The sequence below is a fragment of the Anarrhichthys ocellatus genome, unplaced genomic scaffold, assembly GCF_004355925.1.
Source record: "Anarrhichthys ocellatus isolate YVR2014 unplaced genomic scaffold, GSC_Weel_1.0 scaffold67, whole genome shotgun sequence".
NCBI lineage: Eukaryota > Metazoa > Chordata > Actinopteri > Perciformes > Anarhichadidae > Anarrhichthys > Anarrhichthys ocellatus.
Genome location: NW_022280097.1, coordinates 1,908,065 through 1,977,204, shown reverse-complemented (window position 1 = coordinate 1,977,204; position 69,140 = coordinate 1,908,065). Strand labels below are relative to the sequence as shown.

Below are 69,140 nucleotides of genomic sequence, written 5' to 3'. Positions count from 1 at the left end.
ATCCTGCCGTTTAGCAGGTACAACGCCTTCCATGTTCACCATCTTAGTTCAATGCGTTAGCATGCTAACATTTGCTAATTTACAATTAAAATAAAGTAAAGCTGGCTGATGTGAATGTCATTAGTTTTGTAGATATTCAGCCATATACCGCCCAGACGATGTCGTTGCATGAAAAGTCAAAGTTGTGTTGTTGTGTTTATGGCAATCCATCTTCCCTCGATTTCAACATCATGTTGGCACCAAAGGAAACATTTAGAGAAACTAAAAATTCGAACTCCTCAAATTCTATTTGACTTTAATTTTTTTAGAATCCGACTAACTGAATTTGAGCAACTTCAATATAGTTTTTTTTCTAAATGTGGACACTTGAGCTTCATATTTGAATTTGTGAATCCTGAAGTAAACATTTTAACTTAATTTACTTACTTGAAATTTCTAAAACATTTTAAAAGTAAACTACTTAAATAGTACAAACTCAGGGGTATTACAATTTCATCATTAGCTATTCGGCATTGTTTAAATTTAACAATTAGGTATTATTCAGTTGCTTCTAACATTCAAATGATTGTGGCTATTATATTCCTCCACCCATATCCATCAGTAACAACAGTACATCAAACGTAAGGCGGCACCTTTAGGAATAGCTTTGTCTTGCCAGTCTTCCAGTCGCCCTCTCCAGCAAGCACAGACTCACAAATGCTTTCACAGCATTTCTCTTTCCTTTCCTGTCGTAGCAAAAAATAAGCATCACACAAACACATAATGAGAAGATGAGAATAGGTGTGAAGAGATCATGACAAAAATGATCACGTTAAAACCTTCAACTTACTGTTTTGGGATCACAGAGGGAAGTTTTCAGCAGGACGCGGTATCGGTTTAGAAACTCGTCGAATGTGTAGCGGACAGGATATCCAGCTTTCCGTATCCTGATGGTCTCCATCATACCAGAGTAACGGAGCTGGCGCATGCACAGCTCTCTGTCGAACAGCTGAGACACAGAAGGGGTGTGCAGTGATTTACTCGCACCAAAATGTTTCATTAAATTTTGGCACAGATTTAAGATTGAAGTATTATTTTGGTTGGAGTGAATGCAGCTTTTTTTTCCCTCACCATGGGCTTTTTGAAGTCATTGGGTTTAACACAGCGTATGAAATAGGGCTGGCACACAGTCAGTGTTTTCATCAGGGAATCCAGAGACTGACGGAACTGGCCAGTCAGAGTTGGCACTCGCTTCTTGCCATCAGTCGCTTGCTGTCGGACACGACAAAATGTCACATAGTGTAAGTATTTTTTTATTTTCCAACTGATTATATCTGCGTCTAATGCTGAAGCAAAAGGCTGCACTGACCCGGAGGCTGTTGTTGGCCGTGGTGATGATCATCCTGGGGTTGACGCTGCTCTTGAGCTTACTGGAGGACAGCACATTTTGAAACGCCTGCTTGAGGAGTTTATTGGTGGAGGTCTCCACCAGATGAATCAGATCTGAGCTGAGGGCGTCACGGTTTTTCTCAAGGAAACCTCAAAACAAGACGGACACAATAAGACCATCACACAGGACTTGGGCAAGAATGATTTGTTGCTTTTTAAAAGCTTTAAAAGTACCATTTGAATCGTAGTAGACCTCTCCAGCGAAATGGTGGACTCCAAACTGTGTCTCATAGTTGTTCTTGGGGGGAATATAGATGCCCCCTTTCTCATGGACCTTGTTCAGTTTGTGGAGCAGGGTGGTATCTGTGCCCTGAAAATTAACAAAAAACGGAGTTAAAACCTGCTTTTCTTTGTGACATTAGACTTTATGAGGTACAAGGAGGACGTAGACCTTGGGGAAGTTGCTCTCCTCATCAATAAGCGCCAGCATGTTCAAAGGTTTGTTGGCCAATACGTCCAGGGTGCGCTGGTTGTCTTTGTAGTCAATGTGCTTCCAGACAATGTTCTCACGGGCATACTCATCCTGCTCCAGCTTGAAAACGTGCTTGACGAAGAACTGCTGCAATTGCTCATTGGCAAAGTTGATGCACAGCTGCTCGAAGCTGCAACAGTTCGACAAATGCAACAGCACATGAGGAAAGAAAGATGGGTGGACTTAAGTCAACATGTAAACTAACAATGTGTCCAGCAGAAGTAAATGCTGCTCTAATGCCATGAGAGTTGGCATGAATGCCAACCTGTTGTTGTTGAAGTTCTCAAAGCCAAAGATGTCGAGCAAGCCTATCGACTGTCGGACCTCTTTGGAATCCTCAGGTGGCTTGTAAACGGCAGCGTTGATTTTGTCCACGACCCAAATGAAAAGTCTTCCATAAATAGCCTGGACAAATAATACAGAGAATAGCTGACCAATTATACACAGCACCACACCCTGCACTAACAAACCAAAACATACGATCCAGAGATTCCAACATGGACACTCTGCTCTTAGACTATTTTTAGCTTTACTTTAGGTTTAATATGCGTTTTTTGTAATGATTTATTGGTTTTAAGCTGGTGTCTTGGCCCAGTCGCCTTGCAAAAGAGGTTGCCAACCTTGGGGTAAATAATATAAAAAAACGGTGTTCAGAAGATAAATTCTAAAGACTTTTTATCTGGTGCTAACTGCAGGTCAAAATGTACGCTTGTCCAACACTTTTACTCAGTTCATTTTAATATGTCAGAAACAGATATAACAACATACAAACATTAGCATTGACCTTAACATGTTAACATAATAAAATGCTAAACGTTAATACAATGCTAATGTTAACATATTATATATTAGCTAGTAGCATACCAACATTAACACTAGCATGTATCCTTGCCTGCTAAAAGTTTGCATGTTTGTTAACATGATGAAATGCTAAACATGATTATGCTGCTAAAGTTAAGATATTATTGGTATCATAAGCATGTATCCTTGTATTATAAAAGTTAGCAGGTTAATTAATAAAATACTAAACGTGACTATGCTGCAAACATATTAGTATCTTAGTATAATACCAGCATATTAACATTAGTATGTAACACAATAAAATGAACGTTATTGCACAGCTAACATTGTATATTAGCTAGTATCACACCAACATTATAACATTAGCATGTATCTTTGCCTGGTAAAAATGTAGAACGTTGAAATGATTCAATATTAAATGTTACTGTTGCTAAAGTTAACTAATTAGTAAAACTGAGAAAATGATGTTGAGCTAACTGTTTAGCCTGAAGAAAGAACAGCTACACTAGTGGTTCCCAACCTTTTTAACGAATGAGCCCATAAATCAAACCAGTGTTTCTTCAACCCCTCATTGCAAGTTCCTTATTGTGTACAGGAGCTGTGAACATATATTTCCTTTCTTTCTCAGACTGTTGTACATGAAAGAATTTCAGAGGCCTGAAGAGGTTACATTAATATTTTATGTAGAGTCTGAGCAGTCTGAAAACAGCCACAGTACATCAGTATTCATTTTTTTTGCCTCATTGGTGGTAAGAAATTAAAAGGTTTCTCCATTTATCATCCATCAATTTTGTGAGTGTTACATCCTCGCAGAACTAGTTTAGTATATGTTAACATGAGCTGCATTAACTTCTGAATTACATTTTTTACTTTTGAAAACAGAAATCAAGACTAATGTTACCTTGACAAAGGCATCCCTGCCGTCCACAGCCTGGGCAGAGGTCAGATGTTTGGTCACACTCTCTCTGGCTGTCATGAAGGAGCGCTGAGTCAGACTCGTCTCCAGTGCTTTGGGTTCCACCTGAGGTAATACAAACACAATCAGACAAGATCATATCAGCTACTTTTATTTTAATTTGTAAAAAAAATAAAAATAAATACACATACCTCCAAAAGTTGGCTGGCCATGTTGAAATGGGATGATGTGAGGATGTCACAGCCTTCTAGGTTATTTACTATAGTACCTGAAATGATGCAATAAAATGTGTTTAATGTCTCAAAAGATCTACAGTACATGAATCCCATGGTATGGTGCTGTCCTTACCCTTAAAGTCCACATTGCCCAGGTGAAGTATTGCAGCGAGCAGTTTGGAGATTTCCCAGGAGTCATTCTCGGTGAACATGAGGATCTTCAGAGCTGAACGGAAGTGGGCGTATTCCTTCACATCATCACGACCTTCGCAGCTGGTGCACTTACCCTGGTGATTCGATCAAATGGTTTAAAGCTATACGTGAACGCTTGTCTCATCTAGTTATTTGTGATTCACAGTCGCATGTAAATTTATCTTCAAAAATCCATCAATAAAGATAATGTTTTATTCTTATTTCACAGTTTGCAGAACTATTTCAGTACCATGGTCAGATAGTTGTACTCAGCAGCATTCCCAAGGGAAAGAATCTTTTTCTGCTCAGCTGGCATGCCCATCAGCATGCAGTAAAAGATGTGGTAGTTTCTTTCCTCAGGCGCCTGCACATGAAAGCACATGAGCTTTACCACAAGAAAATTTGACTTGTACCATGTTACGGCTCTTGCAAATATATAGCTAACCAATCTTCCCACCTGACGACAAACGCGGGACTTCTCCAGCAGGTACTGCTCAATGCGGGCCCCTTCAATGGCCCCACCCTTAGTGAAGTTGATGTCAATGTACTTCCCAAAACGACTAGAGTTATCATTGCGAATGGTCTTGGCATTACCAAAGGCTGAGAAGGAAAAACAAAACAAAGCATTAAGCAGATTAAGTGAAAAGGGGGGATTGAGATGATTATGAAGACTATAAGGCACTATAACTTTGTGATGGTGTTTTGATCATACCCTCCAAGATGGGGTTTGCTTCAAGAATCTGCTGCTCGATCCAGGAGTGCTGGCCGCTCACCGCAGCCAGGAACTGCAGAATGAGCTTGGTGCTCTCAGTTTTCCCTGCTCCTGACTCTCCACTTGTGGGGCAAACCAAAAAGTAAGCATGTGTGGAGACTTTTTCCCACTTAAACCTGTTTCAAAGCCCTGGTAATGTGGTTTAAAGATTCTCAACATTAACAATGGGGTTCCACAAGGATCAATGTTAGGCTCTGTTCTTTTAACAATCTGTAGTAATTACCTAGTACCCCGTACTCTAATCATTGTTGTTTCATTTGTATGCAGATGACACTATCTTACACGTGGACACATGTGAGCATGCAATACCGTGTAGCACAGTTAGTCTTGATTCTTTACGAAGAACCCCACCAACTTAATATTGGTTTTAAATTAAGTTTTCAAATCTCGCAGTACTGATGAAGAATGCCCAAATAAAATATGAAAAGGAAAAAAGCACATTGACATTTGGTTAAGTTTAATATGTAAAAATTATCAAGAAGCTTATATTCTTTCTATTATAGGAATAGGAAGTGCATCTCTAAAAACGGTAGAAAACATTGGGTCGATTGGTTTCTTCTAATTGGGGGTGCATGGTGATATGCATTATAAATATACACATCAGCTTACAGCTTCTTTGCAGTTTATAGATGGAATAACCTTCAGAAAACTCTTGGACACCAATAAGTTTCTCACAGTTTGTCTCATTGAAACACGAATTTAACGTGAATTTTTTCAGTGATCTATTTGTCTTTGTTTTCATTCATTTATCTTCTATTTATCTTATGTAGCTTTTTTAGAGCCACCTGTGGTAATGTTGTAGGGCTGTAAATGAAATTATCAAATTTTTTTATCAATCATTTCTCTAATATAACATTACTTTACAGTCATTTAGCAGACGCTTTTATCCAAAGCGACTTACAATTCAGATTCTATCACATACACCGTAGGCACAGCTACGGGAGCAATTTTGGGGTTAAGTGTCTTGCTCAAGGACACATCGACATGCGACTATCGGAGCCGGAGCCGGGGATCGAACCTCTGATTGAAGGACGGCCCCGCTCTCCACTTAGCCACAGTCGCCCCGGCGAGTTGTTTGATCCATACTATATCAACAAATGCCTAAGTTGACATATTCAAAGACATTCAGTTCACTTTCATGAAATACTTCAGAAACTAGGATATATATCCATTTGAGAAACTGTAACCAGTCATTTTTACCTAAAGGATTCAATTAATTAATCAATCTTTCCACACTGTCTCCATAATGATCTGGGATCAGCCTCAGACAAAAGCACACCTGATAACGCAGCACTGGTTCCTTTGGTTGCGGCGCATGTTGAAAAAGCAGCTGTCTGCGATGGCGAAGACGTGCGGCGGCAGTTCACCCAGCCGTCGATCTGTGTACATGTGCACCTGCTCTGTGGTGTAGATGGGCAGCAGCTGGTAAGGGTTGACTGCCACCAGAATGGAGCCTGTGTATGTCTTAAAAACAGAAGGGGACGTTAACTACCACAGAGGGGCACAGTTGAGGAGTGTGTGTGTGTGTGTGTGTGTATGAGTGAGTGAGTAAGTTATTGTGTTAGAAGCACATCATACAATGCACGAAATGCTTGTAATGACTTATTAGATGTAAAGATTTCACGGATGGATTTGAATCATGAAAAGCTGTGGTTCATGATATATAAAGCACTCAAAAGCAACTCAAAAGCAATATCAGCCTAATTTTGCCCCCCAGCATTTAGCAGTGGTATTTTTCATACAATTAAATGATTCATAATTGAACACACACTGCTGAGCTTTGATGACAGAGAAACACTGGGGCGGTCTCCCTCAGCAGAGACTCATTCGTCTCTATGGAGACAAACAGCACTGTGATAAACCACGGGGCAAAGTCTCGAACAGAAAGCCAATTCACAGCTATGGAGGACACAGACGACTAAGCATTTCCACAGTAGGTTATGGACATCGTAAAAGTAGGTGGTTCAGAGTTAATCCAGGTGAATAGAAACCTACGTAGATGATGCCTTCTTTGTGTCGCACCAGGAGGTTCCTGAGCAGCCCGGCCTCATTGAGATCACCAAGCCGTATCATGTCGTCTACACCCTTCACAGAGGTGGGGTGCATGGGCCGGATGGCGCCCTCCGTCTTCTTGTTGATCTTGTGCTCCTGTGTGTATGTAATAAAAGAGTTGATCGACAGATAGAGAGGTCCTTTTTTCTGTACCTGAAAAAAAAAAGGCAATGTCTTGTAGGGTTTTGTACCTTTCCTTCATCATCGATCAGCTGAAGCTGTCCGGTGTCGGTCACCTCGACCTCCGCCCCGATCGGCACCCCGACACCAGAGTCCACCCATACAAAGTCCCCCTAGTTGGGGGAAAGCATTGTAATACAAAATGCCATACCCAAAGAACTATTCTCAAAATGACTAAGTGGGCATCATGGATTTTTAGAACTATGTGTGTATATTACTGAGATACTCATTCTTACCTTACTCAAATGCAGCATAGCAGAAACCTGGATTAAGTCTGTAAATAGAATATTATCTTAATTCAGATTTAGCCCAGTTACAGTAATTACAATTAACTGAACCTGCTACCAAACCAATATTAGTTAGGTCTACTCGGTAGGCTTTAACAGTGTGGACCACGCCTCAACCTATTTATAGCAACATACTGTAAATGTTATTTAATATAAAATAAAAAATATTTTAAATTACAAGACAGTTTTGGGATCCTTCAATATTACTTATTTCTAATTTCTATACACAATTCTATAAAGTCTCATTTTAGCATGATAACACAATAACTTTCACTTTCAAGACACTTCTATTAATGATTCTATATAGAATTATGAGGTCACAATGGAAGTCATAATAAAAAAACAAACACAGTGAAGTTACCTCTTTGGAAACAAGAGACACTGGGAGACATGTGATTCTTCGGCCCTTACCTGAGAATAGTTGGGTCTTTGGTGGAAGCCCCCGCTGCTGCCGCTCAGGGAGCTTTTTTCTTTGAATGACTTATGAACCAGGAAGAAGGGAGTTTTCCCAGCAAACACCTCTTTATGGCCCTTTGACTTTGCTCCTGCAAAAGGTAGAGCCACCCAGTGTCACTGAGCATCCACTTCAAGGGTTATCACTGCAATTAACAGTCAAATATTTGATGGTAATGTAAAGATGATAAACGTTCTTTCCCTTTAAGTTAACAGCCGTGCGGCTACTTAAAAACCATGCTAGTGGAGAGAGAGAGAGTAGTACAGCTTTCTACCTCAAACAATATAAAAACACGTGTCTAATAAATATAAGGGATATGACACAGAATGTTAAAAATAAAGATTCTTCTTAGAAATATTGAATGATGATCAACAGACAAGCCAGTAGTCAGTCAGCTGGTCTCAGTAATAACGCTAAAAGGAGAATAGCAAGTCACTTTTTCCTGATCCAGTCACAAGTCAAGTGCTGCCAACGCGTTGCGCTGTAATTCACGGCAATTAAGTTGTAAACAGCAGATAGTAAAGAGGAGTGACTGAGGAGAGATGTACCAATGTGATGTTGCTGGATTAAATGGCTCATACCATCCATACCAGCTGTGTGGCCGGGGACAATATTAACAGAACAGACTGAGCCATTAAGATACACAGATTTGCAGATGTACGACATTGGCACGGCTTAAATCCTACAATCTGTTGGGTTACAATGTAGGTTCTTCATATTTAATAACAATGAGATGTAATCACATGCGAGGATCAGTGTCTGAGCGTGCTCCTTATGGGGATCCATGATAATACTGTAAAGCAATAATCTTGCAATTTGACCATCTGTCCTCAGGCGTGGTCAGTTTATCCCGTTTGGTAACCGACTGCGGTTACGTTTTTTTTTTAAAGCACAATGAACTGGAAAGATTTCCACCAGGGGCGTCTGCAGCGACCACTGCTGTATTGTGCGATTGAATGAATGCAACCCACAACTGGTTAACTGGAATTAAAGTGAAAAAGGCAAAAACAATACATTTTCAATTTTAAGTGGTAAAATGAAAACACTCAAATAAAAAAACACAGAAATATGCAGACTTAACAGTGTATCTGGTATGGTTTAAGTATCTTTACTATAATTACACAGACAAAAACAATGTACAACAGCTGGATGTTTCGGGCTCGCTTCATCTCGTAACGTTATTACCGTTACACTCTGCAAAATGAGGCGACACACCACACCACACGGCACGAAATGTTTCATTGAGTACAAAACTGGAAAAGAACCAGGTCAATGGAAAAACCAAAAAGCACATTTACAGTGATTTACATGAATTCAATCCCCCAGTGTGACAGCGCGAGGATACTCGGCTCTCTTTCTTTCAAGCTCTCATTTTCTGAAAGCGAATGAAAGTATCGCTTTTACCACCATGACATCCATTTACTTTGGATTCATGGCAGTGTAAATGTAAAGTTCACTTTGCATTATGCAGTGTCCTTTCTTTTGCGTCGACTCAACCAATGTAAGTATTTCAATATCTTTTAGGTTGCAGCTAAACTTGTGGCTGGTAATCGGGTCATTTTGTACCCATACTAGATGAACAAATACTGAAATAGAAAACAGCAGGTGCAGGATGTTGGGAGGAAAAAGGGGAAGCAGTGAAGTTGACCCGACGCTCTGAATGATTTTTTCAGAATATATTTTGACAGCACGTGGAAGAGCTTTCACGTGTCCCCGTCCATTTCACGTACACCCACAAAACGAAGGCACAGATTAACGAAAAGAGCACGACTGAGCTCAGTCTGCATACACACAGCCTACTAAAGGGACTCCTTTTAGATGATTTGGATTGGACCCAGCCGTCAATAACTCTGAACTGAAATACTTCCATCAGTATCTACTGCAACTGCGCTTAGTGCCAAATATTATCAGATAACATAATGTGCCAGTTCACACACGTCCTTAACAGAAGAGGCAGAACTTAAGTTAGTAAGAAACGGTCTCTGGGGTCTTTAAAAATTGACAAAAAAAAAAAAAAAAAGGGGGGGGGGACAGTGACAGGGCCGTCCAGTTGGCCACTATAATGCAACCTACAATGCTCCACGCTCAATATGTGCGATGGGTCTTGAATGAGAACCCATTCCTGATGGGCTGGTCTGCTTGTTGAAGTCCTCCCGTCACTTCTCTCAGTCTGCTCTCGGGCAGATAGAGGGTGTGTGTGTGTGTGTGTGTGTGTGTGAGATTGTATGCAGCAACTCATAGCACCAGATTCTGAGCAGCTTCTTCACTCTGGGGGGGGGGGGCCCTAGCTTATGCCCGCTCTTTGCGCTTCAGTTTGGAGGACTTCTTGACGGCGCCGTTCTTGTTGAGCAGCTTCAGCACTTTCTCCTTGTGGTCGAGCACCTTCATCATGGTGTCTCTGGCCTCAGTGACCTGGTCCATCACCAGCTTGCAGCGCTGCATGTTACCCTGTGGATCAAACGCAAAGTCACCGTCAGCTGTTGAAATTTGTGGGTGAAGACAAAGAGAGAGCAGCTTTCGTAATGTTTTACCAAGGCTTCTAAACCTTATCAAACATAACCGGGACAGAATAAAGTACAGAAAAACTTTTAACAAAACTGGGCTGAACTGAATATTCTGAAGCTTCATTCGTAACGTCGACATTCAAATTGTAAATCAACATTTCATTCGATTCGTAGCACTTCAACACGATCAACCACAGTTGCAGATAAAGATCAGGCGATACTGATATCTTTAGTATTATACTATCTGTAGATTCCAGGGGCGACTGCGTAGGATTGTTTGTTTTCGGAATGCTTCCAACTCATGTGATCCAAACAACTCCGGAACATTCAAAAATCCATGTTATTTACATCAAAAGGATTATTTTGATAGACTTATTAAACTTTATTTGTTGCTATTTTCACTGTGGTCAAAAAGACACAGTTTGCACTGGGTCGCACCCGTCTTAATGGGGCAGTCCAGCAGCAATTTACACACACACATATATATACATATACATACACACATATACACATATATACACACACACACATACACACACACATACATACATATATATATAAAGAATGTCATATTTTATAGAAATAGTAATAGAAAGAAAGAAATAGAAATTCCTATTTAAAAAGGCGTCAGTCAGTCTGCAGTAAACAGCCGTACCTGTATGAGCTCGTTGATTCGGTGAAGGTCGTCATCGGAGCCGGCTCTCTTCTTAGGGATCAGGCCCTCTTGAAGGGTGGAGAGGCGGCTGTACACATCGTGCTCCAAACTCGACTACAGATCAAGTAACAAGCATGTTAACTACGAACCAATAGGAAAAGCCACCAACCAAACGTAACCTTCATGGACATCACTCAGAATTTCCATGAAGATAAACAATACTACAGAGTTATACAGCAGCACTCACCAGCTGTCTGAGCTGTGCAGCGCACAGGTGGATTTTCCAGCCTTGTGCTCTGCATGCCACTCCTCTCTGGTTGGCCATGTCCTGTAAGCTGCCCTTCTTCTCCTCTGAGAAACAAGCAAACGGTTGTTGTTAGAAAGAAAAACGCCTCCAGCACTCGTTCCCGCTCGCTGTATCAAATATAGGCAAGAAAGCCACTGACCTTTGACCCGGATGTCGCTGTACCTCTGGAAGTGGTGGTAGGCAGCTTTCCAGGGGTTCCTGTAGTGCCGCAGGAGCGTAACAGGCGGTCGGGGCTTGACTGGTACATAACGCACTCCCTCCTCATCTGGAAGACAAAAATGTAAAAAGTGCTGATTACACATAATCATCACGATCACTGCGACATTGGTTGGCATCACATTACGCACCAACGTATTCCCTCGGTGGAGACTCCCGCCTCTCCGCCCTGCCGGTGATGGGCCTGCCTGGGGCCTTCTCCTCATCCGTGCTGTTGGTCTCCACCATCTCGCTCTCCTCGGTGGAAATGACGTGCTGCTGCTTGCGGGGCTTCTTCCTCGGGGAGGCCCCGGGTATCAGATCTCCCGTAGCAGAAGAGTTCAGGGTGGAGGCCTGGGTGGTGAGAGCTGGGGCTGACGACAAGTTTGCATTGGGATCTGAGGGGAAGAGAAAAACATGTTTACTTATGCGTTTGTTTTCGGTTTCCTTGCGTTCATTCGTTTCCTATTTAATTCAACATTAATCGATTTCACTTTTAATGACCGATGTGCTGCTACCTGGCTGTGAGGTGTCCATGGTCTCCATTTCCTGCTTTATTGTCAAATCGGGGCAGGCGGAGCTGCCAGAACAAGCAGCGGTGCTACTGGCCGCGGGCTGAGTGGGGGAGGCCACTGTGTTGGCCATCGAAGCGGGAGCCGGGGGAGTTACAGCAATGGCTGCGGGCAGGGCTGAGACGACAGTGGAGGCCTGGGAGGGAGGCGCAGGCCCCGGCGTGGCGAGCATGGCGGGGATAGCTTGGGCGAGGTGCTGGGCGTTTGAGGACACGGCCTGCTGCTCTCCTCCCTGTGAAGGCAGGGCCTCTACTGCAGCCATGACAGGAGGGGCCACGGCCATGTGGACCTCAGCTTTGGGTTTCACGCTGGAGGGAAGGATCGGAAACGTCGGGTTACAGACTCATAACTTATAACGACGCGGATAGAACTGATGTGATCCGTGTAACGAAGGCTCACCCTGCGGGTCGGGGAGATCCGGCTCCCCTCACGCCACTCTCCATTCTGCCGCTACTGGGTTCACTCGGCTGGGCGGGGATCAGGTTCTTGCGAACACATCTGGTTTGGTGAAAAGTGAAATATTTAGCGACCCTGTTTGGACCGTCACACGTTTCTGTCAAACTGTATTTGGAGAATCTAATGCTGACAATCAACCTGCTATCATGTGACAGTGAAAAGCCTCGTCTAACAAGTCCTACAATAAATGGGAGGAGGGGGACGTAAACCCAGTTTTCCTGTTTAGGTCTGAAAGCAGGTCAGGGTTAAGGTAACCACAGTCCGTAATGACTCAGACGACAGGCAAGAGATACTCTCGAGAAATGTGACATGTCGCTGCTTTAGACTGACATTTTGTTGTCTAACGTTTCCTTCTTTATTTCGGCAATTATCAAATCTAACAAACGCACAACTGCTCGTAGGCAGGAGGTTAAAACAAGCAATTCAAAGTTCTGAAACTTTGCTGAATCTGACAGCTGGTGTTCTACTCACCCTTCATTAGCGGGCTTCTTGCGGAGGATGCTGGGTCTAGGGGAGGAGACCAGGGTGGGGGCTCCTCCTACCCCTCCCTGGGCGTGCGCCTGTACCATGGTGGCCACTGGCTGGGTGGTGCTGAACGTGCTGCTGATGGGGCTCGCCACAAAGCCATCGGCCAAAACAACCCCTGAGAAAGAAATAGAAAACAACTCACAGCAACTCAGCAAAGCTCAGTCAACACCAGTGAAGCAGTACAGGTTCAGTAATTACCAGGTTTGGCTTCAGACTGCGCTTGTTGCTGCTGAGTGAGTAACGGCGCCTGCTGTAGTCCCTGCGTGCCGATCGGCGCAGACGTGTGCAGGCCCTGCACTCCTATGGGTGCGGGCTGGATGCCCTGTGCGGCGATGGCCGCCGGCTGGATCCCCTGGGTGCCGATCTGCGCAGATGGGAGACCGATCCGATCCACCGCCATCAGCTGCATGTGGTTTAGATGGACAGTGGTTGCCACGCCGACTCCGCCTTGGGTGGGCAGCGCTGAACTTGGAGCTTGAGGAGTAACTTATGACGCGGGACAATAGGAGTTACAGGTGTAACCCTCCGGTTTCACATTTCATAGGTACGATTTTTATAGCTTTTATAAGTCAAATAACAAAAGGTCACCACAGTGGTCAGCTGTGACAGAGCTTACCAGGATACTGGCGGATGGTGGATACAGAGCTGCTGATGGGGGTGTATGTGTGTGTCAGAGGGTACGAGGAGGAGTACGCCGGCAGGAAATACTGGAACTGCACAGGCACCGAGGGCCTTCAAAATAAAACATACAAGTTTACTCCGACACTCATCGTCATCTGAACAAAGTCTTTGTACTTCTGAGGTTAATACATGTTGATCACATTTCATTTCTTCTTTTTACAAACTGAGTGATGGATGTAAATACAAGATCATTCCTAATAACAACAACAACAACAACAACAACAACAGGATATGGATCTCATATTCATTCAATAACTACTGGATGGATTGGCATGACATTTTTATGGAGACATTCACGTATGAATGATAAGAATTTTGGTGATCCCTGACTTTTCAACTAGTCTCAACATCTTACTTTGTGAATTCAAGCTAATACGCTGAACTAAGATGGTGAACATTATCAACACAAACCCCAGCACATCGGACACAGTGATGCTTTGGGCTTAGTGCCAAGTACAGCCTTGTTACTTAGTATATGAATATATACTTGTTGATTACTGCTCACTACTTAGTCAATACTTCCAGCTCAATGTGCCGATCCCTTTTAGATTACACCTATGTACAACTCGTCCGTTTCTGTTTTGACCACAGTGGCCAAATTTGTGGGCAATAGCGAATATAAATAGAGGACAAGAAGGCAGCACAACTGAGCTCTTTGCAGAAATATACGTCTATAGTGTTTCTGTTTAGTAAAAGAAATACTAACACGCTGAGAATGCAGATTCCATTCCATTGTGTTACACATTTTCAAACAAATATTGGATATCAGATGTCAGACTGTCTCTTTTTTCACCTGCGATAACCGCGTCAGTTGGTCAACATTGTGCGCTCACCTGTTGTCACTTCTTGCTTCCATGGTGACGGGGTTAGGAGACGACCGATGGCCCGAGATGGGGATGAGGTTGGTTCTCTCTCCGGGGTAGTCAGGCTGCACACGGGTCGAGGCGTGGGCGATGGGCTGAGGGACGACTTTAGCTGTACACAACACAGAGGAACAGTTAAGAGAGAAAGATGTAATACAATGCACTATGAGCTGATTCAGATTGAGAGAACGCCTCCTGCTTATGAAGCACGCAACAATGTTCCAACCGTGGAGACCAAGCGGCCAGCTTACCAACGGGGATGGCAGAGGTGGTCACCGCTGCAGCATGAGAGGAGTGCGAGGCCATTGTCATGGTGACAATAGAGTTACTGGACATTTGGCTGTGTGGCACAGACCCTAAACATGGAGAAGGAAGGTGTATAATAAATAAATAACTGCACTATTTATTTCATTTCATTTCATGTTTCTTTAGTCAAAGTTTTGGGTCGAGCTTGTCGGCATAAATATACAAAAAGGTCAAACCTATTGTGGTGGTTGATGGCACAGTGTTGGAGGCAACGATTGGCGCCACAGTTGCCGCAGCTACTGGTGTTACAGGACTGAAGATGGGCTTCTGTGGGGAGATAAACATTTTTTTTTTTTTTTTTTTTTTTTAAAAAAAAGCTGTTATGTCAGTCACTGTATAAAAAAGGAGTAGTTATTTTGCAGGAAGTCATAAAGAGGCAGTAACCTGTGTCATGGTGTGCGGAGGCTGAGGCTTTTGGGCCCCGATCGCTGGGTGGGACGGCAGCGTGATCCGCGTGGCGGTGTCACGGGATGTCTGAGACCTCTGAATACTGACGGTGGCCGAAGGGGGGTGAATGGTCAGCCCTGGACGCCTGGGGGATGGGGGGGGTGGGGCAGAGAGACTGTCCCTTTAGTGCACTAAATCGCACAGGCATGGCTTGATAAAAGCCCAGAGGGAACTGCCAGTGCAAGAACTCATATTCATGTTACACAAAAGTTTACTTGTTTTAGTGACTTTTCTCTTTTAGCTGTTTCAATTACTCTGATGCACACACAGACCCATTGTGCTAATTTTATACTGTTTCACTAACTGCTTTAAAGCTGCACTGGATAACTTCATCCACATAACACTACATTGAAGAACACAAATGACTTTTAAGGAATTAAAAAGGAGAATAGAAACATATACTTTACCATGCAGTCACAACAGGGGCAGGTCCACCGATCACCACAAACTGTTTGGTTCTACTTTGCTGTTAAACTCCTAGTCATGTTGTCAACACATTCTCGGGACTGCTACTTACCCATGTGTCACCTCTGCAGAGTGTGTGACTGTTGGGTTGATGACTGGGGACTGAGTTCTGGAAATGGGCGCCACCACAGTCGGAAGCACGGCTGTGGACGTTGTCACGGCAGGGCGGGACTGTGGACGGTGGGAGGATGACACGGTTACACACAAACTTTCTAAATGTCCAACAAGATAAGAGTGCTGCAGGAATGAGTCCTCAAAACCGGAAATGAGTCCACATTTCTTGCACCTCCGGTTCCCTCGTCTCAAAGTCAATGAGGTCCTGAACAGATGTGCAAGTAACATAAACTAGTGTTTGTCACAGAGTTTATTTTCTGCAATAATCCAAATGGAAATATCCCATCGGCTTTTCTTCGAGGGAACCAGGTCGATGCTAACTTCCGGGGGTTGGCCCTCAAAAATATATCATCCCTGCACCACTCTATACCAGCACATCTTCGGATGACAGTGCATCCCGGTACCTGAATTGTCTGGTGGATGATGTGCTGCACTGTGGGCTGGCCGGAGCCCGCACTTGCTCCGGTGGCTGGTCGCAGGACCGTTTTGGAGCTGGACATAACAGCTGCTGCAGCAGCCCCTACAGGGAAAGCAATAGACTGATGTAGAGAAACGCACCGCCACAGACGAGTGGGAAATGGTCTACCGTGTCAAGGACAGGCAAACATGGAGCCTGGCACGCTGTTCTTAGTACATCATGCATACCTCGGGGTAAGTGGGAGGTGAAGGTCTGGGGTGGCACCGGAGGGGTCCCGATCTGCAGTGCAGGGGCATTGCCCCGGATGATCTGAATGTTTGCTGGCATCAAGTGGTGTAAGTTGCTCGAGTGACCCTGAAACACAATAAAAAGGAGCCCACAACTTCAGTCATTAGCAAGAAAGAGACAATAACGTGCACCAACAGCCAACTGACAGAGCACTCACCTGCTGACCACTGATAGTTGCCACAGGAATAGAGGGGGTTGGAGCAATACTGCTCTCTATGGTGACAGTCATGTGACCGGGCACCTTGGGGGGTATGGGGATATGACCCTGGTTGGAAGCTGGTGCTGGGGCAATAAGACGACTTGGCATAGGTGACTTCAGGACAGCCTAAACAAAAATAAATACATTTAGGTTTTTTTTAGCTCACAATGGTGCTAAGAACAGTGCTACAAAAAAAGCAATGTTAAGTTAACACAAATGCAACATGTTGCAGTAAAACACAGTAATTGTAAGGTTGTGTATTGTATTGTATTGTAGGTTGTGCACATGGCCAGTTTCCAGTAAATGTTATTGGTAAGCTAGTTATCGAGCACAATAATTAGCTTTCCAAGTCCTTCAAGTTTAAGGACACCAGGAACAATTTATTATCGAAGTTTAAAAAACATCAACTAGATCTTTAAAATGTTTTCACTGCCTGCATGATTAAAAAAGAAGCTGCTTTTGAAGATATTTAAATATAATATCTTTCAGTCACAGGGTTCAATAATGACTAAAAACATGAACTATTTAGACAGCTATTAACAGAAGTAGAATAAATCAGTCAGCATCAGCTTATTGTTTTCTCACTACAGAAAGAAAATTCACATCTCTGCCAACTTATGTATGATTTGACTGTGTTCATCTCACACTGAAGACAGTAAAGACACTACATACTTTACTATTAACATGTAGACAAATCCTCTATACATGAACAGTTGTGGTCATAACCATCACCTTCATCTGGCCCTCAGTGAGGACAGCAGGCTGGCCCTGTGGGAGGTGGACAGAGGGGGCAGCTACAGTCACAGGTGTGCCGGGCTGAATAGGCACGGTCTGGGGGGTAGCTTGTGGCTGGCCGTGCGTCTGTACTTGTGGGTAAGGTCGAACCACCATCGTCTCCTGCTTCTCATCTCTGAAGGACAAGGTTCCCCCGCCCGCCGCGGGTGGATGGTCCTGCTGCCTGTGGTCAGCATCCCGACCGCTGTCAGCATCTCCACCGCCTAGGGTGGAAAAAATAGTCGGATTGAACATTTACTTACAGGTTTCTTCATCGTCATGTATGAAATACCCTGCGAGTACATTTCAGTGACAATAGGTTACCTTGAGGATGTGACGGCTGATTGACGGACACCAGGTTTCCAGCTGCAGGGATCTGAGTAGCTCCCCCGCTGGAGGCTGGTAGCCCGTGTCGGGGGAATTGCTGGGAGCTCATTTTAACTAATTATGACCTAAAATAGGATCAAGATTGTACATTAATTCCAGTAGCGGACATACTGGAGGTATCATTAAGATTTGAACTCCGTTAATAATCGCACTCCTAACAGTAAACATGTACGGCGGCTACAACAATAAAAGCCGAGCTGTTAACCCTTTATAGGCGGCGCGGGGAGATAAACAGGCTACTGTCACAAAATGCAAAATAAAACGGAGGCAAGTCGACAACATTAACGTTAACCAAATGGTGCAGATAAAAAGGGGTACTGTTATAAAGACATTTGTACCATGAAAGACAAGACAATACCATTTTTGTGAACCTTTGTTTACCGTTATGTGGCCAAAAACATAATGACTCAACTGTATCGTTGCTAATCAAATATCAAGTTTGAGCAAAGAAGCGAGTTGTCGACTGCCTGCGTCGATGTGACCAAACTATGTGTGCTCAGCAATGCTCACCGTTAACCGGTAACCTCCGGTAACCTTACAACTAAAAAGCTACCTTGTTAGCCAGCTATCTTAGCTAGCAGCAGGCTAACGTTGAAATCGCTAACCCTGCTGCCGCCTGCTTTTCGAGCTAAACCCTGAACTTTCTAAATAGTACAACGGTGTAAACTTCAGAGGGCTAAACAAACAAACAAGTATCTACATGTGTGCAGATGTTACCGTATTACAGAGGAACTAGGCAATGGTCGTTTTGTGGATTACTATTTTTTCCATTCGTCTTTTCTTTTTTCCAACGTATAAGCCGGAAGAACGCTCAAGAGGAACCGGACCTCCCTGTTTTATTCAACCAATCAGAGAAGACAACATCAAATCACTGACCAATCAGAGCTCGGAACATGTTTTGACCAACCTAAAGCTGCACCAGAGAAGATACTCGCGGGGAACAGCTCCGACCTGCAACACCAGAGTCACATGGTCGACGGAGGCAGCCGAGTTAGCACTGGAGCTAATCTGCTAGCACTGCCATCCAGCTCAAATTATACATCAATGACTTGCTCCACTGTTTGTGAAGATTATTAATACAATGTTGAACAATATCATTCAGTGTGGTGGAAGAAGTTTTCTGGTCCTTTGTCAAAGTAATCAAATGAGTAAACGTCAATTACAAGTCAAAACCCTGCATTCATATTATACAATAAATACTTCAGAAAACTCTTAATGATAAGCAAAATGTAGGCTACCAAGTATCAAAAATAAAATGCATAAACATGTTTACAATATTTTGTGTTTGGTTATTATTGATGCACAACATGTACGGCGGATTATAATGTAGCTGGTTGTAGTATTTGTAGCTAAAACTATTTAAAAATTGTAATAATACTTTAATAATGCATAACATGTATCATGTATGTAACATTTTAACAATAGCTGGCATATGAATGTAGTGGAGTACAAAGTACAATCTTTTATTTTGAAAAGTAGTGAAGTGGATGTATAAAGTGAACTTAAAGTAAAGTTCCTCAGAGTTTATGCGCTACATGTAGTACATTAAACACACGTATAAGTTATTTCTACCACTGGCATTAGCTACGTATTTGACAGTGTTTCAATATTAAGTGTACCCCGGTGAAATACTACTGGAAAGTAACCTGCTGATGCCTTCGGCCAGAGACAGTTCGGATATCTCCGTCTGTCACGTGACCATCACCTTGCCGGTGGCGGCGGGGCCTCCGGAGCAGAGTCTCCCGCTTTAAAATATGATTGCTGCAGGCTCCTCGGCTCCCTGCTAGTGGACTAAAGTGGAGCCCTCCCAGTGCACGAGTGCTAGTGCCGCAATACCTTCAGTGAAACACCAGAGAGCAGCAACGAACTACAGAAACGTCTCGGGGCGGTAACGTCTACTGTGACACTTGAGTGACAGAAGGAAAACACAGATGTAAACAATCAAATTAATGATGGCTGGATTCCATTTAGTTGCCTCGGTTTCAGATTTTGGCTCACTGTCACGCTGTCTTGGCTTATTGGAAATAATGTTAATATCACAATAGTCATATTATATTAATTTTGTGTTCTCTATATTATTGTGACATTTTAATGTTAAATAGGTGGAGGCTTCAAATAAGCCCAGTGGGTTGTCTGCCTCCAGAGATGGGCAGTATTTCTATTACTTGTATTTCAAATACTTTTGAGTATTTTGTAATTTGTATTTGATAGGGCCGATAAAAATCGAACGTAATTTGTAACAAAATACTTTAGAGTGGAGTAATTCTGTATTTAAAATACTCAAAATACTTTCTCCACGAATCAAAAAACAGTTCAAGAGTTCAGTCTGCAGATCTTCAAGTTCAGTGGATTATCTGTCAAGGTAAATATTTTATCTGTGTGACAGATTCAACTAGCTTGATGTATAATTTATGTCTGGGTCTGGCTACATAGCCTATTGTATATACATGGTGACAGTTATAATATCAAGCTCGATGCTAACATGCTAATGACGCTAGCATGCTGTCTAGGCTAGTGCATAGCCAGTGTTTAGCAAGTTCACTTATCAGTCGAGTAGCTAGCTATATAGGAAGAGGGAGATTGGGAGCTTGTATGTTCATGATAACCTTAAGAGACGTCTGACCAGCTAATCTTGCACTATATTACAAATTATGCTGTATCTTCTCAATGCAGTTGCGGGCCGTCAGGGCCTGCAAGGCCTTCTCTGCTGGCCTAAACAGAATCACAAAGCTATATCTATTTTATAATTTAATATTTTTTCTTAAATACACTACATGTATTATAATTATAATATCATAATATTCTAATATAAAAATATTTTCCCATTATCTTATTTTCTCATTGCACAGCTCCTGTCTTCCTCAGTTGCTCTGCTTCCAGTGCAGCTTGTTTTAAGTAGAGCTTTTATCCAATCAGATTTCACCTCTGTGTCTCTAGGTAAGAAGAGAGGCCCGAGGCCTGCAGACTCACAAGTGCATCCATGTGCAGTTTAAGTGAATGGGGACGATATTGTTGATTGTCATAGTTTTCAACCAATCAGATCTTTAGTTTGACATGTTGGGCGTATTCTTTGACGTGTCAGAGCCTGCTAGCTGGCCTACAACTACGTCAGCATTAACATACAGCTCAGTGTCCATGTGCAGCTCTGCAGTGAGGTGCATAGTGTGCTGTGATTGGTCAGTGGGCGAGCATGTGACTATCGTGAAACGAAACTTAACAGCAGAGGCTTAGTCGGCGTAGTGACTCGCATCACGTGATGCAGCTCAACCAATCAAATATGGGCATTCTGACAAGTTTCCTGACTGACTGAGATTTACCACACACCGTGACACGGGGCTGAGCCGGGGAAAGACATTGCAGAGCAATACGTTCAATGTTCAAATTGTGAAAATAAAATCCTAAAATGATCTCTGCATTTTCCAGATGCTCTAATATTATTCAAACGTATTGTAAGACTCGTACTGAACAGTTTAATACGAAGACGTACATAGTTACAGCCTTAAAAACGAATAATTGCTGTGGCGCCGTCATGTGGTTATAAGGTGGTATTTCAGCTGCAGGACAGCAGTGAAGGCCCAGGTATAAAATGCACACTGTCTCAATGTGAATGTCATAATGCCATATCAATTACTGGCAGATAATATAGTTCACAGTTAGCCAGGCTATGACAGTAGATGTCCATTTGTTAAAAAAAACTAAAAACATCAAATATCCAATATATTTTATTTAAAAAGGCATATTATGAAAGTATTCTTAGTTTTATTATTTCATACATTTTACAGTTGGCCAGGTGGACAACATGTCTCAGTAAGATGATGTTCAAGAAGGACCATCAACAAGCACAGATGTGCTTAGTTACACTGACATGTCTGTGACTGTTCTTCCTTTGTGTGGGCTTCACCAGAGCTTTGTGTACATTATATAGCCCAAACCTGAATGCTCTGCTATACCAAATTGTGAGAAATCGGAAAATCCAGAAAAAAGTATTTCCTATATTTTAAATACAAAATACATGTATTGTATTTTGTTACATTTTCTGGCACCAGTATTTTGTATTTTATTTTGATACATTTCTTTGAGGGGTATTTTGTATTTTGTATCAAAATACATTTTGATGTATTTTCGCCCATCTCTGTCTGCCTCTTCCTGCACTGTGCTATTATTTATGTTTGTGTATTTTTAGAATTGTGCAGAATAAACTAAACTAAAGCTAAACTAAGCTAAACTAAACTAAATGTTAACAGCAACATCTGTGCTTTGACTGAGTAGCCGTCATTGCTTTTCATAAAGTCCATTTCCACTTTATGAATATTTTGGACATGTTTTCTGGGGGCAGTTTGTTCAGAGTTCACTTTCCAAAACTGCACAAACTACCGTCATTATCGGTAACAGTGGGTTTTCATTAGGCCACTTGTGTAAATCTAAATAAATTACACGTCTGGATGTCGAGGTTTGTGTGTGGTCATACAGCGGATGAGCGTGTGCTTTATTAGATTCCCTTTCTGGGGATTCCCTGTTTTCCTGGATTATTCAAAGATATTAAGAAGATGTGTGGCTTTCAGTTCCACCATTTGTCTAGTCATTCAAATGGCTGTATCTGTGACTATCTTCACATCTACAGCTAGCCACAGCTATTTCCCTATGTAGCATATAACATCTATGTCACTTGCAGAAGGACATCTGACTCTGAGTGGTTCATGAACAGTCCCTGCGGCTATTCAGCTCTTGAGTTGTTAACTGTTGGCATTTTGTTATGACATCTAATAAATACTTAACTGCTTTTTCTTCTGGACGAAAAAAAAGACATGTCTTGACCATCAACTTAAAATCGTCTTTGGCTTTAAAAAAGTTTCACACATACAGTTTTGAAAAAAAAACACCTGAATTTCAACTTTACTAAGAAGGATTTCTCGTTGCCTCCAAGATGTTGCCATGGAAAATTACAAAGCTTGTTAAAATAAAACTTATTTTTGAAAAATAAGTTATTAGGTCTATTTATTTTGGTTTATCTCCACCGGTTTCTGTTTTGTCATATATTTAGGAGTCTTTCAACATGTAAATACTGGGAAAAGAAAAGAGGTCTAGTCAAGTACATCAGCATCTATACGTACACCTGGACCGGACAGGGTTGTATAAAGCATTCCTGCGTGTTGAGGCACGACCACTAAGTTTCCTCAGCTGTGCTCACACACCCACTCAAATACACCTGTTTCAACTGAGAACTTGTGAGACACTCATGACAAGCATTCTTTGGATATTACTGCTGACTACTTAAGAAAATTATGTGAGTTCAGTGGAATTCATTTTCACAAAGAAATAAGTAGATACAAAATTCTGCAGGAATGAGACTTAAAACCAGGAAATGAATCAGCATTTTGTGCTCTTCTGGTTCCCTCGTCTCTAAGTCAATGGCTTTTTGAATGGGTTTTTGGTTAATAAATAAAATATGAATAAAACATGTCAGTAAATACCCCTCTCGTGAGTTTTAAAGCTTTTAGGTGTCTTAAAAAAGGCGGTTGCTAACAAGTGACTGACACCGATTAGTCCGCATTTACAGCCTCGTTGTGTATACTCATGTGACCGTGGTGTCGTTGGTTTATAGCCTAAACGTTAGCTTTTTACTTCAACAATTGCATTCCAGAATCATAAAAGTGGTGGTCATTTGCGAAGACTATCTTGCTGAACAAAACGTGTGCTAACCACAGATCGTATTTTCTGAAGTAATCCAAAATCCAATGGAAAAAATCCTATTGGCTTTTTGTCGATGAAACCAGTGTTTTCCGGGTTGGCCTACACAAATGTCATCCCTGCAGCACTCTATAGGGAAATGTCAATAAGGAAGCTAACAAAGTTGTTGTGAATTGAGCGTAGTAAGGCAGGCTGAGACTAAACTGGTGTGACATTCAAGTATTAACATGTGTCGGCTCATGTGGGATTTTCCCAGTTATTCTGATTAATCCATCCTAGAACTCATCATCTTAGTTTGAATTCTCTTTTATAATCTCTTCCATTTCACACCCAGATGTTCCAGTTACTCATTCGTCTACACTGTTAATTACTCACTGGCATTGTAGACCTAGAGAAGCAGACTTTTCACACGTAACCAGCTTGCACCGTTACACAGCGTCTGATCTTTACCGCTGACTCACGTGCCATTGTCTTCATTTAGCCTGGAGATCATCCTCCACAGCGCGTCTCTTTCCGTACAGCTTCAGGCATACAACATTTTGACTCATGCACCCATTCCTGTACCTGTGGTGAATCAGTCTTTCTGGGTTGTGCAGCTCAGACTGTTAACAGCCACACGGTCGTGGCGAACCTGGTGCTTCATGCATGTTTGTGGAAATGGTAAAGTCCTATTAAAAAGTCCAAGTCAAGTTTTAAGTCTTTAAGGGCGAGTCCAAGTCTTCATCAACAAATTGCAAGTAAATCATATTGATAATCAAAATGACGTTGCTTTTGATTATATTTTCCTTACAAAGACAATATAATTGTTTAACTTTTACATACTGATAGCAGGTAATTTCAATCCATCCATCCATCCATAGTAAAATATTTAGGGTTGAGCCATGTGAAACCTGTCCAGAAGTCTTAAAAAAACTTCAGACTTCATTGTTATAGTAGTTAAGTCTACAACCCTCCCTGATGGTTAATTCGTATTTAAATTAGACCCAACTTTAAAGCAGAGTACATTTTTTTTGGTTTGGCCAATTCGGGTTAGCAGAGCAACCTGTAAACACAACATTGACATACCATAACCCTTTAAAGTCATCATGGCAAACATGTTAGCAAACAATTGCCTCTACACATCCAGCAGAAACAGAGCAACTTTAGCGTTTTTATATGAAGTTGTGTTTCAGGCCACCTGATTTATGTCAAACAATCACTGTCACATAGGCTCTGTGCTTGAAGACTCCTGAGGGGAAATATCTGGCTCTTTAGCTGCTAAATGCTCCACTATGATCACTACCGAGCTGCAAACTTTGAGTGTCTGGGCCCATGGGTTTCTGAAGAGGCATTGTGAAGCAGAGCAGACAGCTAGAGACAACGCCCATCTGTCACTGAAAGTGGCCACACCCTCAATTATGCCCAACTTTAAACCTCCATATAATTTAAACATGTGAGTTGTATAAAAATCCCCCCCCCCCAATACACTTGTCATGAACGGGGAAATTAGCTGAGACCAAAACCATTTTTTCTACCGGGCTGTAAACATGTTTATTTCTGCTGAAAATCCTTTAACATGGAGGTCTAAGGGCCTCAAGTGGCCATTTGAAGAACTGCCGTTTTTGGCACTTTTGACATTAATTTCTCAGCAGCGGAGGTTTCCACTTGGTCTCGGCAGGTAGCATACAGCGAGTTTGTGGAACTTTTATTTTTTTTAGACAGCTGTCTGCTTCTAAAAACTGAACCAAAACAGTGAAGGCCGCAAAACCAAAAACAATGAGCCGAAAGACGTTAAAACACTGGTTTATCTCTAAGAGGGAGGTGGATGGAGGGGGTTGCAGAAAAGCAGAACAGGTGTGGTTCTCTTGCTGCTGCTCGGCCACAGTCAACACCCAAAGCAAAACAACTTCATTCCTTTGGCTCACCAGCCACACAATGTCGCATTTAACATGGCCCTAAACATTTTGCTGCAAGTGGCCTGCTATCTGAGAGGGTTCGCTTCATCTCAGTAACAGCCCTAAAATTAGAGGACGGTGCCCTGATTTATGTGGAAAAGTTAAGGGGGCGGGTACACATTCCATGACTGCTGCAAGCAGGAAGTTTTGGAATCTCCATGGAAATTAAGACAAAACACAGAGCTCCACAGTTATTTCTTTTCCAAGTATTTCGCACAGGCTTTTAGTGCAAAATGTTCTCCAAAGGCTCCCGAAAGGAGACAGATGATTTGTTGCCAATCGTCCCCTCTATTGCTGCCAGACACAAGGGTTTACTCACATTTCGATACAAGTGGCCCATGACTTGAAAAGTACAATAAATGTGGAGGCAAGACAAACATAAACAGGGCACGTACGTAAGGAGAGCATGTTAAGAATGCACATTATTTTCACATGACTCTACAGTTTACCGAGCACAAACAACTTTATCTCCTTTATCTCAGAACAACCTCATTGACATTCTTCTCTTGATCCGCCATGACCGATGCTGTGGTCCAAGTGAGAAACATTCACAGTTGCTGGGAGTCAAAGTGGTGAAATTTAGGTGATAAATAAATGCAACAGTCATTACAACATTCATAGTCATTCCTGCAGGACTCCTAGATGTGTGTGTGTGGAATGAATTGCATTTTTCTTTCTTTTAGGACACCTGAGCGTCCCCAGGAATGATTCTCCCTCCATGGCGCTATTCAAACTCTGCACTACACCGGAGTCACGTCATCATAACCTTTCACCTACAGAACCCACTTACTTCTCCCACAGTTTGGCGGGGGCTCTCGACTTACATGTACCGACATCAGTGGCAGGAGGAAACGTCTGAAATGTGATCTGTCTGAGCACGAACGGGGGACCAAAATAATGGCACATTACAGACGCCAAGGTGCCACATGTGTCCCAGCTGAAAAAAAAAGAAGAAAAAAAAAAGGCATTCGGCAGATGGAGATTTATTATTGCGGCCTTTCCCAGCTGAGAAAAGTGGCACTCCGCTACAACAAGTAAAAGCAGCAGGAGGAAAATGTGTGGCATCTGTGGAATGCCATCCCAAGCTTACCAGGTGGGAAGAAGGAAGGCAAACGTATCTACATTAAAAGTCATTTACAGGGGAATCTTTGCATTTAAAGAGCGCATCAACTTCTTGGAAGTCTACTACACACAAAAACATAAAGTTGGGCAGGTTTGAAAGACTACATCATGTGAAACAAGATCTTCTCTTTATGAGACCAGCTGAAATTCAGCATTTCTTCATTTGCTCAGCACTGTGGGTAAGTGGATTGCAGGGCCGTCTTTCAATCTGAGGGTAGGCGGTTCAATCCCCGGCTCTGCTAGTCGCAAGTCAATGTGCCCTTGAGCAAGACACTTAACCCCAAAATTGCTCCCGTAGTTGTGTCTACGGTATAGAAATGTGATAGACTCTGAATTGTAAGTCGCTTTGGATAAGTGTCTGCTAAATGACTGTAATGTAATGATTTGATGTACAGATCCCAGCACAACGCCACTGTTGTATGTGTGAAAACAGATCAGGAGTGGTACGTCGTGTCAGTAGTGGCGAGGATGAATGTCATAAAGATATTGTATTTGCGGTAAAAACCACGAGGGGCTGTGATGGAATTTACGATGTTTTACTCAAACGTGATAGTGTTGTCACAAAAATGGTGCTCAAAGGTTACGACAAACAATGTAAATTAGTCACATTTCAAGCTAATGCTCTTCCTCAGCCTTACTTTGTCTGGTATGACCAGTATCTCATAGTGGCTACTGTTAGCCAACTTCAGAAAGCAGTGTAGCTTACAAACATTACATTAAACATTACTGAGTAAGCTCACTCATTTTCTGACTCTTACACTGTGTTTTAGCTCCGGCTTCCCCATGCGTTATCCCAAAGTTACATAGGCTTGCCTAACATCTAAAGTGCATTACATACATTTACAATTAGTACATTTTATTTGGGTTTTCAGGAGTCAGCCGACAGATTTGTTTTGGATTAACTGAACTCATCTGTTGGATCTTGCTGTCAGGCCAATATATTCTCAAAAGAACAGTGTGTTGTAATTACCCTCTGCTTTGGCTCCTCTGAGGTGGCCTTCAGATAACGTAAAAACGCAAATGGCTCTCTCTAGCGGCAGTGTTATGTTTGTCCGTTCTGGGCAGCCGTAGAAATACGGCGGTGTGACATGGCGGACTCCGTGAAGAGGCCCACTCCCTATCAAGATAGGAAGGGCTATTTCTAACTAATAGTGGTATTGAATAATCAAACAGTGATGGTCTTGAAATAAAAGTCCATCTGATACCTCTGTCGTTCAGTAGGGTTTTTGTAATCAATCCAATGCATACTGTATTGAAACCAGTGCAACAAATCATAACAGAAAACCTTTTCAGACATATATTAAGAATTTTAATCTATTACAGTGAAATGTTAAGGTATACATACAAATGTTTCCTTTAAAAAAAGTTCACAGCAACATCAAAATGGGTCAACCAGCTGAAGCAAGGCACCCAACAGGACCTTCTGGATTTGTCATCAGTTATAACTTAAAAGTAGAGTACATCTTTGGCACCAGAAAACAAAACAAAAATAAAAGTAATAAAAACAAAACTACAAAATATATTAACTTCTCTCACTTCAAATAGCCATTCATGTAAACACATTCCAAAAAAAAAAAAAAAAGTGAAGGGGCATTAACTTAAACTGTCACAGTACATTGACCAGCAAACGCATTGCGACGGGAAATGTGGTGAAAAAGCTTGAAGGGGAATACCAGTCAAATGTCAGATTTCATGTGCTGTTTGTGGGACTTCAAACAATACTCTCCCATTGATAATTTGTCAAGATGGAACCTGACAACTCTAGCATAACATATTAGCTTAGCGGTATTCCCCCTCCAAGGATGACTTGTGGCACATTCCAGTTAAATACAAAAGGGGAAACAGTCCGGGAAACAGGAGTCTACATTCAGCAGTGTTCAGTGATCCGACACTATGCAGGGAGAAATAAATAGAATATTCCATGGTAAGGACACAGTCCACACAGAAATGTGAGATACTTGAGCAGGAATGGGGACAACAAATAGAGGAGCAAATGCAGGCCAATTATAGTTGACCGTTTCGCGGTAGAACCAGCTACCACCGACTCAGACCAAATAAACAGCCCCAGAAAGAGAATCATGTGGAGAATGCGTGCCATTTTAACAAGGGCGAGGGGTCAGACTTTAGATAGCCTTTTTCTTTAAAGGGAGCATTCCCTCAGCGAGGGAATGTGAGAAGATTAGCTCCGGCGTGTCAGCGGAGGGGAGCTCAAATGCTGGGCAGTCGCCATGCGGGGCCCCGAACATTAACCCGGGATGTGGAAAATTAGACACCCGTGCGACGCCCGTCAATCCTCGCAGGTTTTTTTTAAGAGAGTTTCAAAGTTTCTAAATCTTCCTCTGAGGCGTGAGCAGGGGCCTCGAATGTATTTTAAAGAGAAGAACAACTGTTAATTTAGGTTGGAGTCGTTCTGTTGCACAGCATAATCCCCAAACATGGTATGGATACACAGAGGATGCTTATATTAGAAATATTCCCACTACTTTCAGAGGGCACGGTAACAGGCTCGCTACTGGAACTTCAAAATAAACCCAACCAAACATAGAAGGGTTGCACGCTTAATCGAGATAGGAGAACATAAAAATCACATTATTTAAGTGGAGCGGAGCGAAGCAAGTGATCCTGGTTCTTCTCACCTCTCAAACATAAAAAGTAACATCACAATATGAGCAGCATTTACAAATATAAATACATCACAAAAAAAAAACAAGTAACATGCAGAAAAAAAGAAGTTCCTATCACAGTGCACAATACTGTCCAGGTACCTTGGAGGATTCAGACTCTTGAGGCAAATGTCAGAGTTTGTGAATTGTGGAAAGCTCAGCTCTCCTCACCAAAAACTGCACCACATCCTGGTCTCTGCATGTTTGAGTCTGCTTGCAAACTGCTCTGCTCACATAGGACGACTGGCCCTTCTTTACTCAGACGTGGAGGAAAGCCTTCGACACCTCGGCCAAAAGTCTATGTTGCCGTTGAAGTCATATTAAATGAGGATTTCAACCACCTCTGCCTCGGCGCTGCTGATGCTCTTGAATGTCTTGAGCGGCTCCTCCGAGGTGTCTGCAGGGAAGATAAAATTAGCAGATTACAAAAACAACCTTGGTATGCTAACCCAAATACAACTGCAATGCCAGCTATTTGCAAAGCTGCACACGGCCTTGTTTCATTTAAAGTCATTAGCGACAACAGTGCAGCCTCAGTGTGTCCTGATCCTGGGTCTGGTTACACTTTAAATAGTGGTCAAATGGGACACGGATCAAAGGGCTGCCTGTTAGAATGAACAGTTGTTTGTGTGGTGGTGATTGGGTGTTGAATACCAATAAACCCACCAGTTGTAGCTGCTGAGATCACCTCAGACGTCTTTAGCTTCTCAGGCTCTACTGTGATCTCAGGCTCCAACAGGGCCTCATCACTTTGGGTGCTGGAGTCTCGGCTCGGGGCCCTGGGCCCTGCTCGGGGCCGGGGTTGCAGCGCAGCGGCGCCTGTCTGGTCATCCGAGAGGCTCTTTCCTACGAATGCGGACAAAGAGAGGAGGCTGCTTAATTACCCGCTGCTTAACATCAGCCCCGTGGGTTCTCCCATGACTATTCTGGATCAGGCTATTCTGGAGTGAGAGACGATATGCATTCCAATTTAAAAACACGTTGTCCATTCGAGGGACAGGAAAAGGTCGTGTCTGATACCTTTTTTTTTTTTAGAAAGTGCACATTCTGTCTGGCGACACTGACCAGTGTGCCAGTTGTCCCTTGATAGCATGTGTCATTACGGATTCAAAATTCCTCGGATGTTGCATGAAGGGGGGCAGACATCTCGCTCTCACCTTTACTCTCCATGCTGCTGGTCACGGTGTTGATGGAGGGGACGGACCTGGCGGGACGGAGCCCCTGTTTCTCCAGCTTGCCCTGCTCCCATCTGGAGCGCTGCTGGATGACTTTGATCACAGCATCCTTCTCCAGGAGCTGAGCGTGAAGTGCGCGGATCCTAAACACATGGAAGACCCCATTAGATCAGAAACCCAAATAAAAAGAAGCAGGCAGTATCTAACAAGGACGCGGACAGATGTGTGTACCTGTTCTCCATCTCCTGATGCCTATGACTTGCCAAAGGCAGGTCATCATTGAAACTGCTGTTTGGTGAATGTCGAGGTGAGTGATTGATGATGGTTGTATCTCTGCAAAGAAAATAAAGGAATGTTAAAAAATATATATATATTTAAACTTCAATGACATTGTAACAGTCAAGATGTTCCATGTTTTGTCGTACCTCTGTGCTGCAGCAGTGGCAGCTGCGTCCATTGCAAACTGCCTCATGGTGCTCTCCTCCAGGTACTTTTGCTCCCACTTGGTGATGTCTGCCTCCAGGGCCAGAACGCGCTCCTCTTTCTCCCTCAGCTGCTGCTGCAACGTGGAGGGGCTCGGTTCTGAAGCCGTGGGGTCAGCTGCCTGTCTCTGAGACTAAGATAATAGACAGCTGTTGTCAACATTAGGAAACAAACACCTTTAATTTGAATTAATAGTTTGATATTTTGCAAAATACTCTTAGTCGCTTTCTTGGCAAGAGTCAGATGAGACAATTGATACAACTCTCATGTCTGTACTCTAAATATGAGGCTACATAGCAGCAGTCGTTAGCTTAGCTAAGCATAAAGACTGAAAGGGGAAACTGCTAGCATGGCTCTGTCCACAGACAAATAAACCGCCTACAAGCATTTTTGTGTGGATTAAATCAACAAGATATGAAATGTAAATTAGTGGCCTTCAGCCATGCTATATGTTGTTGTTTTTTTGACAAAACCAGGCTAGCTGTTTCCCCTTCTTATGCTAAGCTAGACTAATCAACACCCAGCTGTATATTGAGCGCACAGACCTGCAAGTGGCATCAATCCTCTCACCTAACGCTTGACAAGAAAGCAAGTTAGCATATCTTCCAAAGCGTTGAGCTATTCCTTTAAGTTACAGACAAAAGAAACATGTGATGACTTCCTCCCCTCACCTGCTGTGCCCTAAGGCTTTTCAGTTCCTGCTCCAGTCGCGTGCGCAGTCGCAGCTCCAGCTCCTCCCTCTTCTCGCACGCCGCCTGCAGCTGAGCCAGCGCGCTCTGCAGCCGCTCCACCTTGGCTACGTAGGCCCTCTTCCTCTGCAGCTCCTCCTCCAGCTGCCGGTTGCGGGCCTGCGTCGAGGCCAGCGTCTGCTCGAGCAGCTCCCGTCGCCGCTGGCCCTCCTCGCCGGAGACGCGCAGCTGTTGTATCTGCCTCTCCAGCTGTTCGCGCTCCCGCTGCTGCTCTTCATCTAAGACACAGAGAGGGGGGAAGAAGAGGTGAATGGTGGTAAAAGTAACAGTGACATGATCCTGGAATATATGAGGTGGGGGGCAGCTTCGTAGAGGAGGTGAGATGAATGCTAAAGAAAGGTATACTGTATGTCAACAAAGTGGCTCAGTGAGTTACATGTGAATGGAATCTGGCCCAAAAAGAGACATTCACACACCGCCTTCAAGGCACGCGGTTCAACAACAGACCACAATGAAAATGAATCACAACCACTTAGCTGTACTGTAAACTCGCAATTATCATTCAATTAATCTCATTTACAAATTAAAAGCCAGTCCATGTTGAAATGAGGAAAAAGCCAGTTTATCTGTTGTGCCACTTTAAAGAGGGGGTTGATTACACAACACCAGTGCATGCCTGTGGAGGGAATGCAGACTTCCTCTTATCCACTTATGCACACAGGCATAGCTTTGTACTGGGAAAAGCTCTGGAATGCTTCTAGGGACGTGAAGTAAACAAGCAGCTCAAAATATAATTCGAGGGGTCCTTGCAACAAAAAAAAATATATACACAGGACACATCCCACTATTGTAATTTAATCGAGGCTTTGCCCCTGTTGTTCCTAGATAACCGTTTCCAGGAAAAACAGACGGACAATTGATCTTGATCTTCAGGCCCAAAACAATCGCACGGCTGTTTAAAATACCCGGAAAAGTGCAACTGTTATCCCAGCAGCAAGGTAATCTAACCCTTACTGGGAGATATGTCGAATGAGGCAAAAACACAAAAAACATTTGTCAGAAAATCATTCACAAATGCATCCATATGAAAATGGTATTTGGGAAATAAAAACAAAGATGAGTAAAAATATGATCATTGGGTTTACTTGACAGCACATCCCTGCACAGAACAGGGAAGGAGTAAAGAAATATTCTTGGAGATCATGGAGGTAAAGAAATGCCCAAACAAGGAGAGCGAGCTGGCCAGGGGTCATCTTGAGTTGGGCCGGGACGCCCCGGAGCCCCAGACTCATTAGTTCCCGTTGAGGAGGAAAGTCAGCAGTGATGGTGTGTGTGCCTAAAATACCTAAAAAATAAATTCCTGGAATCCAGACCACATTTGCTAAAGCTATGTAAAATAGCTGGTGTCTAAGTGCCAAGAATCTTAACATTGGAGATAGAGCCATTTGAGTCCCGACATGCGGGGCCCACAGCCACCTCACCCTGAGGGAACCACTGGGAAATGACGCTCCTGCACAGGGCCGCAGTGCGATTTGTCAAATCAGATTGGGGGAAAAACAAAACATAGATCCTTAACTCTTTTTTGTCATGAGCCACGCTGTGAGAAGAATTTAAAAGAGTGACGCAGACATGAACTCACTCTGCTCTAGCAGCTTAACAAAGACATGCTGTCTCTGGTCCGAACACTCGGCCTCCCTGGCCGACCGCTGTTTGGTGGCTGAGTCGAGCTGATCTGCGCGGAGGGAAACAAATAAACGGTCACACACACTGGGTTACATTTGAAGGCTGACTGCGAGTTACTGACACACAAACGGGTCCGTACCCCTCAGATCTCTGTTGAAGTCGTGCATCCTCTTAATCTCGGCCTCTAGTTTATTCCTCATTGTTTTCTCCAGAGTCTCCCGCTTGGCAGAGCCTTTCATCAGAGTCTCATACGCCTCAGATATCCTTTGGATTTCCAGCTCCAACTGGGAAGAAAACGCGAGGAAGATGATTAGTCTGTGGGAGAGGCATCCCCATTAGTTGTCTGGAATGTTGTTATTGTTTCAGTTGTTAATATCAATGAGGCCAATTACTCATCTGCACAAATGACACCCTTTCTCTCTCCCTTTACTGCTTACAGGCAAATGGCAACTGAAAAGCGGGAATCAACATTCCTGAGCGAACACTTGTGAGTCCCCAAGTGTCGAAGGCATTTATCTCCTTTCATGGCAATATGCCAGCATGTTTGAAAGACAAAAGGAGGTGAGAAAACCCCCAACACCTAACCGGTAGAGCACATTTCTAAAGTCGCAATCCATTACTATAAATATGATTTAAAAAAAAAAAAAACTCTTCTCCACATAGTGAACCACCCATGCATGTTCCCGACCTGCCAGACAGCTCATCACCCCGACATGTACTGGCAAGGAAAGTATTGTTTTTTTTACGATTTCCACACCCTCTGGGAGCCAACAGCTGCGTTTCATCGCAACCGCCTTGTTCTCTCACCTTCTGCAGCCTGACGGCCTTCTCAGTGTGGGCCTCCAGCTCCTTCCTGAGCCACTCATTCTCCCGCACCAACACCTCGGTCTGAGCCGAGCCATTGCCAGGGGCTGCGTTGATGCTGTTGGGAGCCACCTGGGACTGAGCCGATGTGTACCTGCTGAGGAAAGACACGAGTAACTTGTTACAACGCTGCTGAAAACCTGCGAGGCCTTTGGAATGCTTGAATGATGCCGTTTTGCTTGGCCTCGTTTTATCTGACATCCAAAACCAAATGGTCCTACTCCTACTTTATCTGCTGTGATTACCTGTGATGCTGTGAGTAGAAGGGGGGAGGAGGGTCTCTGTAGTACTGCCCATGCTCCTGTGAGTGGCTGAGCATGTATCCAGGAAGTCTGGCGAACAGAGGGTAGTCCGGGGGCGGCCCACGCTGGTCCACGCACTGTTGTTGGGCTGCCTGCCTGTCGGCTGCCAAGGCTTTTGTAATATTATCATGCAGCTGTGGATAGCTGTGTGAGGTGCTCATGGCCAGACTGTCTCTAAGACCATTCCTCTCCAAAGAGAGCTGCATGAGCCTCTCGCTGAGGGAGCGAGCATGCTCCCTTTTCAAATCCCACTGCCCCTCGCCGTGGCTCCCCAGAATATCCACGCCGGGTCCCTCCTGCTCTGCCTGCCCCTTCTGGGAGATCAGGTACTGGGAGTGGGCCTTCGCCTCCTCGTACGTGGGCAGCTCCTCTCCATGGAGCTGGTACAGGCGGCACACCTTGCTCTCGGAGTGCACACAGTCCCCCTGGTGCTCCTGGCCCTGGGGGTCCTGTCGCGTGGACATCTGCATGTACTGGGGCTCCTCCTGAGTCAGGCTCTCCAGAGAGGAGCGAGGACTGCCGCCGCCTCCGCTGCTGCTGCTGCTGACTCCACGCAGGGCCTGCTGCTGGATAGCCAGAAGCGTGCGAGTGTCCGTCAGATTGCCGTAGCGGAGCTGCTCTTGGATGAGACGGTGCAGGACCGTTCCAGATGAGCCTTCAGCGGTTCTCATGTCAGTCAGTGGGAAATAGGCAAAAAAAACAGCCTTGAGGTGGCAGTTTGAGGGTACGTCACAAACCTGAAGGAAAAACATTAATATACATGTTATCAGCTCAGTATTTGTTTCAGGCTTCCTTAACCCCATTGTTCTCATCAAAACTACTACTAATAATACATATTTCAGTTATGAGCCACAGACAGCAGCCAACATTACACACTGACTTTAGCTGGAAGTGCATGAGCTGCTGCTGGAAATACCCCTGACAGTGATGTCAGTGCAGATCCAGTTTTATTGCCCACACACTTTAAGGCATAGCTCTCTCCAGCCAGACACAAGTGTAATTAATACTAATACGATCACTATGAACAACACAGACTTCCCACAGACAAACAGACTGATTGACCCAAATTTGACAGAAACTAAAAAAAAAGATGTATAAACCAAGACTGTCGTCCTACAGGAAACATGCTGGAATATGTGAAATATGAAAAAGTATATATGATAACAATCTATACTGAGAGGCTTTAAATCGATCAGAAACTCAAACTTTGAGATTAATTTTATTTAAAAATGTTGACTATATGTGAAAATTAGGATGCAGTTCAGTAAAGGCGGCGCTCTTCACTAGATCAAATAAATAAATTTGAGTTTCCCATCGGGATTTAAACATAACTTCGCAAAAACCCTCGCATCATTAATCCGCCAGGCAATACTGCGCCTCGCACAATGGCGCACGACTTCTAGTTCTCCGACATCCAAAGACAAAAGATGAACTCAGGAGAGCAAAACGTACACACTTACCAAATGATCGTCTCATCACACGGGAAACGGTAAACGGTGGCGTGATCTCCAAAGTAGTCCGTGCTCAGTTCAACAATGTCCACAAGTTCCTTCCTCCGTTTTCCTCCATGTAACGTAACGTGTGTGTGTGTGTGTTTGAGCGCACCGACAGCCAACAGCAGACTGAGTGGACCGAAGCTGCGCGCTGCACGAATAAATAACTGAGGGCCGATTGTTCGCTGCGGCTGGAATGACTGGAATGTAAAGGCTCCAAGTCCCTGTGGGATCAAAAGCGGAGCACAGGGGAGGAGGAGAGGAGAGGGGGAGGAGATGAGAGGAGAGGGGGAGGGACGAAGCGAAAAAATTGGATTCAGAGCAGCAGCGTATACTGTCTCAGCTGGCTGCTTGTATCATGTAAAAGAGCTCGTTGTTGTCGTTTTGTAAGAATTTGAAGTCCCTGCTGCTCCAACGTTTAAAGTCACAGCTCGAGGAGCAACATGTTACGGTGAGACTGCAGGAGATAGAAAAAAAATATTTAAAAGATTTAAATCATAAAGTGTGCGTTGAAATACGCTGGGATATAGCAAGGATGGTGGTTTATAAGGATGTCTGTGTTCCAACACTATACGTCTGATACATGTGATTTCAAAAAGAACACTCTGACAAAACCCATACAAAGTCTCAATCTCCCATTACAATTATTTTTATTGTCGATTAATATATATATATATATATATATTATATATTATATATATGTTAATATATCTTTTAGTCTAAGGAATTTTAGAAAATTGTGAAAAAAATACCTAATCTCAACTTCCCAGAAGCCCCAGCGGATGTATGCAAACTCTTCTGTTTTCAGTTCGTAAACCCAGAAAGTCATTTTCGTTTTAACTGAAAAAACAGCAAATTCTCCCATTTGACGAGCTGAAAACAGGGAATGTTTAACATCTTTCGATAAATGTCCTAAATGATCACTCGGTTTTCAAAATTGTTGGCGATTAATATTCTGTGGATCGACTGGGATGGCATGGGACATGGGATAATTGACTGATAAGCGCCACTAAAAATGATAAATGTGATATTGAACTGAGACCTCATTATAATGTGTGTTAATTAAAGTTGAACTGTGTTTCATTGTGGATTTTACCTGCTGAACATCACAGAAACTAGACTTGGTATAAGAGGTCTCATGAGGCAGTAATTTAAAAAAGAACAGTGCTGTCGCATAATCGAGACGTGGATTAATCATTATTTCTTTGAGCAGCCTTTTGTTTGCATGTGCCTGGTAAATATTTAAGCCGTGGCCCGTGGCAGTTCATTGCAGAGTGTGTGTCTGTGTGTGGACATGGAGGGAGAGGGGTGGGTGCGAGGCACGCTGCCTGCCAGCTGTCCGTGGACCGAAATCCCCTTCCCCTCCTTTAATAAGAGCTCTCAGAGATGCATTGTTCTCCCCCAAAAAGCAGACATGACGGGGGCAGCCCCTGCCATCTGCCGTTCCACCCCTCCACCACTAGCACCAGCTATACGCCTCATTCACGCTCACACACACACACACGTATGTGGATGGAGAGACCCTGGGATCAGCTGGCCGTTGGGGGGTTGGGTGCGAGCATTGGATAGTCGTGTCATTGATTGCAGCCGTGAAAAGGATCATCCTAATGGTGGTGCAGGCTGTTGGGTGTAAACAAGTCTCCTCTTGTCTGTCAGCATGAAAAACCTGCAGGTTGCTTTATCTTAAACGCTCACAGGCAGATGTCCACCTGCAGATTTGCATGGCAGTTGAAGCCCAACAGTTGCTAAAGAATGCGGATTGCCTCAACAACTGATAAGAATCTACAGGTTTTGCCATTTCACAACTCATCAGGGCTGATAAGATAAGCGAGAAAGCCTCACATTGTGCTGTTGCACTATGTACCATTTCACGAGGACTTTATAACGTTGCCTACGGCGCTGCAGCTTGTTGAAGGATTAGTTTGATATTTTTGGAAAATAAGCTCCGCTTTTCTTGCCGAAAGTTCAATGAGGATGCCTTTTTGTATCTGTATGTCAAATATGCCAACAGACAGTTAGCTTAGCACAAAGACTGGAAAGTGCTCCGCCCAAAGATGAAATGAGTCCCTGTACCGGCCGCTCTAAAGCTCACCAATTACACGCTGTATCTTATTTATTCATCCGTGCAAAACACGACAAGTTGTGTTTTTACAGTGGTTTTATGTTATACCTTGGCCGGGAAAACAGTTCAATGTCCATTCTTCCGTCCTACTCTATTCCTGTGGATTAGCGTTAGCATCAGAACTTTAGCATGTTCTCCTGAGAGGGAAAAGAAAATGTTACGAATATATTATGCTGTGTTTCCCATCTTGTGCTTATCTCTCTGCTGAGAGCTGTTTGACACAGGTGAAAGATTCTCAGGGGACGCACCATGGGAAGAAAGTCAAAGATCTAACTGAAGACTCAAACAGCACATTTTACACCATATTTGTCTCCATATTCGGCACATTTCAGCTTTATCAAAAAGACATCCTGTAAGACTTTTCTCCTCAGAGTTTTGAAAACCCATTTGCCAACAGGGGTGACATTTAAGATCAGCCATTGGGACCTGTTAATGGCGTGGCCTAGGCTGACTGGCTTAACACAATGCAGACTGTGATCTGGGAGCGGCAGCCTTGTTATGTGAGGTGGGACAAGCTAGGCGCTCCAGCAGCTCCTTTTGTTTTCCTGCAAAGGAGGAAATGGGCGCATTCCTCACATTACCATGTCCATGGGGTCTGACCGAGCCTCCAGTCTGCTGTTTTACTGGGGACGACAGGAGGGCAACCAGCAGCCACTCACGGTTTCTTTTTAATGGGGAGGGGGGGGGTTCTCTAATGAATAACACTGCTGTCCTAAATCATAAGCACAACTTTTCTTCGTGGACAATAGCTGCGAATAACTTATGGAAATAAAGCAATTTAAATATACAGAGGCAGACCTACTTCATTATGATGTATGTTGATTTATGATCTTCTTTTGCCAAAGTTTTAAAAACAGTCAGCAGAGAACATTTCTATAGGTCATAAAATTTAAAATCTGAACAAGAAACGGTCCCTCTCGCCTTGTGACACACGAGATAGTAAAGAATTCCCAGTGAACCAGCAAGGAACTATAAACCGGACTACGCCTGCGGGCGATGCTGTTTTGCAGATAAGACAAGGACAGCATATATTTTCATGATTGTCCCGTGGGCTCATCACTTCATGGTCCTATACTCTGTTCCACTTCAGCTCAATTCAGCTGCATTTAACATGGATGTGATTCCCTGAACTCTGTGGAGTTTGATTCCGGTCCATACATTATTGTCTTACACTGTAAAGTTGTGACAGTTTGGGATTCAAACCTACATATTAATTAAAAATTAGGATTTGTATAAGATAGAGCCATGTTATTTGGCTATGACTACATCCACTTATTTGTATATTTAGTTTAACGTCCTATTTGTGGCTATAAGGACTTTTGAAGTGTGTATTATGTATGTACGAACAACTATAACCTCTCTTATGAATTGGTATCCATAACTGGTGTAAAATAGTTAATAAATAAAAAAACATGAAAGCACTTTAAAATAAAGTGCACTGATCTATCTAATGAGTCCAGTGCTGACATGTACAGAGTTGCCCACAGGCTGCTGGCCATTTGCTTTAACCAGGGGTCAGAGAGCAACTGCCGCGGTGATAGTTATCTCTACAGCTACACCAACATCCTGCCGTCTCATTTCCCTAAACAAATCTGTCGAAGATGCTCTGCTAACAGCCACCCTGACACGCATGTAACCACATGTCACATCTCCACATTACCTTTCTGTTGAAAAGACACTGAAACAAGCCAATTTAGAAACAAATTCAATCCGTGATTTTGATTTGATGACTTTATCTCATGCTGAGTCACCTCAAAGAAAGGCAAATATGTAGAAGATCGACAAAAGGGGGTCTAATGTAATCTCGAGAATGAACAATTCCCAGGTGTTGAAAACGTTAAGGCTGCCTATTAAATGGCTCCTTGTATTGTCAGCTCTTGAATGATGAATGAATTGAAGTGTCTTGTTGGTCACCTTCAAAGGCAGCAGGTAAGGATTGTCATTGTGCTGCATCAAAAACAATGATGGCTTTCAAGCCTATAGCACCACCTCAACTTGCTCAGTTGAGGTGGTGCTAATATAATTCACATTAACTATTATGGGCTTTTGTTGTGACGTTTTGGAGAGAGTTTAGGAGATAAACAGCTGCATGTGTTATACTGATACAACTGGATTGAGAATTTCCCTTTAAGGGCAAAATGGCGAATTCTGTTTTAATAATAAATGACCTAAAACCTACAAGCCAAAGTAAGATTCACAAGCTTTCTAAACTCCAAAAAACAATCACGTGATAAGACTTATCACTGCTGTAATGAAACCAAAGACACCAATATGAAATAAGAGCAGCGTAAACACTCAGAGCAGCTGATGGCCAAACATTCCTTAGTGTCACTGTTGCAGAAACCTTTGCAAGGTGTTAAGCTCAATTTAGCCGTTTCAGGGAAACAAGCAACTTGTGTTTGGCTCACAACACAGACCGTGTGTCCACAAATAACAAAGGCATTCTTCTGAATGCTTGAGTTGTGTTTGAATGCTGCCTAATGTTTATTGAAAAATAGCTGATCTTAATGAACGTTTAGGTCACAAGAAGTGGCATAAACAGAGTTCAAATCAAGGAAGGCCGGGAAACCTTTTTTTGTTGGATTTATCCGTATAGATGTCACTGCCAATGAAGAATAACCTTCAAAATAAAAGAGGTTATTCTTTTACAGCAAAGGCTGGTATTTAGTTAACTATCTCGGGACTTCAGCCTGAGGTGCAGATGCTTTGTGGGAACAAAGCACAGTGCAGACTATCTCCTGCCCTCTAGCTCAGAGGCAGATGCACCTGTCAGCCCCCCACCACATGGACATCTGCCACAAGAATGCAGTGTATACAAAAACATTATGCAGACCAAGCATACAGTCAACCGTTCAAAAATACAAAGATGGAGACTTCAGATACGTAGTTACATTCTGTAAAAACTACATCTGCCACCTGTTTTCCTCACTGAGTGGACCTATTCAAGTAATCTTCCCATTTGGTTGACATTCTTAAAGCCATTATGTTCGGAGCAGGTGGAAGAACCATTTAACGTCACATCAGCTGCAGCTCACTTGCAGCTGTGAACGAGTGTGCGGACTGTTTAACGGGCCAGCCGCCGTTGCTCGTGCCAAAAAAAGAAACTTGCCATTTTAATCCACAGACATACACATATCATTTGTGGATCCAAAATGACAGCGACAACAAGTCTGAACAATGAATCTCAGGTTACACCCATGCTCGCCTGCCCCCTCCCCATCAAATGCAGGCCTGGTGCAGTCCCAGTGGAAGCAGATGGCCAGGGCAAAGCCATTGCTTCCAGGCCAGATAAAGAAGTCTCCTAGGACCACGCTGAGTGGAGAGTCCCCAATCTGCTCATCAGCCACTCAGCTGAGATGGATGCCTCTGTAAAACGGCCCTGTGTCAGACAGCGAGCAGGTGGTGGACCTGCAGGCAAGGGTTACACACTGGGATGTCCATTATAAAGGGGAGAGAGTGAAGGGGAGGGTATTGACAATTACGAAAAGGACGACCAAAGATAAGAAAATAATGTAAGATGTATGTATCATCTTTCGGCGCAGGCTGAAAACTCACCTCTTCAAAAAGGCCTACCCTGAGCCTTCCACTTAGCATTTACTTAGCATCTATTGTATTCATACTAGCTTATTGCACTTATTGTTTTCTTATTAGTTTAAACTTATTGCATTCGTTTGTTTCTGCACTGTACGTTGGCTCTGGTTTATACTCTTAGATGCTTGTTTGAAGAGAGGACATGCACTTATGACTTCTGGTGACTAGTAGTTCTCTTGAAAACCGATGTTAAATACATTTATTGTAAGTCACTTTGGATAAAAGCGTCTGCTAAATGACTGTAATGTAATGTAATGTATCAGTTTACAGAGCAGTTGATAAGCATGAAGAATTATGTTCAAACAGGTGGGACATATTTAAAAACAATTTGAGGATAAAATGAGTTGATGTTGCAATTTACCCGGCTAAGCCCCGCCACTGCTCCGTCAAGCTGTCAGTTACCATGGAGCCCACACTGTCACTAACTGCTCTCCCAGAATTAATGTTTTCTAATTTTTGTAAAAAACAAAAAAGAGATTTCAGAGAGAAGTAGACAAAAGGGTCTACAATAAGTATTTGAAGGATATATCCAGTACATCAAACTGATTTAGCAGTGAAAACAGGTTAAAACGATAAGGATTTTTGCTGAAGCCTACAAATCACAGTATAAAAGTGAACCACCACATCACCTGGAGATAGAAGACAATGAAGTTAAGGAACAACACTGTTCCTATAAAGCCATTAGGTCTTTATACACTGTTATAATCATTAAAAAGCAAAGCAGCATGCTAGCATAGAAGTGCTGACGCAGGTTAATAATGTGCTAACATACTCTGCTAATGTTAGCTCCAGGTTTTCACATAAAAACGTAACGTCTTAGAAAGGTATTTCTCCTTCCAACCTCTCCAGGTAACACGTTTAACGATGACTACCTCCAAATCCACAAAACCAGCCTGAAAATGAAGAAAATCTGAAACGATTGTATGAGAGACTGTGGAGCAGAGCCTTTCGTTGTCGGACCCTGGAGCTATGATGGGCCAGTCTGAGTTCAAGGTTGGGGACTAAGCGGAGGGTCACTTGGATTATTCTTAAATCTTAATGCGAAATGCAAATATTAACATTTAATGGTCCAACCAGTATTGTTTGGCCAAATAAATTATGTGTATCATCAAATATATGAGTGGGGATTGAAAAGTTTGCATTCTGTAAATTGTTTTCACTAGAGAACTACTTAACTCAAAAATATGACACAACAAAGTTATAAAGATTACTGAAATATGAAAACATTAATAACTTATAATTTAGTTGTGTGTATGGAATGATATTAGCAGCAATTGGCAATTTTGAACAATTGAATTAAATTTGAGCAAAATCTATTCTGGGCTCAATAAATGTATTTGCATGCTGTCTACTATGTATTTAAGCACACAAAAATAACTCAGTCTTACTCAATTATTCAGTCCAGAATAGACTTTTGTTTTCTCAAATTGCATTATAATAAATTCTCCAATCATTATGCTTTATCTGTCCTTAAAATATTCCATCACCACTTGAATTGTGACACAAGTATAATTCCATACATAGTGTTAATCCATGTATTAATAGACCTATTAACCAATATTTGTGCAGATACCTGTTTGTTTTCATTTGGATAACGCATGGTCTTCAACACAAGAGGAGTAATGCAACACTTGAAGTGAACATCTGTTTGGATCTATACACATCTGATTATGTAGTTTGACCGTGGCTATATTTATTGTTGAATCTCAGTGTTGTAGCAGAGGTTATTGTCTGAAAGCAGCGCCTGACACAGTTTCCTCTGTCTGCCCCCACCTCTGTCCCAAATGTCTGACTTTGTGTTTCTGGCAATTTGCTCCCATTGTGCAGCACTTCCTGATAGGAGGCACTCTGGAAGACTGGGCTCACTCAGCTGCAAAGGAATGTGACATTCCTTTCTAAAATTACGGATGTTTCTTTGGATTTCTGGGGCCGATTTCTGCCATTTTCACTGCGGTGTTTGGAGAAAATGTTTCCGGACAGACGTGCAAGTGAACACAGAGCATATATTCCAAACTTGATTCACGATCGACTGCAACACACTGTTGGATGCCAACAGAGTGTTTATTTTTACTTAACACACCAGTGCGTACAGTTATTGTTCTTTTGTCCACATTTAACAACATTAAATATGTTATAAATATATGAATCCAAAACTTTATATATCAAGTTTACAATATGTTGCATTGCATATTACTGACATATTAAATGCAATGTTAAAGCTACTGAACCTGGAACAGTTGCAATGATTATTCCTACACCAGCGTGACTAAAAACAGTGGTTCTGAACCTTTTTGGCTTGTGACTCCTCTGAATTAAGCAATATCTTTCTATTTTTTGAAGCCTGCAATCATAGATTTGTTTGGCCGGTTGGTGGCCACAGAAACAAGGTGTGAAAACAACATTCCTTTATCATCACCTTTTAAGTTGATATGGCAAATCTATATTTACATCCAGCACATACAGGAAGAAACATTAGCACTTGTTTGTGTCCACCTGAGGAAAGTAAATACAATACTCCCCTTTGAACTCTGTTTTGGTCTCCACCAACTACAGAGAGAAATAACTTTCTCTGCTCAATTCTCCAATATGTCAACCAGTTAGACACAAACTTTGTCTGTCTGACATCTGGTGCTGGGCAGGAAGTGCAGGGCCATTTTGCTTTACCTTCTTTGATGAAAAACAGCTGCCTGCTATGGCTGAAAACAACGCTATGAGAGCACTGACAGTGAACCAAAACCATAAAGTTGCAGGCTGCAAACCAAAACAATAAAGCTCTGTATAGCTGAAGTGGATAATTGACCCTCGATCGTAGACTGGCCAATCATAGCTGTTAGTCTGACAACTAACCGCATCTCCGATCCACAGACTCTCATGCAATCTTTCAGATTTTCCTAATTTGCAGGCTGTTTTTTGATTTATAGCTAGTCATGATTAAAGGATGTGTAATGGTGATACTCGTTACCTGGAGAGGTTGGAAGGAGATATTCGAATGTTATTGTTACTTTTCTCCGTAAAAACCTGTGGAGCTAACATTAGCAGAAGACGTTAGCATATCATTACCTAGCATTAGCACTTCTATGCTACGCTAGCCACTATCTTTATAGTTCTGGCCTGTTTTCGCTGCTGAATCAGTCTGACATCCTGGATTTATCCTTCAATATATTGTAGACCCTTCAGTCTGCTTCTCTCTGAAAATCGCTTTTTATTTTTCCCCAAAATATATAATATTTATTCAGGAAGTGCAGTTAGTCACAGTGTGGGCTCCATGGTAACGTAGCTCTGACAGTTTGACAGAGTAGCGGCGGTGTAGTCATGTGAGTTATTGATAATGTTAGAATTATGACTATAGCCGCTTTAATTATATTGTGACCCCTCTGATTTGGGCCACTGCTATAAAACACAATGATTTATCTATACATGAAACCATAATTAATATATATATACAAATAAAATGTCTTGACTATTAAAACTGTGATAATTCTGTCATTAGTTGGGCGTTCTGATTAAACAGAAGAAAGGATTTTCCATAAAATAAAAACACCTTTCTGCTTGACTGACATTTGAATGTGCCATCCGATTTTTTGTATCCCATTATTTAGATGAACACTATCAACTAACAACTTAATAAGTCTGAAAGCATAATGGTGAAATCCACAGTCCTCAATTCTGAACAATTCATGTGTTTGGTGTCCTTCTCTTTGTAGCTGAGAACTCTCGGCCAAAACTGTTAACAGGGACATCTACATGTAGATTTGTAAATAAAAAGGGAAACCTGTTCATACTTGTTGAAAAGCACTATGTCAGCAGAGAGCTTTGGTAAATACAGGTCTAACTGAACAAACATGCGGAGGCCACAGCCTCGCTGTGATAACCTCTATCTCCAGATGGTAGACTGCAGTTAAAGGGCCAAAGGAGAGTGGAGGGGTCAGACGTCAGGAATGAGGAAATCCCACCCTGGCCCCAGCAGATAGAGGACAGGAAGCACTGCCAATTGCATACAAATTCACCCTCAGTAATGCAACATGTGCAGCTCGGGGTGAGTGTGTTAAAAGTGCGGGACGAGACCTGCGGACCTCTGATAGTGCATGGGCAGGTGGCCTTTACATGCCTGATGACATCTACAGGTCCAGCAGTCCCATTCATCAAGTGAGTGTCTGAACCAGTGACCAGCTTAATGAGAAGTACATTGAATTTAGCTTAAAAAGCAAGCACAGGCCTGAGAGCTAAATGTATTCCGTTACATCTGTCTTTACATTTTCAGTTCTTCTTCTGCATTTGATCAAAAAAACTTGTATGAATGAATAAATAGGTGATCACTTAAAACCCTTTTCTTATATGCAGACAGCAAAGCACACGCCATCATAAATAAATCATTCAATTAAATAGCGTACAGTTAACTTTAAACACCTCCAACAATCACAACTCAAATCCTGTTTTTGTAATGATTGGACGCCACACATCCTTGGCCTCGCTTTGCATGATTTAAAGCGGTGTCACTTCTTCTCAATAAGTCAAATCCACAATGTGTGACAGAGGCATTACATTATCTTATACTGCAAATGTGTATTTAAAATATCTGACTAAAAGTGTCTTCCAGATTTGCCGAACGAGCAGCCACGAGAGCCCGGTTATTTATGAGGCACCGCAGAGTGATCACCACAGGTGACGACGATTTTCTCTGTGATCTCCAACTTCTCTGACAATTTTATGGCCTGCGTAATTAAAGACTTAAACACACAGGAGCAGCAAAGTTGACTCAAGCATAAAAGAAGGGGGAAGCCATTAAAGAGTCAGTAGTGTTTCAGTTTGACTGAGCAGGCATTTAAATTGGCTTTTGGAGATCCTAGATAAGGCAGTGGCATTGCAAACATGCAGCTTCAAGGTGCTGTCCCACCGCTTTGTTGAATGTCAGTAAATGTGAAGTTTCAACTAAGGAACGGTGAAGTAAGAGATGTTAGATAAGAGGATAGGTGAGCGATATAGGGTTGGGTAAAGTGTGATGATTTCACCTTCTCGCATACAGAGGGAACTGGGAGGAGGTGGGTGTTCTGGAAATGGACAGATAAAGACATCCATTTCTGAGTGAGAATAATCTTGATAACACTGTCGTTATCTCCCCCCCACCTCACTGTCAAGTGACAACAGCTGCCGGAAGGTAATGAAGCGTGACGAGGCTCCCTCTGAGGACAGTTTTACACCATCCACTATCCAGTATCTGATTCCTTGTCACCATGTTTGGTTAGTATGAAAACATAGATATTCTTCATAGACGGATGAAGAGGGTACTTTCTCCGCATGTGTATTCTTTTTGACACTCTTTCGCAAAAGTACAACTTTTCTCCATCAACGTTATTCCATCACAGTAAAATAGCAGCTCTTGTCACCAAAGCTGCAGGATTTTAACATGAGGCAAAAGCTTTTTTTGGTATTGGCAGTTTACTTATTTTAACTCCTTTATACACTGTTGTTCAGTTTGTGTAGTTAGGAAGGCTTTGAAAAATTATATTGTGCTAAGTAACTAGTAGCTAAAGCTACCAGACAAATGTAGTGGAGTAAAAAGTGCAATATTTCCCTCTGAGATGTAGTGGAGTGGAAGTACAAAGTTGAATGAAATGGAAACACTCAAGTAAAGTACCATGAATTTGTACATAAATACAGTACTTAAGCAAATAAAATAGTTATATTCCACCACTGATCATAACATTTACTCTTACCACTCACATCCTATCAAAACCATACAATTTACTGCTTTTTATAAAGAGGTGGAATAATATTGAGCAGGATTGAGTTCAGTCTATTGGTCCGGCCCTCCACAACAGTCCCAGTTTCTCATGTGTCCCCTTTGGAAAAATAATTGTCCACCCCTGGTCAAGAGCGTCTGAGCAATGTTTAGTTTATTTAATATCATAGAATATCATGTCACAGCTGGAGCACAAAACGCTGCACAATGGTCGATCAAACTTGTGCATGTCATTGCGTAAGACACAGAGTGAGAGAGAGAGAGAGAGAGAGAGAGAGAGAGAGAGAGAGAGAGAAAATGAGGCTAGCCGAGGATGTTGGTGGTTTTAGGGGAATCTGAAAACTAATTACACAAAACAATTCAAATGGACGCCCTCATTAGCCATGAATGAACAAGGAATGTTCTAAATCGTTTTTACATAACAGAAACCCCGACATCAAAGCGCACACACAGAAAGCGCATCAAAGAATTCCTGTTCTGACTGGGCTGAATGTCAACAAGACGACGCTCCATTTTTCCAAGAATTAATTTTAGTCAGGTCTGACAAAGCTCTGGCTCAAGGTCTGTATGACAATTTAAACTTCATCCTATCTAATTAAAGGTACAATCCGCGATCATATTGTCAACAAAAAGGGCTGCCCCAGCATGAAAATTAAAAACGCTGGTTTGGATCCTGCTATTATTCTCTGGGTGACCACACCATGCCACTTTATCTGAGTTTACCGTGTCAAGGTCATATACCAAATAGCACCCACTCTAAAATGCAATAGTTGTCCAGACATACATTTAATTAGTTAACTTTACTTGGTCATCAAATTGACAAAGCGTTAACAATGCTACAATTTTATTAGAATTAATAGACGAGCTAGCTGTAGCAGAAATTTAATCAAAATCAATTTTCAATCAATACTTTGTCACTCCGCCTGGTGACTAAATACTAAATAGCAGTATGCTATTGATTCAATTTGGCAATTGCAGTGATGTCAACAGTTGTGACGATGTTTTTGTTTGCAGAATGGTTTTCAAAAATGTCCACATTGGTCCAAGCCGATTTAGTCACTGTATGTGTGTTCTAGGTGTTTGCAGAGTTTAACTGGAGACACCACAAACCCGCAGAATGACTTTTTTGATGCTGTGGACCGCTACACACTGCACTTTGTCACAATCTTCAAGTCTAAGAACGGAAGTGTTGGAGAGACATCTGCTGAGTTTGTGCAGCAAATTGATTCACGGGTGAGTCCGTACTGTCAAACAAACATTCTGGTGACACTTGTTTCATTGTCACATTGACAAACATATTTGTACTGTCAGATTTAAATGTTGCATAATCTTGAACTTTTTTTGTTAATTATCCACTTCTAGAAACCAGATGTGACAGCAATGTGCACCCTCGTACTCAGAGGCCTCCCTGTTCTACTTGGTGATGACCAGTCACTTCTACCACACCTGCTTTGTAAGTTCTCATAGTTGCATCTTATCCTAGACATTTATGTGAAATTGTCATAATTAGCATATGAATTCTTGAGTTATGGCCAGAAACATGTTTTGTGAGGTCACGGTGACCTGTGATCTTTGACCACCAAATTTCGACCTTGAGTCCAAGTGGACCTTTGTTCCAAATTTGAAGAAATTCCCTCAAGTTGATCCTGAGATAATAATAATGACGGACAACCCAAAAACATAATGCCTCCAGCCAAGGCTGATGCCAGCGTGGAGGCATAAAAGCATAAAGGTCTGAGATTCAAATGCAGAGGGTATCACAGCAAGGCTGAGTCCCAACCACATTTGGACGGAGCCCTTTGCTGCATGTCATCGCCTCTCTCATCCCTGCCTTTTCTGTCTCTCTACTGTTACTGTCGAATAATGCAGAAATGCCCCCCAAAAAATTGTTACAATTTTTTAGATAGAGATGGATAAAGGTGTATTTTCCTGGCTTCACATGAGCTAGGCTGGTAGCATCACCCATAAGGTGAAGCAGCCATATATTGAACTAACTCCATTCGCAGTCCATGTCACCGAGTTGCACTGCTGAGCTCAGCTCAGCTCAACGGTGCTAAGCCTGCTTGCCATCTCCGGTTGTGTATAATGCACAAGAGGTAGATCATATCTCTCCCTCGAATACACTAGCTAGTACAATCTAACGAGGATGGCAAAGAAAATTTAGTGTGAGGAAGACTTCAACACTTCATTTCTTTCATCTTCTTTACTGGACATCTGTAAACTGGTCAAAACTGTTTTAGTCTCACTAATGTGGATAACAACGTGTGTGTGGAAAACTTTATGTGGAAGGCAGCGTAGACAGGACATATGACACAGTGACAATTTATATTTCCTTGTTGTAATGTTGTTTCTGTTTGGTCTTACACAGGATTCTGACAGGGATGATGCCTGGGCACAAGTATCTGTTGGGGTGCTGACGAACATCAGTGAAGATGTCTCTCTCTCCAAATCAACTCCACCTTGACCCAGTGTCTACTTCCATCATTGTTGAGGAAGGTATTGTAATGGATGATCTCCTGAACCTACCTCAAGCACTTTGCCTCTTGTTTGGGTTTTCATTTTCTTTACACTTGGACTAAAGCCATGAAAAACACTTTCAACTTCATTCAAAGAGTGATGCTTGGCACAGGACAAACTGCAAACTCTTAAAAATATCCTGTTAAGTTAGAACGTAAATTACTGTATAAAGGCGTTGACGTTTGGTATTCGATTCAGTTGCTTTTTGTTATGTTAACTAAATTAAGGCACTCGTTTCAAATAGTTAGCCCATGGATTCATCAGCAAGTCATGTCCAGAGGCTGCCAGTGTATGTTAAAAGATCCAATCCTGTGATCCAATGCCAGAGTCCTTTCTCTTTCATACTGTTCTGCTAACTGAATGAAGCCACTTTGTAGTTGTAAGCCTGTTGGTTCTTTACCAAGTTTGGTCTATAAACAACGTTTTATAGCTTCTACAGTATTAATGGCGTTGTTTCAGGACTGTATGTTAGGTTAAAGATCAGGGTTGGATTTTTTTTTTTCAGTATTATAATTGCATTATTTTTATAAAGCCCAACTTATACTACAGCTGGCAGGTATTGATGGCAGATAACTGTACCACCACTGATCTTGATGCTGGCATATATGTAGGCAGAAAGGGGAAAAAAAGACCAGCAGACTCCATTGTTCACAATACTACTGTAACATAGCTGAGCATTTGGTCTTTTAAATTGCTATTGTGAAGAAGTTGTTCCTCTGTGAAATATAAAACCTCCAGTATGTCTATTTGATGATCAAATTGTACATTTTACTAAATGTTTTTATCTGAATCAAATCCTAATGTTAAAATAAAAAAATCATATACTAGAACTTTGAACTGTCATGACCTTGATTTATTATGTGTAACTGTAAATGTGATTGTTTGAAGAGACAATGGAACCTGTTTTTCATTGTTGTTTAAAGGAAGTTTGACGCACTGAAGTTAGACGAGTAACATGAACTTGGTTGTTTTAAGCAATCGGTTTGCATGGTTTTACCAAGTAAATGACCTCAGTGTTCAAGTAAATACAACTGAGAAATTTTAGGGAAATGTCACATTAGTTAGCCTGACTTAAATAAATGTGTTGCTTGGAATACACACAAAGTATATTTCACTTGAAACTATTTAGTTGTTTGAAACAGTAATTCTGAGGAGGCTTTACTCAGTCAACAGTTCATCTTAAGTAAAGTTTCAAGTACTCTTCACTCATTTTTTTAGTTACTTAAACTCAAGTGTAAGTGTACTACACTAAAAAAACATTTGTTAGTACAACAACTTGCATGAAACGAGTACCTTTACTTGCTTTTTTCAAGGCAATCGGTTTGCATGCTTTTTTTAAGTAAGGTTAACTAATTAGATTTTACAGTACTGTATACCTAATGTGAATTCTTTAAACACAGGTGCATTTTCTGTGTGGCAGTCTGAGTCACTTGCATTAACCTTCTCTTCGTTTAATACATTGTTGGCATAGACTGTATAAGAAGAAGACCTAGTCACTATGACATCATCCGTTTGTGCCTCGAGTTCTGCATTTTGGCCGTCGTCATCTTGTTTTTTTGCAACCAGAAGTGAGACGAGAGGGAGGAGCTAAGTACAATCCAAAGCTGACTAGGACACTTTAGGTGATTAAAACAGTTACAATTAACTTTCATGAAGTGCAAACACACAGTGAAAGGGTTAAAGTTGTTAGACGAAAACACGAACTCCCCCGAGACTGGACAGCACCCGTCAATCACAGTAGCCCCGCCCTAAATCATACCCTGCTTTATGGTCTATTTGGCTCTAAATGGACCATAATTTACTAAATGAACATCATGCTGTATTGAAGAAGACTTGAAACTAGAGATTGAGACCATAAACTCATGTTTACAATGTTTACTGAGGTAATAAATCAAGAGAGAAGTCATTTTCTCATAGACTTCTATACAACCAGAGGAGTCGCCCCCTGCTGGTCAGTAGAGAGAATGCAGGTTAAAGGAACTTCAGCATTGGCTTCCCATTTCAGACCTGGAAGTTGCCTCCTGATTGTTTTCTAACTGCCCTGTATCCCTTTACTTCAAGAATAAATATCGAACTTTATATTTCACATAATCATGTTTATGTTTAATTTATTTTTGTGGAAAAACCACTCTAAAGATTAAAAGAAGCACATCAGTGTGTTAATTTGTTGCTGTATATATTTTATTCAAAAACAAAACTGATTCCATGGAAGCAAAGAAGGAAACACATTAAAACAGATTTTATAATCAAGTAGCCTATATTCTACATTATTTACTTTATAAAACAATTAAAAACGATACTTCAGTGATTAACAATACAAACAGACTTTTTAGACAAAGTGCTAGACAAAGGCTCGGTACTTACACTTTTTCTCTGAAATGACTTTAATATTTCTCATCAGGAAATAATTATGAGTACCAGCCTTAATTAATACATGCATAACATTATAAAACATTGTATATAACAAATACATAAAAATACAGATTCACAGCACATGACAGTAAGGTGCGTTTATCATGTTGTAATATCAAATAGCTAGACAACCTTTGACTGTATCGCCTTCTTTTATTTTATGCATGAGAGTAATTCGATTACAGCAAAAAAGCAACAGAAGTACTGCTGAACGGGATAGTCTCCAACATAATTACCACATATTGCTCATATATGACATTCGCTCTCAGTCATTGTTTTATTTCCAGCAGATAGTTAGCTTAAATGTGACACAATCTTTTTCTGAGGTGATATTAAAGGGAACAGCCATAGATTGAAAGGGTTCGTTCAGTCGGCCTGTAGGCTCAACGAAGAAAAAGTCAATATTGAAGAGAAAATAGTTCCTTCACATAGAGGCCCATTACTACTGTAGGAGGAGTATCAGCAGGATTGAGGTCTGCACAAACCAGATAAACACTCGCTTTTATCAAAACTAGCCCTGCGTCCCACATCCTTCACTTCTTCAGTATTCACTATTTCTGTTTACCAAATCAACTATCTAAGACACTATTCAGCCCCACAATCTGACCACTCTGCATCAGCGACCATGTGCTGCTGTCTCTCTGCAGATAGAGGGAGTCATTCCCGGGTCCCCCCCCCTCCCGGGTTCATCCCCAGTCCTGAGCCCTAATGTCCAGGAGCACCTCTGAAGATCCATGGTGACTCCGGGGAGTACCAGAAAATGTACCACTCTGTGTTGGAAGGACTTGCTGAAGTATGTTTGTACTGTACAGACTTATTTCCAGCCAGCAACATCTGACTTGGTTTCCAGTCTCTGTACGCAGGTTCCATTAGGTCAGCTGCCCTCTGTGGCCTTTAACCAGCCTCAAGCCTTCACCAGACTCCACTTACAGCCATTGACAACCAGCTGTATCACCAGCTGCTGCGTACTGCCTTGGGCGGCCAGCCTCAGCTTCCACCTCCAGCTCTCGCTGTGTTTCAAACAGAAAAAAGATAAATGGATGACGGATACATTAAATAATATACTTTTTGACTTTACCAGCGTTCGGCCACAGCCTTCGTCAGTGAGTCTTTGCCTTCATTCTTGTAGTCCGGCCTCCGCCATCAGTCTCTGCCTTCAGCTTTCTTTAAAATGCAGCCCCACCTGCAACTTTTGGTGACAAGCCAGCAGCCTCAGCTAGCCATCTGCTGCTATAAGCTACAGGCCTCATCAACCAGCAGCAGCCCCAGCATCACACTCCACAATTACCCGTTTTATATTCTAGTGACCTCCATGTATATTTAGCTTCTCTATACACACACTAAATGTGTTCTGTAAGTAAAGCCGACTTGAGCTAAACTAGTATTCTAGTAGTGTTTTATTTATTTCTATTTGTCAACATCTTGTCAGTGAGGTGGAGGATGGAGACAGGGAGGTGAAGCATCGTGTGACATCATCATCGTGTGACATCATCACCGTGTGACATCATCACCGTAACAACTGATCAAACTCCACAGGCCGAGGAAGCCCAAGAGATTTGGTTGAAAGCTTCTGGAACTGGATGCGTGTTGAGAATGTCTGTTGAAAAAGAACACATCTAAGTTATGGTAGTCCGACTTTTACTTTAGGAAAAGACCACCTTTGCACGGTGTGCAAACAAACACGTAGCGTTAAGTGGTGCACTAGAGGGCATGCACACTCATTGTGTGTCAGAGGAGCGAGTCCTTTCCTCTCTGGCACAGCTCCCTGCGGCTCCGAGCACCGAGCGGACCGATAAGAACGTCTCTGCAGCATTTCAAGTGTCCTGCAGCGAACGGCCGACCACAGTCTGCACCCGCTCCCCCAACCACACCCTGACTGGAGAACAATGACACGCTCCCGTCAAGTATATGGGACCCGGCCTGGAGCTGGAAGTGGGACACGGACGTACGCGAAGCACGAGGGGCATGTGTCTCTGAAGGGCCCCCCCCCACCATGGAATGTGCAACAAAAGAATGCACGCGGGGTGAAACAATCCTGGGAACAGTCGTCTTATCTTGTGAAGGATGTTCAGCAATTCAGAAGGAGACATTTAGCGGTGCAACAAGCTGTGAGCGGACAAGTCCATCACGCACGAATCGTACTGAAGAGACACTTTTCACGGAAAGAATGGTTTTAATCGGTTATTAATCAGAGGTATTCTTTCCATCCCATGCTTATTAATCTCCACTTCAGGAAATCCCCGCCAAGCTGCATCGCCTGTGAGCCCTCTGCACAAACAGTCCATCTTCATTCTTCCTTCTTTACTCCCTTGACAGGTTGTGATCTCACAGATAAGGGACGTTCCTCAAACAAATACCTCAAAAACGTGTTGATAAGGTGGACCAAGTTTCCCCATGCAGTGTGCACCAAGTTTGACAAAACCCACATATTTGTTCATCTGGCTTCACGTAACCTCAGATGGTGTGTGACACGAGGCACTCGGTGTTGGACCGTAGAGGCATTCCTGTTTTATGACGGGAGCACGGAAAGTATCTGTGAACACAGACACCAGCCTCTGTATCGCTGGCTGTTTGAGGAGTATCTGACTTGGCAGGTTCATTACCATTGGCCACAATGTGACAGAGGATTTACATTGCCCCCTCTGCTGCCCGTTTGCTCTACCGCAAACAGGCAGCACATACACCCCCCCACACACCCCTAAAAAACAAATTGGAAGAAGTTATTGGGGCAATTTTTGGCGTTATTCATTGGCATTGAATACATTTGCGTGCTAAACTTTACCTGCCCTCCTCTGACAAAAAGGGGTTTTGCGTCTTGATGCTTTACTTGGATGTTTGACTCGTACCGTACAGAATGATGTGCATGCAATTTGACACTAGAAGGCTGTTTTCACATTCATCTGCTGAAGTGGTAAAGTGTCTCTGTGTTCACCTTCAAGCTGGGGTCGGCAATCTCAAAAAACGTTTGTTATATTTGTTGAAATTCTCTTTACATCCTGACAGCAATCAATAATATAAATGCTCCGACTAAAAGTTAATAATCCGGTATCTGTGGCTAAAGAGGACTGTACAAAGCTCGTCCAATCATTTCATCCGGCCCGAATGAAGACTTGGCTTTCTTGCTACCTGCAATGTTTGGAGCTAGTGCTGCTAGTTACTTTCTTTGGAAAAGAGTTGGCAACACTGAGCTGGGTTTTTCTGTTTAAATATGAGTTAAAGACGTGTACATACAAACCTGATTGTGAGACAAGCACGAGTAGTTAGGGAGCCGATGGCAGTCCACTATGCAACTTACACAAGCGTGATGTGGAAACTTGAAGCCTCCAGGGCACGTACACTGAGAATGGAGCAGTTCAAACTTCTGAAATCAAAAACATATGCATATTCATACATATTCAAGGATTTTCCAGTGAGGTAGAGGGAGAAGATGCATTTTTTCCCCCCGTGAAATTATTTTTAAAAATTCAACAAGAAAATCTTTTGGAAGGGTCCACTTACTTGGGTTTTCTGAAGCTTTCAGCCACATGTCTTGTGTTCCTCAGTGGACGGAGTTTTGCTCCGCAGACTCACTCATTACCTTACTTAACCAAGTAACTCTAACTCTAACTGAGCGGCTGCTACAGAAGGCCACATGGTGAAAGTGGTCTTTGATGATGTTATCAGTCTAATCTTGTCTTGGAAGAGTTGAGGTATAAAAATGTTGATGAGTTGCTTTATGGGAAATGTAGGATTGAGTGGTTTGGGGGCTTAATCAGTACTTGAGACTAGTCCGAATATCTCGGCCTCGGCAGCTTCACCTTTTAACAATTTCCTTTTGGATATTATGTCTCCGGCGAGTCCTTCAAGGTTACGGAAGTGCAATATTAAATTGCTGGAATGCCCCTTTAAAATCACGCGCGCAATTCCACTCATTAAACTATTCAATTTAGCAACTCCTCAATCATCTTGTAGCCTTAAGCAAATTCTTCCTGTAAATCACTATGTAAATAACGCAGTCCGAACTCTCCCTGGGCCTGAATCTGCCTCACTCCTCCTCCCTTTGAGGAGGCCCCTCCGAAGAATCTCCACGTATAAAAACCTTCTTCACCTCCCTCCAGAGAGAGCCAGAGGAATGGCAAATTCCTCTGTGCTGTTTGTTGGGGCTTACAGCGCTAGCAACACAGGCTACCAAATACCAAAGTGAGAAGTCACTCACTGGACCCAGAGACAGCTGAGCAGAACGTCTGTATTCATCATCATAAAACTTTGACAGGCAAAAGAATGAAAAACATATTTCTTCAGATTTGTTCCCCCCCCCCCCACCACTTTATTTCCATTCTATCAGCATGTCCTTCGTTAGGGAAGCAGTAAAATAGAGCTATTCCCTCTGTGGCCTTTCAGTGTTTGTGAGGTGGAGCGCCCCACATGGTTGATATTAACATTCCATAAGCTTTTCTAATGATGAGGACAAAGCGGGCCGCAGGGGAAGGTTCATGACAGCATTGGCATGGTGCACGCATTCCTGCGCTTGACTAGCCAGGGGGCCTCTGCAGGGCGGGCAGTGGTGGTGTTGGGGGGGTTTGAGAGACAAGTGACTGGGGAAAATGAGGAGAGCTACAGCATAACGCTGCCTCGTCTCCCTCCCTGCTGTCCGGGACGTCTGGACAGACATGCACATATGTGGTATTTTCACGGTTATGACAGACAGGCGTGCAGGGAGGACGGGCGCTCCTTTGGCTCACAGCAACATTCTTTTCTCTGGATGTTGTATGGAAGTTGTATTAACGCTCCAGGCAAGTTGATGAACTGGAATGTGCAGCGTCCTACGGGGAAGAGGGGAAAGGAGCCTCCACAACAAGTAATCCAGGTGGAATTCAGCAAGCAGTTATGTGAGGTCACATAAATACGAGCGGTCAAGAATTCCTGAAGCTCGTTTCAGTCGGTGGAAAGCAAAGCTGAGGCATATTTCCTCCATGGTTGTATAATAAAATCCAGCTGTGGCAGACAGGTGTGCAACAACATCACAGCCTCCCCACAGCGCAGGCCACGTTACCACAATGTCCCGGGTTTGATTCAAGCATTGGGACCTTTGTTGTACGTTATGCCGATCTCTCTTCCCCCTTTTCCAGTCTCAGTCATTACACCGTCAAATAACAGGTAAGGGAGGATTTTCAGCTTCTCATAGTATACTGAATATCAACTATTTTCTGATGCTTTATAAACCAAACAAATAAGGAATTCATCCACAAAAAATATTGGCAGATTAATTGATGAAAAACAATGGCAGCGAAAAGCAAAGCAAAACATTACCAGCCTACAATTACACTGTTTTAACAGATTCACTGTGCTGTACAATGGTGGTCTAGTTTGTTCCTCTTTCTGTTCTCTTTTTTGGATTACAAACACAGATTTTGTTGCATCTTATGGAAGCACAGGACATGCTGAATAAGACATGAGGTGATTTAATCAGTCAACCTTTGGATACACTTGACACGACATCAACGTTCCCCTAGTGAGAAACACTGATTAAAGAAATGCATGATAAACAGAATAAGAAAAAAAGTCTGAGCTAATCAGCTAATACTAGGTCATGTGTGTTACCTCATGCAACAGCACCTTCACAGTGGGGATGGCATGGGCCAGGTTGTGTGAGGCCGTAGCCCAAAGCCCCGTACAGCCTGGAATGTTTCAATCACAATTGCTCCTTTTGACAGTTCCTATGAAGCTCTTAGGTGAACTTAAAGCTCTGCGTTGCCATTCTGAACTTAATTGACCCTTCGCCAAGTCCCGCCCTCGAACGCAGTATGGTCAATCATAGCATAGCATCGGCCAGCTCTGACAACTAACTGTCTCTGCTACATAGACTCTCAGGCAATCGTTTCAGATTGTATTCATTTTCAGGCTGGTGTTGTTTATTTGGAGCGAGTCACGGTTAAACGTTGTGTCAAAGTGATACTTGTTAACCAGAGAAGTTGGAAGGAGATGTGCGTTTTTAAAATGTTACATTTCTAAGTAAAAAAAACAAACCTTGTGGAGCTAACAATAGCAGTTAGCACATCATTAACTAGCGGTTGGACCTCTATGCTGCGCTGAAAAAAGACCTACCCAGCTTTACAGGACCAGTGTTGATCCTTAATGTCATTCCCTGTCTGCAGGTGATGTAGGGGTTAACTTTTACACTGTGATCTGTAGCTTTAGCTTTCTTTTTTCCTAAAATTAGATATTTCTTTAGGGAGTGCAGTTAGTGACAGTCCATGGTAGCTCTGACAGCTTGACAGAGTAACAGAGGGGGCGGGGCTTAGTGAAGGGTTAACTGTAGAAATAAGAAAAGACGTCTCTAAATTAAGTCAATTGAGGTCAAATGTCATTCTCCGCCGCGTACAAGAGCGCAGTCTTCCACACTGCTGTTCAAGGCACGTTTTCTTTCAGATTCATTCCATCTTGCTCCATCACTAACCATTCTTCTCTGAAGCCTGGGCAGACTCGGGCCCTGAGCCACTTGGCAGGTACTTGGACACTATCCTGATGCTGCTGTCCATCATACCCTGGATGTGGGTGTCCAGTCTCTGGACCAGATCCTTGGCCAGAAAGCTCTCTTTATCCAGGAAATGAGAGACCATGCCGTCCGCCGGTGACACTGACGGAGACTCCTGAGACGGAAGACAAACACACAGCTGTAGGATTCTTAACCGTACCTTCTCTGCAACTGTGGATTATTATTAGTAGTGACGAGCCTCACCACTGGAGAGGGAGAGGACATGATGTTGTCTCTGGACTCTCTCTGCGTCTCCTCCCTGTGTTTGCCATGTTGTGTATCTTCATTGCTACAAATACAGCGAGAAGTTGCATAAGTGTTCAATTTCTTGTTTTCTTTTGTGCACGTGTGTCTGTGATTATGCCGGGTACCTGTCCTGAGCAGGCTGTGGTTGACCAGTCGTGGCGTGGCTGAGCAGGGCTCGTTCATATCTGTCTTGACAGGTCTGGTTGGAGACCTCGAGTCGGGCGTGCATCTCTGCAATCGCCTGCCTTAGCTGCCGGTTCTCTTGTTCCAGGCTGCTCAGAGACGACACATAGCTCTCCTTCAGGGATGCAAGCGAGGAATCTCCCCTCTGAGGAGAGAGTTAAAAGGGCACAGAGTGAGAGGAGACAGATTAAGTAACAAACGCCGAAGCCAAACTCAACCTTGTCTGCTGCCTGTCTGTAAAATTGAGACTACTGTCAAAGCTGACAAACCTTTGGTGACTGAGACTCCAGCCTCTGCAGCAGACCCTTCAGATGGTGGTTCTCTGTGTGGACGGTCTCCAGCTGTGCCTGAGTCATCTGAGGAAGTCGGGGAAGATGAAATCCAACATATTTGACTGAACCCCTGTACAGATACATGATGTTGTTCTCCTCAACCCTTTGAGGAAAAGGAGTTAATAAGATAATATAGGTCTATTTTCAGGAACTCCCATCTTGTGGACAAGTCACCAAAGCTCCTTCTACCTTTACGTCTGCATAAAGCTGAACGCACACCTACAGTATGTCCGAACGACAAAAAGCTTACGTTAAACATTCTGTCCCTCTGTCTGAAAGAGTCTCGTGTTCGCTGTGAGCCAGATTTCCATAAACATTATGACGTCACGGGGCTGCGCCTGTTTATTTGCTTACTTTGAGCTCGGCCGCCTTCTGCTCCGCTCGCTCCGCCTCGCCACGGAGCTGCTGCCTGATGCTGGATGAGGAGCCCTTCAGTGCGGTGATGGCAGCGTCGCGTTGGTGCAGCTCAGCAGTCAGCTTCGACACCTCCTTCCTCATTCCCTCCACCTCACCGTCGTGGGTCTGCTGGGCCCTCTGGAGCTCTTCTCTGATCTGTGGGAGGAATCCAGAGAAGTGACAAATCGGGTGTTAGTTGGGTATGCTTTACACACAACGATGTACGCAAGTTAGAGAAGATTTCTGACCTTTTTCATGTCGGCAACAGCGGAGTCGCGTTGTGCCTCGGCTGTCTGTCGGCTCTCCTCCGGTCTGAGCATATCAACAAAAACATGAAAAGGAAACATGTTGATATCGCAATAGAAGAAAGACACACAGAAGTGTCAACCGCATGTGATGCAGGCGCCTAACAAAGGCCAGCATTCACCCGTCTTTGTGACACGCCAGCTCGGCCTTGAGGTGAGCCTCACGTGCTTCAGCGCAGCGGAGCCTGGTTGCAGTCCTCTGCAGATCTCGACTGAGGTTTTCCACACCAGCACAGCCCTGAGCTGCCAGGCAGTCCTCCAGAGAGCTGAGGAAACAACAACGGCTCTTTATTGACTTCTCTAATAACTCGTTTCATACGGCACACGAGCATTGAAGCTATCGTACTGACACTACTGTACCTACAGTGTAAGTACAGACTGCCCTCTCGTGTGTTGCTGCTGTACTACACCCTGACTGAAAACACAGTATGTACCCACCGAATGACTTGATCTTTAGCTTGCAGTGCTTGGCTGAGTCTGGCAGCTTCGTTACGAAGCCTTTGGCATTCCAGACTGGCTCTCCGCACAGATGCATCTTGGGAGTCCAGCGTGGAGTGGAGTTCCTCCCTTTCCTCTGAAAGGACCTGTGAGACAGCAGTGGAGTTATATTTGTAACTACTACACTGCAGCACCAATCTATGGTGAAACAAGATCAATGTTAGCTTTTGTGAGTGACATTCTTCTACACATTATGCCATTCCACTACAAAGTGATTTAACTGCAGGGAGTCTTATAGACACACATCATAAACTCTGAAAGTGGAAAAAAAAAAAAAGAAATCCTGCACAAGTTGCTGTATACAGTTCACAGTACAGTAAAGTTTTGTTAAATTCCAAGGGGATAGCGGTGTAAAGTAATTTGGCTATGTCTTAACACCAATAGTAGTATTTCAGGAAAGTTTGATGCTTATCGAGGGACTCTTGATAATTGTATCATGAAAAAATACCAATCCATCTCGGAGTTGTGATCAGCCTACAGTCCATCGTCAACTACTACACAGGTGGATCTTTAGGACATTATGCACAAGGCTGGTCACGATCACTGTCCAACATGCTGACCCTGGTCAGTGTGTCAGAAATAATATAAAAATAACTAATTAATAATAGCTCATTAATAAATTATTGAGCTATTGTGCAGCTTTGAGGCCCCACTCTTGTGTCTCAGTCACCTCTGTGCTGATATCATACTGTGGGTCTGTCGCCAAGTTCTGCTGCTATAAATTATACCCAAATGTAAACTGGACTAAGAGAAACCTTATAACAAAGAAATATATTCAAACTATATAGTTTGACTTCTGTAGCAGCTCTTAATAAACAGCAGACTACTGCTCCAAACGTGTCACTGAGTTACTCAGCTCTCCCTCTCTCTTTGTAAATCAGGGATGGTAGGGTGGGCCACGAACATTACAGGCCTCTGGGCCCACCCTGATCACCTTCAAGAGGGGACACAGACAATGACCGTTGAGCTGATCATGAATCTGATTTGGGGCGTGGCGACTGATGGGACCAAGTCTGATCCAGTCTGAGTCAGTTTGTGTTGACAGTTGTCACATGAAATCATACATTTGAAGTCATCAGATCCAGATTGTTTTTAAACAGGTTTGATATCGGTGACTGACATCAAGCTTGACTCTGCCACTGCCTGCATTTGTTCCTCCCGTTGTGCTTACCTGCTGCTCTCTGTGGTACTGTCCCAGCCACGTCTCGAGCGGTCGGAGGCGTTCCAGTTCGAGCTCCTGTGAGTGCATGCTGCCCTGAGCCTTCTCCAGCTGCGTACGCACATGCTGCACCTCTGAACAGCAGCCCCTGTGCTCCCTCTCCTTTTGCCACAACGCCCACTGGGCCTGGAACAGGAATGACGGAGAACACGTGAGAAGGTCATCTGTTTGCATTTGCTTCAACAGTAAACTTGACAGAATTTACATGTTATGGTTATGAATTTGCTTTTACTTTCATGTGTGTGAGCTCATCCGTCAGGCTCTTATTTTGGGCCTCCAGCGTTGTCAGTTGTTTTTGGTGCTGGATGCGCTGCTGCTCCCATTCTACAGAGCACTGGTGATAGTCCTGCAGGGGAGAGACAGGGAGAGTTATACTCCACATAACCAGTAGATGGCAGTAAAGGGTAATGAAAGGACTTATGTGGTACCTCAATCTTTTCATTGAGTCGGGTCACCTCTGAGCGGTCTGCCTCTTTCCTATTTGCTCCTTCACTGGTCTCTTTGAGCTGTTTGCGCTGAAGCTTGAGATAACTTCTCTTTAATTTCTCTAACTGCAGGAAAAAAACTGTTTGTGAGAAAGGATTCTCAAATTCAAGTTTTAGTCAGAGGCCTTGAAAGTTGTATTGTCAAATATATAATAGGATGAGAACACAGTTTTGTCACTAGACTTCACAGCGCTCAATATTAAATGACATCTTATGGTCAGTAATGTGGAGTAAGATTGTTGACATTTCGTTAGGTTTAACCGGTTCATAAGAAATAAAGTAAAGTGTGACTCTGCAGATCTGCAAACTAGCAATGTTAAGACATGTTGAGGAACTGAAAAGATGTTTACAAAACGTATACCACAATCGACTTATCAGTTGCATGACAGGCTGTTTGAGCGTTGTATTCAAGTGTCTCACCTCCTCCCGGACCTTCTGCAGCTGCTCCTCGTACTTGTTAACCAACTCTGGTCGACCAGGCTGGACTTCTTCTAGCTGCTTGTGGAGCAATCGGATCTACGATGTAAAAATGTGGGTAAAACATCAACATGACGACACAAGTTAGTAACACAAGCGGCATGCAGTAAGACAATAGTAAGACAGATGAATGATCTCTCTCTGTGAGCAGGAGGTTATATTCTTCATGCTAACTGAAGAACATGCAACTGCTACTGCACCTCCAGGTCCCTCCGTTCAATGAGATTCCTGGAAGTAAACAGCTCCTCTTCCCCACTTTTCAGCCTGAGCTCCATGGCCTGAATCTCAGCCTCCCATTCCCTCTTCTGATGGTTGATCATGATGTCAATCTGTCTCATCAGCTCCTGAAGCTCTGGCTCACATGATGACAGGACAGAGCTGGAATACAGACACCAAATATATAAAACAAATCAGTTATGTTGGCTAGATCCGTTAAAATACCACATGATCAAGAGGTCGCCATCACTGTAACCAGCTAACGCGTGTCACTGGCTTTAGCCACAGTTTACGTCACGTTACCTCAGGTCAGGATTCTGCAGAGACCCCAACGAAGGCTCCATATGGTTGAAGTGAGGCTGTCAGCGGTTTTGCAAGCCTTGTAGTGAACTTAAAACTTCAAGTTAGCAAACATAGCAACCTCTGTGGCACCAAACTGCGACAACAGCTGAGTTGCGTGACTTGAAATTAGGTACCTAACGTTACATCAACATTGTGGCAAAGTCAAACTTGAAGTACAGTAAGCACTACTAAATTTTCTAACGTGGTTAGCACACGTTAGTAGCTACCGTTAACTAGTTTGAGTACGCCTAACTACTTTTTTTTTTACATAGTCAACTGACCTAGCGGTGCATACAGCTACACTCAATGATTTCCTGATGGAAGGCGGTAACTCCGCCTCCAATCTGTGACCTCAGCACGCTGTACGTCCAAAGTGTCGGCTCTTTGTATTGTATAAAATAGCCTTTGGTCAGATGGGGCTCTGCATCCAGGTAAATTCAACTCCTCGGCCGTGCACCTGATGTAATACAACCAACATTTTGATATTAATACGATTAATAAGTGTCTAGTGCTATAAATTACAGTCAATCCGTTACAGAACTATATAGTACAGTAAGTGTAGTCGATCCATTAAATTGTGTAGTTCTGTTTTCAATGAACACGTGGCTCGTTGGTCTAGGGGTATGATTCTCGCTTCGGGTGCGAGAGGTCCCGGGTTCAAATCCCGGACGAGCCCTAATATTTTGGTTGGTTGCAGGCAAATGCTGCCATATTGTCTGTGTATAAATAGCTAGCGTTAGCTATGTGCTAAAGCAAATATATGCAGCCGGTTAACAGCGTCAGCTGTAGTTTAACTACATGCACTACGTTATAATTCCGTTTTATAGCAGCCGTATTGTGTGTGGCTGAATTAAGAGACTGAGTTATGTTGTTTCAACGTTAACCCTGAGGGCTTTACCTTAATGTTAATGTTACTTAGCAGGTAGAGCAGGTACAACCTAACGTAAGCTGTTATAACCGCCATACAAAGAGAAACTTTGCATGGGTGTTATGCGCTTTAAAATGGGTAAGTTGACCGTTAGAGCCTAGGAAAGCCTCAGCACGGATCCAAACATAATAAATCTATAATATAATTTAAAACCGGTAGTTGACGCGTTAGTTTTCTATAGCTGGTAATCTGTGAAAGGTAAGCGTGGCTCGTTGGTCTAGGGGTATGATTCTCGCTTTGGGTGCGAGAGGTCCCGGGTTCAAATCCCGGACGAGCCCTCGTTTTTAGAGAAGCCTGTGTTTGTCCCATAATCTAACATTTAAATTTGTATAATATACCACATCCACATTTACAACAGGGGACGAGCCAGCTAGGTTAGTCATCACTGTTTACCTCCAAAGCCTCGTTCAATTTCCCTCACCCGTTTCCCCACCTGCCCTCCCTCACACTAAACACTAAACAAAAGAGACTCTCTACCGCTCTGCTTCCCCAGCTGTTGTGCTGGTGAGGTTTGTGAGAAGAGAGGGACGCTTCTTTCTCCACCCCCACAAATACACCAGACACTCCTAACAGGCGGCAGACGAGCCGTCTCTCCATTCACTGCAGCGCTGTTGTGCTGTACACTCCACTGGTACAATATTCTCAAATAAGGCTGAAGGAGCGCTGAGTCTGTTCTGGCTTCACGTGTACTGTAAGTAAGCTTTACTGATATACATTTTTTAATACCATTATTTTAAATTGTTTATGTTTAGTAGTGGATACTGGTTTATGTTATGGTTTGCCATATTTTGTATTATTCAACGCCTTTCTTTAAAGCAGCAAACAGTTTTGACTCAAAATATACTTATTTTGTCCTAAATACCAATATCATTTAAGTCTTATCAGAGAGATATCTGTGGAAATTAAAAGAAGTAGGATGTATTTTCAATTCAATTTAGCTCAAAATCAAAATCTTCAAATATTACTGCTATGAAAAGGTGTATCAGTTTTTATTTTTATTTTTATCAAGCAGCACATCTAATAACTATTTGCAAAACCAATTTTTCATTTAACATAGAGAAGCTAACTGGGAACGGACCATCCACTTCAACAAGCCCTCATCATCAGTTGCTAGATAGTGGAGTGGTTTTCTTTGGGACTTAACCGGATCCAGATCACCCGCTCAACTACCTCTGGGCCCTGCGGTCAACTCGTCACATTCTGCGGTCCTCCGGCTCAGCTTCACCATGGTTCTGTGTGAGGACGGCGAGTGCAGCGTCTGCCTGTCGCCCTTCTCGCGGATGGACAGGGTCCCCCGGGTGCTCCACTGCAGACACACCTTCTGCGAGCCGTGCCTGGAGACCATGTCGCAGGCCAGGAACGGGCTGCTCACCGTGGGCTGCCCTTTGTGTCGCCGAGTGACCTGCATAGGGCGCGGCCTCAGCCTGCAGGAAGCCCTGTGGGTCAACAGCAAGCTGTGGGAGCTGATACCTGAGGACGTGGACGCAGAAGCCGAGGAGGAGGAGGAGGAGGAGGAAGATGGACGGAAACAAGTAGCTCAGGAGGAAGGGATGGAGGCTAAACAACAATCCTCGCTGCAGGCAGAATGGTGGGTTTGACAGTGTAAACAAACACATAAGTGGACATTAAGAGTAGAAACTCATACTGGTTTGCTGTTATTGTAGGTCCTTTTTTGGGGGGCACTTGCATTACTAGTTATAACTACTGAAAACTTTATGACCTCTTGTTTTTGCCCATGATTTTAGCTTTGTTTTTTTTAAGTGCTTTAAGAGTGAAAAAGAACAGAAATTGAGAATAGTATCTCTTTCGAACAAGCGTTGAAGGATTTTAAGAACTGGACCTTGGATTCGATAAATTCCAGTCATACCTACCCACACACACACACATCAGTGTTAAGCTGCAATTTTGTCCACAAAGCTTCTCATTAGCACCTCAGCTCTGCAATGCCTCCTTTTGTGTTGTGGGAGTAAAAATCCGGTCTAACTCGGGGACTTTTACTTTCCAGTGCTTCCTCCAGATCTGCCAGAACGAAGCTCAAGCTGCCTGCGTTCTTCAGAAAGTTCAGTCTGACAAAGCAACACCAAGACAGGATTGTCCCTGGCAGTAATGTGTAAGTTGTGACTTTGTGGTGAATGGCAGAAATAACAAGGAGACGTTTAGTGAAAGTGTGGACTAATAGTTTCTTTTGTTTGTGTTTTTGTTTTGTTTTTGAAGGGAAATGAAATCGTGGCGCAGGCTTTCAACTGAAGACACTGTTTAAAAAAGAGCCGGATCGAAGATGATGCGACAGTTCTCCTCCTATTCTATGATGGCAGACGCCACTAGAAGACTCGACTCGTGGCCGTTAGGACCGAGAATCCATTTGTGTTCCTGTTAAGACATTGTTTTGTCCCCAGCCAAAAGTGCCCCGTCTTCCCCATTATTTATTCTAGGCTTAATTCTCCCAGCTGGTGCTGTGGGATTTGGTTCAGCTGTCCCAGTGGGACTCACACCCCGGGACCCCCTCGTAACAGATCTCCTGAGGATGTTCCCTTTTGCATATCCACTGCTGAATATTGAATATAACTTATTGTTCTTCTATTTATGACAGCTAGTTGACAAAGTATTTAATAAAAGTATTTTTGAAAGAATTTCCCTCTCTGTTTTTTTTATTTATTTACGAATTAACGCTGATCATACCATGTGGCTTTTGGGAGATGAAAGAATCATGAGCTCAAAGCAAAGACATGACAATTCTCTACTTTACCGTGTACATGATTTAGAACACATTAAGTATTAAAGGGACTGAAATAAAGTGAAGCCAGTAGGAGATTTCTGAGTGGCACAATGTGACTATTACTTTTGTGGGCTCGATAAGTAAACAAAGACGTGTCACAAAAGGCTCATTCAGCCATGAAAGGAGATTAAAAAACACCATTCAATGAGCATCTGGCAAGTTTTCCACCATGGTAGATATTAAAATACTGGATCATTACTTTCATTTATTCTTTTGTGTCACCTTATGTGCACCTAAATGGTTCAAAAATATACAGCCCAACGCCATTCTGAGATGAAGAGAGACTTAAATCCCAGTCCCGAGGTCACCGCTAAGTGTTACAGTGTTTGCCGTCTCAGTCGTGTCGAGGTCATTGTTATTTGCCTGTTTGGAGACACGCACTGGATGGAGCCAGACATCCGTTAGTTGTCACACTGGTTTGGTAGCCAGCTAGTTGTAACAGGTTTGTCTCAACTGTAAGCCTGTGAGATGCATACTTTGATTGACGGGGTGTTGTTTTTCGCTCTCAGTACCATATAAGTGTTCCCACGGTTAAATATTATCCCAGTGACTGACATCATCTCCTCCGTGATGCCAGACGCGGATGCTGTGTCCAAGTTTGTAAATGAACTGGCATCAGCCGTGTGGGCTGTCTGTCACAGCTGCAGTGTGGACTGCAGCAGGAGAGCAGCAACCCTGCAAACCAAACAAAACAAAACAACGAGGGATTGTGAAAGTGGCACAGTACCAGTTTCAGTTTCGCAATGTGTGTTGATCACTGGGATTAAAGGTTGGGACAGAACAGGAAACAACTCCCAGTGCGGGTTGGCAGTGGTGGAAGAAGTACTCAGATCGTTTACTACAATATAAAAACACTTAATTTCATATCAGGCTTGTGTATTCAAAAGCTGACCTAAATAAAAGCAGACAAGTATAATAAGAGAAATGTATTGAAAGTACATGAATGTAGTCCCTGTAACTGTCAGATGTTTGATTTATAAAATATGAATCTGCAAAGTGACGAAAGTGAAGTTTCCCTCTAAAACGTAGAGCAGATGTATAGTGCAAAATGAAAATAATGCTCTCATTAAGTACTAGTACCTCAAAATTGTACTTCAGTAGAGTATTTGTGTAAATGTACTGAGTTACATTCCACCACTGCAGGTTGGTCTGGTCAGGCTGACTAATGAGTCGGTTATCGGATCAGGCGCAGCAACACACGGGAGGGATTCCAGTGGGGAGTCTTTGCAACAAACATGGCGCAAGACAGTTTCCAAAGTACTGTCCATTACACAAATCAATAATACATTCCTTTTTGAGTATGTGTATTTCACAAAGTGTTTTGGAGTGGAATAAACTCAAATACCGTCAGTACTAATGTGTGTTTGCAAAATCTGAGGCGGGACTAGGATAGAACTGTTGGATTACGGACTTGGTAACGTTTGCAGATTTGTCACATGTTAATTTGGGATTAATTGCAAATTTGTTTGATAATATTGACCACTAAAGCAATTTCCAACCTATAAGTGGGACTTCATTTTGCTAAACTGCGTCCAACGGCTTGTTTTCGGCCCCAGGGCCCCCATGCAGGTTAATCCGGCCCTGGCCAATAAAGCAGGTAATTCCAATAACAGGAATTACCTCTAGTCATCGATAGAAATTGGGTATATTTTGTTATGTCACAAGAGAAACCATGCACGCTACAACGTGTACAAAATACTTAACATTGACACAATTATTGCTTCATTACTGGTAACTACACCAGTGGTTATGTGTTATGTATCACTACATTCCTGTCAGATGAACTCAAGCACCCCTTCATCGACACCACCCATCAT

General features: G+C 42.9%; 5 protein-coding genes and 2 non-coding genes across 10 annotated transcripts in view; 3 read left to right on the top strand and 4 right to left on the bottom strand.

The window, feature by feature from the left end:
- Positions 1-7,736, bottom strand: part of myo7ba (myosin VIIBa) — a 23,680-nt gene extending 15,944 nt beyond the window's left edge. The window contains exons 1-18 of the mRNA XM_031872921.1: positions 7,677-7,736; positions 7,265-7,302; positions 7,040-7,141; positions 6,792-6,944; positions 6,076-6,260; positions 4,737-4,858; positions 4,482-4,624; positions 4,275-4,388; positions 3,966-4,119; positions 3,809-3,885; positions 3,603-3,722; positions 2,166-2,305; positions 1,820-2,030; positions 1,603-1,738; positions 1,349-1,518; positions 1,111-1,251; positions 830-988; positions 633-725 (exon numbers count right to left, since the gene is read on the bottom strand). Of these exons, the coding sequence (XP_031728781.1) occupies positions 633-725; positions 830-988; positions 1,111-1,251; positions 1,349-1,518; positions 1,603-1,738; positions 1,820-2,030; positions 2,166-2,305; positions 3,603-3,722; positions 3,809-3,885; positions 3,966-4,119; positions 4,275-4,388; positions 4,482-4,624; positions 4,737-4,858; positions 6,076-6,260; positions 6,792-6,944; positions 7,040-7,141; positions 7,265-7,302; positions 7,677-7,707 (2,289 nt within the window). The 5' untranslated portion in view covers positions 7,708-7,736. The remainder of the gene's footprint in view (positions 1-632; positions 726-829; positions 989-1,110; positions 1,252-1,348; positions 1,519-1,602; positions 1,739-1,819; positions 2,031-2,165; positions 2,306-3,602; positions 3,723-3,808; positions 3,886-3,965; positions 4,120-4,274; positions 4,389-4,481; positions 4,625-4,736; positions 4,859-6,075; positions 6,261-6,791; positions 6,945-7,039; positions 7,142-7,264; positions 7,303-7,676) is intronic.
- Positions 7,737-8,861: 1,125 nt separating this feature from the next.
- On the bottom strand, positions 8,862-18,732 carry sap130a (Sin3A-associated protein a). 2 transcript variants are annotated; one of them, XM_031872922.1, is made up of 21 exons: positions 18,646-18,732; positions 17,866-17,993; positions 17,500-17,765; positions 16,726-16,893; positions 16,508-16,634; positions 16,267-16,382; positions 15,801-15,919; positions 15,221-15,368; positions 15,013-15,103; positions 14,782-14,886; positions 14,501-14,642; positions 13,603-13,718; positions 13,185-13,472; positions 12,930-13,101; positions 12,402-12,500; positions 11,949-12,310; positions 11,583-11,828; positions 11,375-11,500; positions 11,176-11,279; positions 10,929-11,042; positions 10,059-10,217 (listed from the first exon to the last, which is right to left on the bottom strand). In XM_031872922.1, exons 2-21 carry the CDS (start codon positions 17,975-17,977, stop codon positions 10,059-10,061), a joined length of 3,180 nt encoding a protein of 1,059 aa, XP_031728782.1. In that variant the 5' UTR covers positions 17,978-17,993; positions 18,646-18,732. The 2 variants fall into 2 exon arrangements, with proteins under 2 accessions (XP_031728783.1, XP_031728782.1); XM_031872923.1 differs by lacking the exon at positions 18,646-18,732 and having other exon boundaries at positions 8,862-10,217; positions 17,866-17,977.
- Positions 18,733-27,958: 9,226 nt separating this feature from the next.
- On the bottom strand, positions 27,959-36,256 carry amotl2a (angiomotin like 2a). 2 transcript variants are annotated; one of them, XM_031873027.1, is made up of 11 exons: positions 35,992-36,256; positions 34,475-35,268; positions 34,173-34,326; positions 33,505-33,649; positions 33,322-33,414; positions 31,665-31,960; positions 30,936-31,126; positions 30,742-30,843; positions 30,493-30,653; positions 30,002-30,181; positions 27,959-29,732 (listed from the first exon to the last, which is right to left on the bottom strand). In XM_031873027.1, exons 2-11 carry the CDS (start codon positions 35,200-35,202, stop codon positions 29,656-29,658), a joined length of 2,127 nt encoding a protein of 708 aa, XP_031728887.1. In that variant the 5' UTR covers positions 35,203-35,268; positions 35,992-36,256; the 3' UTR covers positions 27,959-29,655. The 2 variants fall into 2 exon arrangements, with proteins under 2 accessions (XP_031728887.1, XP_031728888.1); XM_031873028.1 differs by having other exon boundaries at positions 34,173-34,323.
- Positions 36,257-56,613: 20,357 nt separating this feature from the next.
- On the bottom strand, positions 56,614-63,955 carry cep63 (centrosomal protein 63). Its single transcript, XM_031872878.1, has 14 exons — positions 63,581-63,955; positions 63,262-63,439; positions 63,005-63,100; positions 62,528-62,650; positions 62,332-62,445; positions 62,052-62,225; positions 60,821-60,966; positions 60,505-60,648; positions 60,326-60,389; positions 60,036-60,233; positions 59,619-59,705; positions 59,292-59,494; positions 59,125-59,209; positions 56,614-59,035 (listed from the first exon to the last, which is right to left on the bottom strand). The coding sequence occupies exons 1-14, from the start codon at positions 63,619-63,621 to the stop codon at positions 58,838-58,840; spliced, it is 1,851 nt and encodes a 616-aa protein (XP_031728738.1). The 5' UTR covers positions 63,622-63,955; the 3' UTR covers positions 56,614-58,837.
- Positions 63,956-64,223: 268 nt separating this feature from the next.
- Positions 64,224-64,295, top strand: trnap-cgg (transfer RNA proline (anticodon CGG)). Its single transcript has one exon. It is a non-coding gene; the product is annotated as a tRNA-Pro (tRNA).
- Positions 64,296-64,753: 458 nt separating this feature from the next.
- On the top strand, positions 64,754-64,825 carry trnap-ugg (transfer RNA proline (anticodon UGG)). Its single transcript has one exon. It is a non-coding gene; the product is annotated as a tRNA-Pro (tRNA).
- A 318-nt stretch (positions 64,826-65,143) lies between these two features.
- LOC116397465 (E3 ubiquitin-protein ligase rnf168) lies at positions 65,144-67,140 on the top strand. Of its 2 annotated transcripts, XM_031872902.1 has the most exons (4): positions 65,144-65,238; positions 65,605-66,135; positions 66,553-66,657; positions 66,762-67,140. In XM_031872902.1, the coding sequence occupies exons 2-4, from the start codon at positions 65,774-65,776 to the stop codon at positions 66,805-66,807; spliced, it is 513 nt and encodes a 170-aa protein (XP_031728762.1). In that variant the 5' UTR covers positions 65,144-65,238; positions 65,605-65,773; the 3' UTR covers positions 66,808-67,140. The 2 variants fall into 2 exon arrangements, with proteins under 2 accessions (XP_031728762.1, XP_031728763.1); XM_031872903.1 differs by lacking the exon at positions 65,144-65,238 and having other exon boundaries at positions 65,515-66,135.
- The last annotated feature ends 2,000 nt before the right edge of the window (positions 67,141-69,140 follow it).

What these genes read in the sequence shown, in the direction of transcription:
- sap130a (XM_031872922.1), bottom strand. Translation starts at nt 17,977, where the DNA reads ATGAGCTCCCAGCAATTCCCCCGACACGGGCTACCAGCCTCCAGCGGG. An exon ending in TCATCCACCAGACAATTCAG is followed by an intron (nt 15,920 to 16,266) that starts GTACCGGGATGC and finishes CACCGTCCACAG; the next exon opens with TCCCGCCCTGCCGTGACAAC. An exon ending in GAAGCAAGAAGTGACAACAG is followed by an intron (nt 13,719 to 14,500) that starts GTGAGCGCACAA and finishes TTTATTTTGAAG; the next exon opens with GCCCTCGGTGCCTGTGCAGT.
- amotl2a (XM_031873027.1), bottom strand. Translation starts at nt 35,202, where the DNA reads ATGAGAACCGCTGAAGGCTCATCTGGAACGGTCCTGCACCGTCTCATC. An exon ending in CTTCAACAGAGATCTGAGGG is followed by an intron (nt 33,415 to 33,504) that starts GTACGGACCCGT and finishes CCCTCCGCGCAG; the next exon opens with ATCAGCTCGACTCAGCCACC. An exon ending in AAAGCCTTAGGGCACAGCAG is followed by an intron (nt 31,127 to 31,664) that starts GTGAGGGGAGGA and finishes CTATTATCTTAG; the next exon opens with TCTCAGAGACAGGCAGCTGA.
- cep63 (XM_031872878.1), bottom strand. Translation starts at nt 63,621, where the DNA reads ATGGAGCCTTCGTTGGGGTCTCTGCAGAATCCTGACCTGAG. An exon ending in CTGGCGTGTCACAAAGACGG is followed by an intron (nt 60,390 to 60,504) that starts GTGAATGCTGGC and finishes TGATATGCTCAG; the next exon opens with ACCGGAGGAGAGCCGACAGA. An exon ending in CTGTTGCCGACATGAAAAAG is followed by an intron (nt 60,234 to 60,325) that starts GTCAGAAATCTT and finishes TTCCTCCCACAG; the next exon opens with ATCAGAGAAGAGCTCCAGAG.
- LOC116397465 (XM_031872902.1), top strand. Translation starts at nt 65,774, where the DNA reads ATGGTTCTGTGTGAGGACGGCGAGTGCAGCGTCTGCCTGTCGCCCTTC. An exon ending in TCCTCGCTGCAGGCAGAATG is followed by an intron (nt 66,136 to 66,552) that starts GTGGGTTTGACA and finishes TTTACTTTCCAG; the next exon opens with TGCTTCCTCCAGATCTGCCA. An exon ending in ATTGTCCCTGGCAGTAATGT is followed by an intron (nt 66,658 to 66,761) that starts GTAAGTTGTGAC and finishes TTGTTTTTGAAG; the next exon opens with GGAAATGAAATCGTGGCGCA.